Below are 72,089 nucleotides of genomic sequence, written 5' to 3'. Positions count from 1 at the left end.
TTGAGAATATTGAATCGAATAGAACAGGTCAGGCACCAAATGGTGCCAAATCCCTATACGTTATTAAGTACGATCCCTTATGACCACAAATGGTTTAGTGTGATAGATTTCAAGGATGCCTTTTGGGCTTGTACCTTGGCGGAGGAAAGTAGGAATTTTTTTGCCTTTGAAAGGGAAAATCCCAAGACAAGACGGAAACAGCAATATCGTTGGACCGTGCTCCCCCAAGGGTTTACAGAATCCCCGAATTTATTTGGACAAATGTTAGAACAAATATTGGAGAAATTTAGCAGCCCCAAGGGAACTATCTTGTTGCAGTATGTAGACGACCTCTTAGTAACAGGAAAGAGAAGAGAAAGAGTAGTAGAAGCCTCTAAAAAAAATTGAATTTCCTGGGTAAGCACGGACTGCGAGTATCTAAAAGCAAAAATACAATATGTGGAGCGAGAAGTGAAATACTTGGGACGTTTAGTTAGTGAGGGAAAGCGAAAGATCAGCCCGGAATGGTTAGAGGGAATAGTGGGGAATCCGCTGGCCAGGACTAAACGGGAATTACGTATTTTTTGGGGTTTAACGGGATATTGCAGATTGTGGATTGATTCGTATGCTGAAAAGACGAATAAATTATGTTTCAAACTATTAGAGGAGGAACCAAAGTGTCTGAGTTGGGAAGAAGAGGAAAAATAACTATTTAAGTATTGAAGAGATCTGGTCCATGCCCCCATGTTAGCTTTACCTTCTCTAGATAAACCTTACCAGCTCTTTGCTACCATAGATAAGGGAGCGGCTTTGGGAGTATTAACCAAACGTGGGGAGGAATGAAACAGCCAGTAGCATATCTTTCGAAGCTATTGGATCCAGTATCCTGGGGGCGGCCTGAGTTTGTGCAGGCTGTGGCTGCCACTGCACTGTTGGTGGAGGAAAGCAGGAAGCTTACATTTGGGGGAGCCCTAATAGTAAGCACCCCACACCAAGTGAGAACGATCCTAAACCAAAACACTGGGCGATGGTTGACAGACTCGCGTGTTCTGAAATATGAGGCAATATTAATAGAAAATGATGATCTAGTGTTGGTCATGGACAATTGTTTAAATCCAGCTGCCTTTCTTTGGAAAGGGGAAGGAGAATCTCCTCAGAATCCAGAGCACAACTGCCTTGACGTTATAGAATACCAAACTAAGGTCTGCGTGGACCTGAGAGATGTTCCGCTTCATGCAGGAGCCTGACTTTTTCTAGGCGGATCATCCCGGGTGACTGAAGGGAAAAGACATAATGAGTATGCAGTTGTAGATGGGTCGAAAGGTAGTGTGGTGGAGGCAGGAAGGTTGCTAAATGTGTGGTCAGCTCAGACCTGCGAACTTGAGGCATTGGAAAGAGCCCTTAGGGCGTTAGAAAATGAAGAGGGAGCAGCATACAGTGACTCTAAATATGCATTTGGTGTAGTGCACACTGTTGGAAAGATATGGCAGGAAAGAGGACTGATCAATAGCCGGGGGAAGGAATTAGCACATGAGGAGTTGATTAAGCGGGTCTTGGAGTCCCTATTACTCCCCCGAGAAATAGCCATAGTGCATGTAAATGGTCATCAGAATGGAAATGAACCAGATGTTCGCCGATGGTTAAGGAAGCAGGCCTGGACCCACGAGGAGTGCTGATTCATTCCCTAATACCTACTGTCCCTGATCCTTGGAAGCTCCTATATTTACTGAAAGAGAAGAAAAAGAATTGAAAGATTTTGGGGCTGCAAGAAACAGCAGACGGGCAATGGATGTTACCTGATGGAAGGGAAATGTTAAACAAAATGATGATGTGAGAAATTATGGCCGTCCTACATCAAGGCAGCCATTGGGGAGTACAAGCAATGTGTGATTTAGTTGTTAGGGAATATGGATGTAAAGGAATATATACAATTGCTAAACTCATATGTGAGGGATGTATAATATGCGCAAAGGTAAATAAGAAATTCTTGGGAAAACAGTCCCTCGGAGGAAGAGACCCGTGATTGAGACCCTTCCAGAGTACACAAATAGATTATACTGAACTACCCAGAGTAGGAAGACTAAAATATATACTGGGCATAGTAAATCATCTATCTGGTTGGGATGAGGCATACCCCCCAGTCACTACCACTGTGAGTGCGCTGTCTAAAACAATATTCGAGCACATAATTCCCCAATATGGGTTAGTGAACCGTATAGATTCTGACCAAGGAACTCATTTTACCTCTAAATTGTTACAGGAGATAATGAAAGGGTTGGGAATTTCCGGGGAGTTCCATGCTTCATGGCACCCACCATCATCGGGAAGGTTTGAGAGAATGAACCAAACACTCAAACGAGAGCTCTCTAAATTGATAATAGTAACCAGACTCCCTTGGACCAAATGTTTACCTATAGCTCTCCTGTGAGTACGAACAGCCCCAAGGAAAGATTTGGGACTATCCCCTATGAAATCATACTTGGATTGCCTTATCTGTGAACGAACGGAGAATTGACAATTACCGAAACTAAAGACTTGTTCTAAAGAAATATATACTGGGCTTGTCCGTCTCTTTGTCTCTCCTCAGGAAACAGAGTTTATTGGCACAGACCCCGCCCCTTGAATTCACCATTCATCCCATCCGGCCGGGAGATTGGGTCTTAGTAAAATCATGGACAGAGACTAAATTGCAGCCGGACTGGGAAGGGCCGTTTCAGGATCCTTTGATTACAGAAACAACAATAAGGACAGTGGAGAAAGGCTGGACTCACTACACTCGGATGAAAGGGCCAGTGAAATCTCCAGTTGAGGAAGAAGTCTGGACAGCCGAATCAACGCAAGACCCACTGAAACTCAGGCTGAAGAGACTTTGAGCAACTGATTATACAGTGGCGACGCGAGCGCGGGATTATTTCTGTGGGATTATGTATTAAGTTTTTTTGTGCTTCAGCAGAATTTTTAGAATGCTGGGGATGCTTAGAGGTATGATGCTAGCTCTCTTAGTATTGGGATTTGGTCAAATATAATTTCATATGTATTATTTAACTGTCCCTGAGTCTGCTAATCCGCAAGAAGTAGACGCTGATGCATGCAGTTTAGTAAATTGTGGGGATGTAGATAATCAGGGACAGTACCACAGCTCAGAGATACATCTTAAATTCTTTGGGGATGGTACTTAGTATAATGGCCTTGTCACAATACACAGGGCCGCCTTCTGATCACCTCTCGATTGTCCCGATTAAGAGTGTAATCCAATATACCTAATGATAAAGAAAACCACATGGCACAAAGCAATTCTCGGGTGGGGGAGGGTGTGCATTTATGAGATACAATTAGATGAAACATTTGGGATAGAAATGTCAGCAAATGGGAAAGATTTCTCGGGCTGTTGTTTTCAAATTAGTGTAGGACAGGGAAAACGGGCAGAACTCTTGGCTAATAAGGTACAACCTTTCACCCCTCATAATGATCCTACAGCAGTAAAAATTATAGAGATAAAGGACTTGAAATAGACCATCGAAATAGAAACTGGATATGGGGATGCAAATGCCTGCGTTGAATGGGTAAAGTGTATTGTAAAAAGTCTGAACAAGAGCAATTGCTGTGCATGTGCCTCCGGTAGACCAGTGGCCAAGGTGGTTCCCTTTCCACTTGGGTGTAAGCGAGACAGGAAGGACATGAAATGTATAATACCCCTTAACAGGATAACACTGCATGGAATGATAGGAATTGTACCTCCCTATCTCTGATATTCGCTCCTTTGGAGAAGAAAGATTCAAAAGCCCCCCACCCCCACCTTTTGAGCTGCAGTCGGAAATCACACGACGTGTGTGCGTAGACAAGGTACAAATCGGTCTAGAGATTTGGGGGAGCTGAAAGTATGTACAGAGATTAAGAATGTCACCGAAATGGACAAGGGGGGACCTACTCAGCACCAAAGGCTCCCCGAACGATTCTGTGGTGGTACTTTGGAGACAAAATATTGAGACCCATCCTATCACTGGATTGGAGAGGGATATGTGAAATTGTACAATTGGTAATTCCATTTACCCTGGCATTTGAGAAAGAAAAGATAGTGGGGATAAAGTGATGAGTAAGAGATCACTGTTAGACACTTCTTTCGATGACAGGATTTATCTCGATTCTGTAGGCGTCCCTAGGAGGGTACCTGATGAGTTCAAGCCTCATAATCAGATTGCAGAAGGCTTTGAGTCAGCTCTCTTTTGGTGGGTAACAATTAATAAAAAGGTAGATTGGATAAATTACATTTTCTATAATCAACAGCGATTTATAAATTATATAAGAGATGCGGTTAAAGGAATGTCAGAACAGCTTGATGCGACAAGTAGGATGGCATGGGAAAACAGAATGGCCCTTGATATGATTTTAGCAGAAAAAGTGTGTGTGTGTGTGCGATGTTAGGAGGAAGCTGTTGCACCTTTATTCCTAATAACACTGCACCTGATGGTTCAATTACTCGGGCGTTAAGAGGATTGACTACCTTAGCAGAGGAACTGGCTGAGAATTCAGGAGTAGACACATCTCTCACGGGATGGCGTGATTCATGCTTTGCAAAATGGAAGGGGGTGGTGGTTTCTATCCTTACATCCCTGATAGTAGTAGCCGGGGTATTGGTAGCCATTGGCTGTTGTATCATGCCCTGTATACCAGGACTCACCCAAAGACTGATTCAGACAGCCTTAATAAAACAGATACCCCTAAAATGGAATCAGGTAGAGGAACTTTGTCGATTAAATAATGAGGGGATGAGTGAGACCAAGATGGATGAAATATCCAGAATGATGCTTGCGAATTTTGGGGGCAATGCTTAAAAGAAAAATGCAGAAGATAACAAATGGTAATTAATGAAAAAGGGGGAAATTTTGGAATATAGGTAAAGTAGTGTCACTTCTGTAATCATAATTATTTATGAAAGGTTTATGCACTCACACCAGTGTATAATTGTTTCAACAAAGAGCTGAGTCAAAAAGAATGAAAACTATGTGAAGGAAATATATAATTGTTTTTGTATTAGCTAAAATGTGCATACAAGAATGAAACGTGATTGCAAACGATGGTAGATGTTACAGACAACGAGATAAGGTGCTGTGAGGATGTAGGTTAAGCCAGATTTGCTTGTACAAGCAGTAGTTATAAGCATCTGTTTCCCACTTTTGCAAAAACACAAAAACAAACCCCAATTAAAAGGTCATAAGGATCAATATGGTTGGGGAAAGGGAGGACGTGGGGGATTTAGATAGTAGTGATCGAGGATATACCTAACAATGGACCACAGCAGGATGTGGTGAAATGGCCAATTAAAGCTTGTAATTTGTTAAGCACAAGGCCTGATAAGGCAAGCGAGAAACAATAGTAATGGCCTCCGGGTTTGGAGGAGTGAGTCCTATATAAGATATGTATTTGTTAAACTCGGTGTGCCTTATTCCAGGCAGCGCTTGCAAGCGTCTAATAAACAAACTGATTGCTTCAGATCTTGTCTTGGGCTGAAATTATTGAAGTGAGCTTTGTTTCTCACAGCCTGTAATTTAAATTTACTGTACTTTCTATTTTCTCAAGTTCTCATATTAATTGCTCCTTGTTTTCTTCTTAACTCTGAGACAAATCTCAAAATTCCGGGCACAATAAAAGTGATATGAATTAAAATTAGAATCTGGACAAGAGAACCAATGAACAGCTACATAGACCTCTCGAATATGGGGGCTGGGCATTGAGAACAGAGGATCAGTGGTTAGCACTCGTGTCTTACAGTGTTATGCACTTGTGTTTTATTCCATCCTCGGTCACATGTTTGTGTGGAGTTTGCATGTTCTGGTTTTCTCCCACAATCCAAAGATATGCAGGTTAGGTAAATTGGCCATGCTAAGCTACATGTTCTGTTCAGGGATGTGTAGGTTATGTACATTAGTCAGGGGTAAATTTCCAGTAATCTGAGAGCAGAATGGTGCTGAGTGGATTATTCTTTGGAATGTCAGTGTAGACTTGTTGTGCCAAATGGCCTGTTTCCACACAGTACGGATTCCATAAACTTAGAATTGTGTTACGCGAAACAAAACTGACAATTTTTTTAAATGTTGCATTTAAAACTTATCTTTAACTGCCAATTGTCAATCTTGTAAAATATCTCAATGTTACTGAAATCAATGTTCAAACAAAACACTGCACATTAAGCCGCACAAAGATCTTCATGACCATCTAATTACTGTTCAGTGGAATAATCACAGTAAAATTTTATTGTTTCTGAGATCAATCCCTACTATCAGAGTAAGGATCTGGTTATCATTCCCTTCAATAAATGCAATCGTTTTCCTCTGGTATTTCAGTTCAGTCATTATACACCACACTGGTTGTTCAAAGGATGGTTATTCTTTATTATGAAGGGCCAAGGGTTCTAACGGCAAGAGATGTTGTTCGATCTGATTTGTTGCATGTTCTCAAATAAGTTTTCACTATAAATATTGCAAAAAAAGTGTTTATTTGGTCTTGTTCAACTGCTGATGCTAACATTTTCAGTTCATGTTCATTAAGCATATTTGGAGAAATTGAGGAAAGCTGTGGTGTTGAAAAGTGCAGGCACATTCAAAGAGCAAGAGTATCGAAAAGATTCCTGATGAAGGGCTCATGCTCAAAACGTCGATTCTGCTTCTCCTTGAATGCTGCCTGACCTGCTGTGCTTTACCGGCACAACGCTCTTGCCATTAGAAATATTTGACTAATTATTCAGAGACAATACTAAAAGTTACCTCTGTCAATTTAATTTACTGTGCTTTCTATTCACTGAACTTTTCATGTTAATTGTTCCTCTTTTTCTTCTGCAATCTGATACAAATTTCAAAATACTGAACACATTAAAATTCACATGAATTATAAATTTGCATTCTTGACAAGAAAACAAATGGAAGGCGATACAGAATTCTTAAACAGCCTACATATTTGAATAAAAAAGCAATTCCTTCAAAAAAATGTTTCCACTTCTGTACCTTTTTCTCAATTCAATAATCCTGCAAGTAGTCTATAATTGTCAGTTGATCTCTCTGAATGAGTGTCTAATCAATGTCAATGTAACAGCTGAAACATTAACAACAGATTGATAAATGGGTGTTAAAGACCTTATGTGAAGCCAACAAATGTTTGGTATTTACTAGAATTCCACCAGAAAACATTCTTGAATCATAATACAAGAAGTGAGATATGTGAGAGATGTGCAAACCTTATTTTTAAATGAACAAACTCCAATATTTCCAAAACATTTCAATCTTACGTTCAAAATGAACAGGTGACTGGATAAATAAAAACAAGTTTCTGACAATGCATAAACTGAACAACAAGTATAAACTCACTTTGATCAAAGGACAGAGTAATATTTAGATAAATCACAACATTTAGTTACAAAGTAGGTAATCAGCTGACTGACAAGTAATAGGTGGTAGCATTTGTTGGTTTACTGAAGAAGATATCAACTTTATTTCCAATTTATAGCACAGGAGAATAATGTTTAATGTGTTTCAATTGTTTGGACTTGCCCCTTTGCAACAACAAAAAAAAGATCAATCCCATTACTTAGATATCGTAATCTTTAATTCTGCAACATTTTCAAATATTCTCCAGGAACTTATAAGCAACAGAATTAGATACAGGTATCCCCACTATTCAAATGTCGAGCGTTATTATGAAACCTTACATAAACTGAAAAGGGGTAAATCGCAGAAGCATTAATTTATATGGAAACACCTCCCCTTTTTTCGTAAAAGTGAAAATCCTCTTCAGATTTCTTTCAGTTAGAGAAAACAGGGACAGATGTAAGTCTTTTGTAAAAGCAAAGTGGCTAAAGTGAATTTTCCAACACATATTTCTTGGTAACCTGACACAAATAGGTATCAGATTTTGTGATTATTAATATAATAGATAAAAGCAGATTTAATGTTGGATTGAAAAGCAGTTCAATCTGTGCTTAGGTACTCTCTAATCAACATTCAGAGCAGCTCTTGATATATTTCTGGTGAAGGTGTGATTTGAAACCTTCCCTCGGGTCCAGTAATAGAGACACTACCACAGCTCCACAGGCTCCTTTCATAATGTTCCCACTCAGGACGGCAGACTGCAATATTATGTTTAAAGTGGTTACACAAATGAAAACTAATCAGCTGTTTATTGTAGTAATTCGAATGGGAATTAATTAGGTAGTTTCTGTGTGTAATGGACTGGAAATTAAACAATATTTTACAATAACAATAGAATAAATGAATGATAGTCTTAAATAAAGAGGAATCTCATGACAATTCTTTGAAAGACAAATTGACAAAACTGCGTGATCATTGTACTTTAATTTTAAAAATGCATCAGTCACTCAATGTGAATATTCAGCCGAAGACAAGTTCCATTCCTTTCAACAATGTACAAATTCCACAATTTAAAAATAAAGGAAGGAACAAGCAGATGTTAATTCTATTTTCTTCACATAAACGTGTGATTCATTTAAGTAAGTTTCATATATGTAAAATGGAAACTCTTATTGTGGTTCTAAATACAATAAATGTTAGCATGACGTGAAATATAATCAAATCAATTCAACTGTGTTTTCTCAGTTAAAATACCGTTCAGTATTCAAAGTAGTCGAGTGATTGTACACTGCAATATCTTTACAGTAATTCAGTGCTGAGACATAATTCCACATTTATACCCCTTATAGTGAAGCAAACTTGTTACAGGAGTCTGAGCAGGCAAGGGATGTCTATAATGAGTACTTTGCTTCAGAATTCAAGAGTGAGTGGGACCTTGTTCCTTGTGAGGACAACGTGAAACAGTCTGATATGGTCGAGCCGGTCGATGTTAAGACAGAGAATGTGCTGAAAATATTTAAAAATCATGGGGATAGATACGTCCCCTGGGCCATGGGCTGTTATGACAAGGGAGGCAAGTGATTACTGTGTTTTGGCAATGATCTTTGCATCCTCACTGTCCACTGGAGTCATACCAGATGATTAGAGGGTGGCAAATGTTATTCCCTTATTCAAGAAAGGCAATTGAGATAATCCTGGGAATCATCGATGAGTCAGTCTTACATCAGTTGTGGGCAAATTTTTGGAGAGAATTCTGAGAGACAGGATTTATGATTATTTGGGAAAGCATAGATTGATTAGAGACGGTCAGCATGACTCTGTGAGCGGCAGCTTATGCCTCACAAGCCTCATTGAATTATTTGAGGTTGTGGCAAACACATTGGTGAGGACAGAGTAGTGGATGTGGTGTATAAGGATTTTAGCAAGGTATTTGATAAGGTTCCCCATGGTAGACTCATTTAGAAAGTAATGAGGCATGGGATATAGGGAAACCTGCCTGGTTAAATAATAAATTGGCTGACCCATAGAAGACAGGGTGAGATTAAATGGATAATTTTCAGCTTGGAGCACGGTGACCAATGGTGTTCTGAAGGGATTAGTTCTGGGACCTTTGTTCTTTGTGATTTTTACAAATGAATTGGATGAGGAAGTGGAAGGTGTGTTAGGAAGTTTGCCAATGACATGAGGGTTGGTGGGGTTGTGGATAGTGTGGAAGTCTTTTGAAGGTTGCTAGACGACATTGACAGGATGCAGAGCTGGGCTGAGAAGTGGCAAATGGAGTTCAACCTGGGAAAATGTGAATTATTCATTTTGGAGTTTCAAATTTGAATGCATATTTTCAGATTAAATGCAGGATTTTTGTCAATGTGGAGGAACAGCGGGATCGTGGGGTGCACGTCCATATATCCCTCATAGCTGACATCCAATGTAATAGGGTGATTAAGACGGTGCATAGTGTGTTGGCTTTCATGAGCGGGGAGAATGAGTTTAATAGCCATGAGTTTATGCGGCAGCTCTATGGATCCCTGATGAGACTACTCTTGGAATATTGTGTTCTGTTCTGATCACCTCATTAGACATCGGATGCGGAAGCTTTAGAGAAGGTGCAGATGAGATTTATGAAGATGTTGCCTGGACTGGAAGGCATGTCTTATGAATAAAAGTTGAGGAAGCTGGGGCTTTGGTCATTGCAGTGAAAGAGGATGATAGTTTACTTGATAGCTTTGTGTAAGATGATGAGAGGCATAGATAGAGTGGATAATGAAAGACTTTTCCCCACAAAGTGGCATAATTTTAGGATGAATAGGGGAAGTTGTGGGGAGATGTCAGAGATAGTTTCTTTATAGATAGTGGTGAGTGTGTGGAATGCACTGCCAGTGGTGGTAGTAGATTGAGATCCATCAGGGACATCTAAGCGACTCTTGGATCGGCACATGGATGATAGTAAATGAAGGGCATGTTGGTTAGTTTGATTTTAGAGTAGGATAAAAGGTCGGAAAACATCGTGGCCAAAGGGCCTGTACTGTGCTGTACTGTTCTATATTCTATGGATTGAAATGAACAATTATTATATATTAGCAACATATAGATTTTCAAAATTCTATTAGCATACTTAAGAATAATGATAAATTTTATCTTGCTATTTGACTGTGGTATCTGCAAAAATGAACAGGAATTGTTGCAGGGAAAGGTAATTAGGATTTTTTAAATTTATAAGGCTGGGATTACACAGATCATTCAAATGAGCAAAAGTCATATTTTTAACAGTGCGCGTTGCATCAGAAATAATGGATTCTTTTGTATGTGTGTTGATTGGAAATAAAATGGATTTTTATATTACTGTATAGGTACTAGGGAAGATTGGATTAAATTCAAATATAAACTTCACTGTAGTTGTTAGCAAGACTAAACTAAAGCATACTATAATTATTGTCGTACAGATGCCTTAACAATTACTGTTAGAATCCTGAAAAAAAAGATATATTGTACCATTTTACAAACAGTCAATAAATTAAATTGTGAACCTCAGTATACTTGTTACCCAGATCAATTATTATGCAATTATTGTAATGGAAATGACTTAATAACTAATGCTAAAACCTAAACAGATTAATTGGTTCAATACATTGTCAGCATGTTACTCTGAAATTGATTGGATATTTATTAAGATCAGTAAACTGAGGTACAAAATATAATAGCTCGCTTGATAGAATTAAAGGAAAAAATGAGACAGTGTTTATTGGACACAATTGTTTTTGTTTAAAAATGCAGTTGATGCAAGAATAATATATTTTCCTCCATTGGTTTTCTTGTAGAGACGTTTTTTTTAATTGTCATGATTCAAGGTTGAGACACTTGTGTCAGAGTCTGCAAAGGGGAGAGTGAGAGAGAATGAAATTCTAAAAAAAAGCAGAAAGGAAAGGAATTGACGAGCAGATCTCCAACTATAGTGTCTCACCCTGTCATCATCTTATTGGGTGAGCTGGAACGCAGACGAGTCAAGCAACAAGCTGACACAGTCACACACACAGAATCATAGCTTACAATGTCCTAGACACCATCGTCACCAGCCCTGTATGCCCTGTCCCACCGGCAGGGGACGTGGATGTAACTGAAATTCTGGAACATGCAGGGTAATGGACTAAGATCTGCAGAATGTGATCAATGTGATTTATTTGACATTTCTCCAGAAATTTAAACTCCAGTCCAATTTGAAAAGTTAATAGCGTATTCAGACTTGAACCTCAAATGTCAGAAAAAAAAATCAGAAAGTTACAGCACACTTGGGCAATCCTAGGTATGTGTTGGCTGAAATAGAACTCCCCAGGCTTTACAGCTTGTTGTACTCACCATTGAGAGCAAAGATTTCAGACTGAACTCTGCCCTCTATGCTTTTACAATCTGTTTTTAAACATATTTCTTTGGCAGCTGCACACCTTATTTCCTTGTTTCTTTCGCAGGTCTAACTCCATTCCCCGTGGCCGTGAGGGACGAACATTTCTGCTGTTTAATCTCTCCTGCCTTCCCCCGTGTGGCAGACTGTCTTTATGTCCTTGTCTCACCCCCACCTTGCTCAAAACCTGTTACATTTCTGATGGTTCCCAGACCTCTGTAACTTTCACTGCGTCCCCTGCGTCAATGGCGTGAGTTTTGAATTCTCTTCCTCCTGAGATAATCAGAAATTTATCCGATTTCAGTGTCCCCCAGATTTTATTTTGAAAAGCAGAGCATTTGTGTCAGAGTCAAGTATTTGTGAGCCTTCATCCACAATTCCCAGCATTTGTATGTAATTTGTGACCCTCCCACAGATGTGTAACATTACTGGATTGGCCATGCTAACATGGCTGCAGTGTGCAATTTAGGTGGGTTGGGCTAGCTATGGTTAATGTGGGGTTATGTGGGTAGGGTGGGTGAGTAGGTCATTGCACTCGATGGGCCGAATAGACTCTTTCTGCACCCATGGGATTCTGTGATTCTATCTAGTTGTGATTTTTGTCATGTTTTCCTCATGCCAGGTTCATTCAACTCAGATACATATGCTTCCTTTATGATTCTGTGGGGGCTCACTCATTCATTTCCTTCAGTTTTACATCAATTTCACACTGTATGTGAGGGTGGGAATGGATTGGTAAATATAAGTACTCCAACCAAAACCCCTCACAGGTCAGGAACTGTTTCTGCTACTTTCATCACTCACAAGGAAGAGGAAAATAAAGGTTGAGTCACAAATCTTACAGGAACATAGTGGTTATAATCACCAGGAAAGGCTGAACAGCTCAAAACACTTTTCTCAAGAAAGGAGGAGGCTCAGAGACACCCTGTTAAAAGTAGAAAGCTTTGTGTCTGTGTTTTCAGAGATTTGAGGTTGAAATCATTGGATTGGAAGCATGTTTCATTGCCCCAGATCATCAAAGGTGCTGTCTAAATGTGCATCTTTCTTTCTATCTATCTGAGTTAACAATCAGATGGATAGGTCAATGTCTGAGTGTCTTTTGAAATCCCTGATTGAATCTGTCTCTGCCCACAAACTCAGGTGTCTCACCACTCACTGGGTCATGGAGAAACTCTGCCGTTACAATGAGAACTGTCTTTGCTCTCACCCCTCCTCATGCTTCCGTCTAATCCCCACTTCCCTTCATTAAATCCCAGCTGCCTCTAGTCCACCCACATGGACATGTTGAAGAGCATGACAGGAGATTGGATTGAAACCGAGAGTTCAATAGCCAGAATGAAATAGGAAGAAGGAAATAAACGGTGATTGTGGATCCTAGGGGACACAGACTCCAGGATTAGTCTTTGTGGGCATTCCTGCAGTAATACGAGACAGCATTCCATGATGAGAGTTAAACCCGGGTGGCAGGAGAGGGAGCCACTGAACATGAGCAAGTTTAGTTCAAACACAGGAGGTTTGTTCAGTCAGTAACAATGTGTTCGACATGGAGGTGAAGTGATCAGTGAGGGGAAATGTTACCACAAGCTGACGATGGATAACTTTCATTGGAACAGGAGGAGGCCATTCAGCCCCTCGACTTTGCTCTGCCATTCATGATGATCATAGCTGATGTGTGACCTAACGTAAAATTTTCAAAACCCTCTAATTTCATCAATAATCTCCTCTGCAACAGACAAGATGAGTATTGGAAAACTAAACATCTGCAAATGCTGGGAAAAAACTGAAAAAAAAACAGGAATTGCTGGAAAAATTCAGCAGATCTGGCAGCATCTGTGGAGAGTGAACCTCTCAGGACCAGTGACAAGTCAGGCGACCAGCTGCAGCTGACCATTCTGCCTGTTCTGGAACACTCTCTGAAACAAGTTCAGGTGTGAGATTGTCAATAATAACTGAGAGAAACAAGAGAGCTCAATGAGAATCAGGAATTCACTTAACCCTCCCAGTGGGACACTCACCGACACAGTCACACTGTGGAGAGGCTGTTCACCTGCCCCACGTATGGGAAGGGATTTACTCGATCTTACAATCTGCTGAGGCACAGGGATGGCACAGTGGATTCAGACCCTACAACTGCTCCATGTGTGAGAATGTATTCATTCAAATCTCCCATCTGCGGAGACATCAGTGCATTCCCATCGGGGAGAGGCCATTCACCTGCTCAGTGTGTGGGAAAGCATTCACTCAGTCCTCTGACCTGCTTAAACACCAGCGAGCTCACTCTGGGGAAAGATCATTCACTTGTTCCCAGTGTGGGGGGATATACACTCAAATGCAGCAACTGCAGAATCCCCAGTGTGCCCAAACAGGGGGATAGGCTATTCAGCTGGTCAGTGTGTGACAGAGGATTCAGTGATTCATCCCTCCTGCTAAGATCTCAGTGAGCCCACACAGGGGGAGAGGCCATTCAGATGGTCAGTCTGTGAGAGGGGATTCAGTGATTCATCCTTTCCCACTGAGACCCCAGCAGGTTCACTCTGGGTCGGAGCTGTTCACCCCTCTGTGTGATAAGGGATTTGCTGCATCTTCAACACGATTGAGAGACCAGTGAGTGCTCACAGCGAAGTGGTCATCCCCCGCTCCATGTGGACTGCAGGACTCTGATTCTGATGTTACTGTCCATCAGAGTCAGAAGTGGACCTTTTACATGATGACACTGTTGGAGAATTTATATTGTTGTTATTAATCACATTAACTGTGCTGGAGTTGACTGAACTTATATTGCCACTTTCTGAACCTCAGGATGTCTCTTTGGGCAGTAAGTCTCCACAAGCAGCAATGTGACAAGGAGCAGGGATCATCTGTTTTGATTTAAATTGTGATTGTAGCACGGCTGCTTCACAGCATCAGGCACAAGGTTGGAGTCCAGCCTTGGTCAACGGCCTGTGTGGAGTTCCCACATTCTCCCATGATAGTGTGGGCACCCTCCAGGTGCTCTGGTTGCCTCCCACAGTCCAACAATGTGCAGGTTAGGTGGATCAGTCGTGCTAAATTGTCCACAGGATCCAGTTTTGTGCAGACTAGGTGGATCAGCCATGGGAAATGCAGTGTTACAGGGATGGAGTGCTCTGGGCGTGATGTTCTTCGGATGGTCGGTGGGGTTTGATGGGCCAATGCTCTCCTCCCACACTGTAGGGATTTTATTCTATGATTGAGGATAAAGGCTACACAGCAGGGTGTCCTTGGAGAAGGAGCATGTGTTATGCATCAATGCTCTCGATGCCTTAAGATAGAGGTGGGCACCATAGGGGATATAGTGCTTTATCTCCACCGCTGCCCCCTCCGCACAAATCTACTTTGATTTAGTCCCTTCTCACTCTGACACTTGTAATGGTTTGCTTGGCCCGTGATGGGCTTTGTTTGGAAATATTCTATTGGTTACACAAATGGTTTACTGCTGATGATTATATGTCTAGATTAGAGTGGTGCTGGAAAAGCACAGATGGTCAGGCAGGATCTAAGGAGCTGGAAAATCAACGTTTTGGCAAAAGCCCTTTAACAGCACCCCTCTAATCTAGGCTCTGGTTTCCAGCATCTGCAGTCCTCACTTTTGCACTGGTGGTGATTATATGTTAACCAAAAGCAAAATGGCGTAATGATGATTTTGATAGTGGGAAGGTTGCTGTGCTCACATTTCTGGGTCGGAGAAATGGGGAAAAAGAACGCTTCACAGCTCACAGAATGAGAACTGAAAAGCAGTTAAATCAAACCAAAGATTCAGACAGGGAGGGAATATTTCCCTGGAGTTTGAGTAGCTGGAAAGTGATGGTGTCCGGGAATAGACAGGATTTTGTTTTACAAAGGTTAAAAGTTTTAAAACTGTTGTATTCAGGCAGTTTACATTATTTTCTTTAGTTTTATTTGCTGTGCAAAACTTCTTTTACAACATTTTAAAACCAAAATTTACAGACCTTGTGTTAAAGATAAATGTTAAATAAAATCCATCAAACCATCCCTCACTGAAAACTGTTGTGGAGGTGCAATCTCCTGGAGAATCCCTGCAAACTCCTTGCTGCCCGGGCTCCATGACTATATACAGACCTGGGAGATAGCAGCAGGAGGCCATTCAGCCTTTCAATCCTGCTCCACCATTCAATGGGAAACAGCTGACCATCCAGCTCAGTCTCCTGTTCCTGCTGTGTTCCAATCCCTTTTCATGACTTTACCTCGAAGAACTATATCTAAGCCCTCCTTTGGCTTCACTGCCTTTTGTTCCAGTGGCGTTGTGGTGTTAGTGTGTGGGTGTAGGCAGGGGAAATGTGATGGTGCTGCCTCCTGGAGGATGCACTCAGCATCCCTCATCGTCCTGAAGTAACATCAACCGGGTTTCAGCAACTAGAGATAGAACCCATTTCCAGGATATAGACATCACTTGCTCAGCCAGCATTTGTTCCCCATCCCTCGTTACCCTTGAGAAGATAGTAGTGAGCTGCTGTCTTGAACCATTCACAGTCCATTTGGCGCAGAGAGATCGAAAATGCTGCGAGGAGAGTGTTGCAGGATTTTGGCCGAGTGATTCTCCATCTTTGCTTCTTCAAATGCTGGTTAACTTAAATCATGATCTGCACATGATTTTGAGATTTCAGTCTGCAAATCTTCACCATCTAGCACCCTGTATAAAGGAATATGTACAGGTTAGAAATTCAGAGCAGACAATTCTAGTTTCTCTGGAGTATCTTTTTCCCCTTTCTTCCCCCAAAGCTGTAACCCTCCAGCCCACTTACTCTCTCCCACCGCTCTCTCTCTGACTCTGCTACCCCCTAATGTACACCCTCCCCATTCTCATGGTGTTACTGATAAACAGATCCATGCCACCACTTCCCGTCCCTGGTTAGACTCTGCACCCTTTCTGGGTTCACTTCTTTTCCCTTCAGTTGCTGCAAGTCAATAATGTAACAGCAGAATAAAACAAAAGGAAACAGAAAGGGAGGTGGCAGATCCTGGACAGAAGAGGAACCTTCAGTCTGGGAGAATGCGTCAGATCCTTCTTCGTTCCCATTAGTTGATTCCCACCATTACAATGAATTGGGATGGAGAGTGGTCCTACATGGGTGTAGTGACACTTTGACGCCCTCCCCCAACAGATCAATACTATGAGCAGATACATTCCTCCTCCAGCCAATCACAGTGTGAAAAACTTTCTGCAAAGTATATTTACCCAAAGCACATTCGCCAAAACCCGCCCACATTCTGTACATGTACAGTGCCGGGTTTCCACACACACACGTGTGGTCCCTTCCTCAGGGATTGTGGGAGTTGTAGTCCCCATGAAGCCACTGGAGCCCTGTCTCTGGAAAGTCAATAAAAAGTGTAGACTGGAAGGTGTTGTGTATCGGATCCCCATTCAGACACACAGAACGTATGGACAGTAACTGGGTTTTACTGAGATGTCTGCTTCCACAATCTGGTTTTCTGATGTAAGGAATATAGATTCAGCCAACTGGGGTGTGGCGAGATTAATAGAAGGAGCAGATTTTAAGCAGAGGTGGCTCAATGGTTAGCATTGCTGACTCACAGCATCAGGGACCTGGATTTGTTTCCATCCTTGGGCGACTGTGTGGAGTTTACACGTTCTCCCCGTGTCTGTGCGGGTTTCCTCTGGGTGCTCCAGTTTCATCCCACAGTCCAAAGATGCGCAGGTTAAGTGGATTGGTTATGCGAAATTCCCAGTGTCCATGCCTGTGCAGGTTAAGCCATTAACCATGGGAAATACAGGGAATGGGTGAGTCTGAATGGGATGCTCATCATAGGGTTGGTGTGGACTCCATGGACGATTACCCGGTTTCTGCACTGTAGGGATTCTATTCCATTGTCATGAAGAAGAATTTACCGATCTCAATGTGCTGTGAATCTGTGGAATTCCCTATTCAAAATGCGGTGGAAGCCAGGACAATGAGCAAATTTACTGAAGAGATACAGATGTTGAATTTGCAATGAATTGAAGGGTAAGAGAGAGCAGGCGGGAAAATCCAGTTTAGACCGAGATGAGCTCAATCAGCATGGGATTAAATGGTGGAGCTGGTTCGAAGGGCTGCATTGCCTTTCCTGTGCCCAGTGCTTCTTGCGGTAATAACTGGAAAGCTGAATCCAAGACTCACCACTTTCACCAAAGGAGACTATTGGGAAAAGCAGGACAGTCAGTTGGGTTAGCATTTCAAACTTAGATAGCAAGGAAGCATGTGGGAGATAATGATTTTTAAATTTTAAACTGAGTTGAGTTAAACAGGTTATAGTCCAACAGATTTAATTGGATTATGATGAAGGAGCAACGCTCCAAAATCTAGTGTGCTTCCAATTAAAGCTGAGGGACTATAACCTGGTGTTGTGAGACTTTTAACTTTGTACACCCCAGTCCAACACCAGCATCTCCAAATCATGTAAACTGAGGGGAGACAGAGATGTATGATTTTAGACTGTGTAGTACATTCAAACCATCCAGAACACTTTGTTTTGAATATCTATCCTGTACTTTATTACAAAGCCAAGGTCTCTGACGATGAAAACCAAAACACCCAGGTAACATCGCCTCACCTCGTAATCTGATAAAAGACTTGTGATAAGTCTGCTGGAATTTAGAATACAGTTGGAATCCAATCCCAAGATCCTGTGCTTAAACAAAGGAGATTAAAATAGGATGAGGCAGGAGTTGGCTAATGTAGACTGGATGCAAAGACTTTAGGGTGGGACAGTTGACAGACAGTGGAGGAATATCAAATAATTTTTCAAACTGCTCAGCAAAAGTATATATCAGTGAAAAGGAAGGACTGTAGGAAATGGAATCATCTGCCATGGGTGGCTCAGGAAATAAAGGAGTCTATCAAACTGAAATAAAAAGCATACAAATTGGCAAAGACCAAGGAGAAACTAGGAGATTAGAATAACTTTAAAGATCAACAGCAAGCTAGATGGGATTGGGGGAGAAAAGTGATGAGTAGCTATCCCCAGGGCCGGAATAGCAGTTTACACTGCTAGAGGGGAACCTATTGTTTGGGGAACATATGGCCTCTGTAATTGTTGAAGCACTTAACTGTTACCATAGAGATAATCCTGATCAAGTTTAAAATCACAGCACACTCCAAATGCTTGTACTTCCAAATAAACCTGTTGGACTATAACTTGGTGATGTGTGGCTTTTAACTTTGCCCACCCCGCTCCAACACCGGCTCTTCCACATCAGAATCCTGGCAGACAGCCCCACTGAAACTGAACCGCCTGTCAGATACCTGACTGAGCCACAGGGGTATGGGGGAGGGGTATGTGGTTTAACCACATAATGTTGAGCTGAACTCGACTTTTTAAACTGCCATTGTCATGGAGATAATATTGAGAGACAGCGTCCATTCAAAACCACAAACCACAAAGGTATAAGAATGGGAGTCTCACATCGGACAGGCGGGGAGTTACCTGATGCTGCCTGGAGGTGTTCTGCATGTACACTATCCAGGTAACTGCCATGTCTCATCAATAAAGACTCAAAGAGGATCTCTCAGAGTTCTGTGCCCAGTTATTCCTCTCCAGCAGAGTTCAGGAATTTGAGTACACAGCAGTCAGTCTTCACAGTGGAGGATACGAAGAACATGCCAGTAATTGATAAGGAGACTGAGGAAGGCGAGGACCAAGGAAAAACCATTATCACGAAAGTGTTAGAGCAGAGCAAGCTAATGGAGCTAAAAGGTAGACAAGTCTCTTTGCCCTGATGGAATACCTCCCAGGGTGCTATCAGAGATAGCGGGAGAAATAGTTAATATACTTGGAATCAGAGTCCTACAGCAGAGGCAGGATCTTTGGCCCAAACTGGTCCGTGCCGGCCAATATGTCCATCCACGTGAACCCCATTTCCTGCACACTTGGCCTATCTACTTCTGACCGTTTGCTATCCATGTATTTGTCCAAATGTCTTTTACATGTTGTTAACGTATCCACCTCAACCACTTCCACTGGCACTCAGTCCATGTGTGTACCACCCTCTGTGTAAAATAGTTTCCCCTCAGGTTCCCTTTCATAATTTCTCCTCTAACCTTAAACTGATGGCCTCCACTCCTTGATTTCCTGGGAAAAAGACTGAGTGCATTCACCTTACCCAAGCCTATCACGATCTTATACACTTCCAGAAATAGATCTCCCCTCTGTTTCCTCTGCTCTAAACAAAAAGAAATCCTCGCTTGTCCAACCTCTCCCTCTAACTCAGACCCCTGAGCCCATTTCTTATGCACCTTATCCAGTTGAATAACTGAAATCCTCACTGAATTCATCACATTTCCAGTGTCTCCCCACGGCGCTGGAACCGACGTGACAACGCCAACAGATTACAAGCCATGATCGATAATTAACCCCTTTACAACAATCCCGTTTTCATAGTATTTTCCATGGTGCAGGTATCCTTGTCTCTTTCTGGTTGCATGATTAGTTAAAAACTTGTCCTCATACAAAACAAATCTGTAACTTAATTACTCCTGGGAAATGTGACATGTATTTTCAAACTTTTAAAAACAAATGAAATCTCTCTCCACAGTCACCACGCTGACATGTACTTGGCTGTGTCTCAGTAATGTTTCCAGTCACATTGACACTTGAAATATTTGCCCATGGACAGAATACACACCTTTCCTTCCACATGAAAAGGCCAATGATATTCAGATCGGCACGGATCAAGTAACTATCAAAACTGAACAGGAAGTTCAATTTGAATTTCTCATCCACAAATCCGCCCTTTCAGTACTCTACAACAGAGAAAACAAGTCACCACCGTTGACATAGGATGGAAATTCATAAGACAATTATAGGATTAAATTGTAGTTTCTTTGTCCCCCCCAAAGCTTTAATTCTCAGTTTCACAATTTTTCCCTTCTGTGAACTGAAATCCAAACCAACCTCCTCACTCCTTTCCTCCACACCCAGTTCTGATACTCTCTCCTCTCATTGAATTCAGCTTCCAAGCTCCTGCCTGCAGACTAAGAACCAAAACAAAGGTGTGGCACGATGGCACTGCTGCCCCACAGCACTAGGGTCCCAGGTTCGATTCCAGCCTTGGGTGACTGTCTGTGTGGAATTTGCATGTTCTCTCTGTGTCTGCGTTGGTTTCCTCCGGGTGCTCCGGTTTCCTCCCACAATCCAAAGATGCGTAGGTCAGGTGAATTGGCCATGCTAAATTGCCCATAGTGTTCGGTGCATTAGTCAGAGGGAAATGGGTCTGGGTGTGCTACACTGCCGAGGGTCGATGTAGACTGGCTGAAGGGCCTGTTTCCACACTGCAGGAAATCTAATCAAGTCTATTACTCTGACTCAGAGCCTCCTGGGTGTTGGTGAATCCTCTGCCCACCTTCCAGGGTTTCGTTCCTGGTCAGACCCAAACTGATTTTTTTCCCCAATCCGGAACCTCTTATTTATTTCCCCCACTCCGACCCTCTGATGGGAACCATCCTGCACAGACTGGACAAATCATATCTGGTTGAACTAAAATGAACCAAATTAGAACTTTAATTGCAGGCCCACCTTTGTTCCTTTCCATAACATTCCTGAATCTTCACACGAGTTCTGATAACTTTCTGCAAAATGCTCCCCCCAAAGATAAGCCGACCACTTGTCCCGATACCAGGGCAGGGACCATTCCCCTGGATCCTGTTCTCAGAGGGAGGAAGGGAGGGAGCAGCCAATGACAGATTAATCCTACACACCCACAGTCTCCCTCACTGGCACTGACCCATACTGCACATACACCAACAATTGGCCAGCACTGCGTCCGTGCACTGGTCTCCCCTCCTACAGAGCATGTCTCCAGAGCACACAGGTAGCTGGGTGATTGACAGCAGCTGTGCCCAATAGGGTGGAGGGGTCGGGGCTGAAGGACTGGGACAATGGGACTGTAAACAACGAATGAATATGGAGGACACTGGGGGATGGACAGGATCAGTGAGGGACAGGAGCAGTGCAGCAGCAGGAGGGGATCCTGGACAAACTGAGCAATGGGAGAATCTGACAGGAGAGAAACTACAGGAAGGTTCTGTTTAGAGGCTCAGAAAGGGACAGCTGGGAGACTGTATGGCCTGGTGGCTTGGGCATGTTTTCTAATCAGCCTCTTCAAAGCCGCTGTTACCAAACTCTGAACCCGATTCTCTTGGTCCAGAGGTAAGCACGCTACCACCATTTCTTGGTGGGCTTGTGGAAAGAAGGGAAGATTTTCTCAATCTCACTCACATGGAAACTCCATGAGCTCCTCCCACTTACTGTCTACGGTGGGGATGGGGGAGACAGAGCAGATGGGAGGGGGTTTAGGGATATGGGGACTGCCTTTCAAATGGAACTCATCTGTGTTGGCGTTATTAACAAGACTCAATACAGTCACCAACACAAAGCTGGTGTACGTGAACTTTATCCAGAATATTAACAGCCATAACTGGGTGAAGCAGACCCCAATGTACAGAGTTTAGTCCTGGATATTAATAACGGCTTTGTGTGAGAGAAATCACGTCTCATGAACTTGAGTCAATTTTTTTGAAGTAACAATAAAGAGGATTGATGAAGGCAAAGCGGTGGAAATTATCATGGACTTCAGTAAGGCATTCAACAAGGTTCCCCATGAGAGACTGGTTAGCAAGGTTAGATCTCATGGAATACAGAGAGAACTAGCCATTTGGATACAAAACTTCATCAAAGGTAGAAGACAGAGGGTGGTGGTGGAAGTTTGCTTTTCAGATTGGAGACCTGTGACCAGTGGGGTGTCACAAAGGATCGCAGCTGGATCCACTAATTTTCATAATTTATATAAATTATTTGAATGTGAATATAGGAAGTAATGTTAGTAAGATGACACCAAAATTGGAGGTGTAGTGGACAGTGAAGAGGATTACATCAGATTATAATGGGATCTTGATCAGATTGTTGAATGTGCTGAGGACTGGCAGATGGAGTTTAATTTTGATAAATGTGAGGTGCTGCATTTTGGGAAAGCAAATATTAGCAGGGTGTATACACTTAATGGTAATGTCCTCGGGAGTGCTGCTGAACAAAGAGACCTTGGAGTGCAGGTTCATAGCTCCTTGAAAGTGGAGTCGCAAGTAGATAGGATAGCGAAGAAGGTGTTTAGTATGCTTTCCTGTGTTGGTCAGAGCACTGAGTACAGGAGTTCGGAGGTCATATTGCAGCTGTACAGGACATTGGTTAGGTCACGCTCGGAATATTGCGTGCAATTCTGGTCTCCTTCCAACAAAACAATATTGTGGAACTTGAAAGGGGTCAGAAAAGTATTACAAGCATGTTGCCAGGGTTGGAGGATTTGAGCTACAGGGAGCTGAATACACTGTTTTCCCTGGAGTGTCAGATGATGATGGGTGACCTTAGAGGTTTATAAAATCAGTAGGGGCACGGATAGGGTGAATACACAAGGTCTTTTCCCTGTGGTGGGGAGGAGGCATGATGGGGGGTGGGAGACAGAGGGGAAAGACCAAGAGGGAAGGGTGACCGTTATTTTGTAGATCTACAACATAACCCTGTTCCTGTTTTCTCCCTATCCCCTTCAATCCCTCTGAAGGTCTCTGAACAAGTGCACAAAACCTGGAAAGTAGAGCTTCCGGGTGATTAAGTGCTGAAGGTTGCATTTCAGACGCTGACCTTTATTGGTCTGTGCACTTATGAATAAATGGACATGGGTTCAATTCCACTGTCCTGGATTCATGTCTGTGGCCACAGACGCACTCGTCTCTGACGCTGACTAGTGGATCCCTTGTCACTATATCTCTGCCATTCTCCCTCCTCCCGTTCTGTGCAGCGGAGCTAACTGTGGTGTCATGAACCTGGCTGTTGCTGATTTTCCCCGAGAGTCCACCCCACCTGTTTCCCCCTCAGAATCCCAAGCGGTGCACAATATCTGTTTGAGAAGGGAAACGATCAGTGGGGAGTTCTGCGCTTCCTTCCTGACCATTTACTTGATCTGATGGTCACCTATTCCCTTTCTGCCTGTGTAACCCTCACCTGCAGTCACTAAATGTGCTGTCCATAACACTCTCAGTATTGCTCCACAGTGAGTTCACTCTCAGCTCCAGGTCTGAACATAAATTTCCCGAGTAGCTGCAGATAGACACACTTCCTGCACACATAGCCGTCACGGACACTGGTAGTGCCCCTTATATCCCACGTTGTGCAAGAGGAGCACACCACTGGCCTAAGGTCTCCTGCCACAATGTCTCTCTAGTTTCAGTTAGTTACTCCCATTAGGAGAATCTAAATGAGCTAGCAACCTTCCTTCTCTTCAGACATTTCCATTATAATCAAAAGCCCCAATCTTTACTTAAGCTGACATTTTATACTTTAAAATCTGTTTTTTAAAAAAAACTCAGCAGGTATTGCTTACAACTTGCCTGTCCCCATTGAGATCATGTGAATTTCTGAATGGCCTGAACTAAAACTGAAGCGGAGGTTCACCTTCTCCCTGTCTCCCCTCGCTCTGTTTACAACTAACTCCAAAACACACTCATTGAGGCAAGCAGCACCCACAGTGCAGCCCTGTCATTTTCATTGTCTGGTCATACCTACACTGCCCTCAGCCTCCTGTACTGTTCCAATGCATCTCAATGGGAGCTCAGGAACAGCATCTCATCTTAATTCAGCCCTTTGTAATCCCAGAGTCAACAAGGACTTCAGCAGTTTCTGGATGAACAGACAGTGGTCAGAACCTGGAACATTCCACCTGAAATGGTGCTGGAATTTGAATCCTTAAGGAAGTTTAATGGGAAGTTTGCAGGGAATTGAAAATGAGGAGTTCACTGGCTAACATCATGAAGTGGGTGATTGGGTCTAAATCTGACAATTCCAATAAAGAGACTAGGTCTAATTTGGTGAAAACTGTGTTCCCTCTCAGGCCAATAACACCTTCCACAGCTGTAGGGCCCAGAATTGAACACAAACCCCAAGGGTAATCCAACCACAAATTTGAATATTAGATTACTTACAGTGTGGAAACAGGCCCTTCGGCCCAACAAGTCCACACCGCCCCGCCAAAGCACAACCCACCCATACATTACCCCTTACCTAACACTACAGGCCACTACTGGCCTGCACATCTTTAGACTGTGGGAGGAAACCCACGCCGACAAAGGGAGAATGTGCAAACTCTTCACAGTCAGTGGCCTGAGGCAGAAATTGAACCCGGGTCTCTGGCGCTGTGAGGCAGCATTGCTAACCACTGTGCCGCCCGTGCAGCTTGGTGCTTGAAAGAAACAGATACTTTCCCACAGACAGAACAGACACACCTTTCTCCTTCCACAGTTAAATGTCAATGGTATTCAGATCCTGATGACCCTGCTGACGATAGAAAATTGTTTTTGAGATCTCTGTCTCAATTATTCTCAATTAATGTCCTATAAAATGAATTCACAAAACAAAACTCACAGTCAGTGCAGGCTGAACAGTAAAGACAAAAGTTTCTCTTGGTATGTATTTGATGTGTAAATGCTCCGCTGTCAATCACCCCTCCCCCTCCCCCCCAGGAAGAGGACATGTTCATGTGCCTCGCTGGACCTTGCCCCAAATAAAGATGGCGGCCATAACCCAGGACCGGAGGGCCACAGCGATTTTCCCATTTGCTGTAAACGTGGGACCAAGAGCTTCTAATTCAGGCCTAACGACCTGTTCAGAGTGTAATTAAACCCTCTCAGTCTAAACTGGATCCAACTCCCCTTTCCCATTTCCTCCTCCTGCATACACCAAGGGTCATTCTAGGTCCAGTGACTCTTCCTCAGATCCGATGGCAGCTGGGAAAATTAGAATCCCTACAGTGTGGAAACAGGCCATTCGGCCCAACAAGTCCACACCCACCCTCTGAAGAGTTTCTCCACCAAACACATTCTCCGACCCTATTATTCTACATTTCTCCTAACTAATGCAACTAACCTATACATCCCTGAACACTACGAGAAATTTAGCTGGGCCAATTCACCTAACCTGCATACTTTTGGACTGCAGGAAATAGGGGTATAAAGAGTACATAATAGGTGGGGCCAGAGACCAAAGAAAGACAGGAGCATTTGGAAAGACAAAGGAGTGGATAACAATCTGGCTGGGAGGGTGCAGAGCTGCTAATGGACGGGACAGGAACCTGTGTCTGGCAGCATCTCAGTGGAGGTACTAGAAATGGCAGCTGATGATCTACGTTCGGCTGCAAAACAGACCCCAAGCTTCCAGTTGCCTATCACTTTAACACACGAGTCTGTTCCCTGGCCAACATCTGTCTCATGCTTACTGCAGTGTTCCAGTGAAGCTTGATGCAAGCTGGCAGAACAGTCTAGAACATACCCAAACGCCCCATATTTCAAGGACTGCAATTTCCCCTCCCATATGGTCAACAATACTCTCCAGTGTATCTCCACCACTTCCCACACCTCTGCCATTGAACCGCACCTCTCCATCTGCAACAAGGATAGAACCCCCTTGTCCTCACCTTCCACCCAGATACAACGCATCAGCTTCCGCCATTTACACCACCTACAATCAGATCCCAGCAGATATATTTCCCTCTCCATTCCTTTCAGCATTCCACAGGGATGATTCCCTGTGAATTCCTAGTCATATCCATCCACCCTCCACTCCCAGCACCTTCACTTGCCAATGCAAGAGGTGTAAAACCTGTGCCCACACCTCCCCCTCACCACTAAAGGACACTTCCACATCCAGCAGAGAATTTCCAGCACGTCCAAACACCTCAACTATTATGGCCTTTGCTTTCGATGTGGTCTCCTCTCCACTGGGGAGTCAGAACACCAACTTGCAGAATGTTTCAGGGAACATTTCTGGGACGCATGCACCAACCAACCCCACCATCCTGTGGCCGACCACGTCAACTTCCCCACCCACTCCGCCAAGGACATGCAAGTCCTGGGCCGCCTCCACCACCAAATCCCAGCCACCCGACGCCTGGAGGAAGAAAACCTCATCTTCCACATTGGGACCCTTTAACCACAGAATCAAGGTTTCCTCATCTCCCCTCCCCTCCCTTATCCCAGATCCAACCCTCCAACTCGACATCACCCTCTTGAGCTGTCCTACCTGTTCATCTTCCTTTCCAATTATCCACTCTCTCCATTACCCTCCACCTACATCTACCTATTGCCTTCCTAGCTCCCTTCCCACCAACCCCACACATTCCTCTTATTTATCTCTCAGCCGATATACTACCCCCCTCTCCCTCCAAGCCCGGCATTCCTGATGAAAGACTTATGCCCAAAACATCGATTCTCTTGCTCCAGGGATGCTACCTGACCTGCTGTGCTTTTCCAGCGCCACACTTTAACACAAGCTGGAAGAACAACACCTCATCTTCGACTTCTGGACCCTGCACACCTCTCTCCCCAGTATCAAATTCAATTATTTTAGGTACTCAACTCTCCAATGTCCTAGTGCCCTAGCCTCTTAACCCACATACCAGTCCTTGTTATCATATAGCCTGCCGTTATACACTACCTATGGTTAGCCACTAACAGTGGCCATAAACAGTTATTCACCCTCCCCCAGCCAAATCGTTATCCACTCCTTTGTCCAACTGCTCCCATCTTTCTTTGGACTCTATCACCACCTATCATTTACTCCTTAATCCCAACCTTCTGCATATAAACCGACATTTCTTTTCAGATACATCAGTTCGGAGGAAGGGTCAGCAGATCCAAAATGTTAATTCTGATTTCTCTTCACAGATGCTGCCAGACCTGCAGAGCTTTACCAGTAACTTTTGGCTGTTGTGAGAGATTTACAGCATCTGCAGTTCTTTTGGTTCTAATTTACCAGGAATTTCTAATTCAGGTCCAGCCGCCTAAAACCGTGTGTTTATAAACACTCCCAGTTCACACAAACTCAATTTCTCTCCCAGTCTCTGCTGTCTCTCTCACTCCCTTCACACTCACTGAATACACCCGCATCACAGTGACACTGCATCTGCACAGTTCATGGTCACGTGTTGGCCCACTGGACCCACCCCTCATTCACTCCCATTGGCTGGAGGATCACACCAGCTCTCCTATTGGTCTGAAGCTGCCATCAACCACCCGGGCCCCATTGTGACACGAGTTGTGCACTTCTCCCAGGAGTATTGGAGGCTGAAGTGTGACCTTATAGAGGTTTATAAAATCATGAGGGGCATGGATAGGATAAATAGACAAGGTCTTTTCCCTGGGGTGGAGGAGTCCAGAACTAGAGGGCATAGGTTTAATGTGAGAGGGGAAAGATTTAAAAGGGATTAGAGGGTCATGTTTTTTCACAGCAGGTGGTGCGTGTATGGAATCTTCTGTCGGGGAAGTGGTGGAGGTTGGTACAATTAGACCATTTGGCATCTGGGTGGGTATATGTATTGGAAGGGTGTAGTGGGATGTGTGCCAAGTGTTGGCAAATGGGACGAGGTTAGGTTAGGATATCTGGTCAGCATGGACTAGTTTGACCAAAGGGGTTGTTTTCATGCTGTACATCTCTATGGCTCTGCACTGGCATGACCTTCAACATTCAGTGAACGGGGGCAGTATCACAGAGTAGAGGGACTGGGGGCTATTCAGCCCATTGGGGCTGTACTCTCTCCCTCTGGAGATGGTGCCAGTCTGTCCCAACTCACCTCCCATTTGCCTGTAGTCCTCCAAATCCTTCATTAAAAGAAGCTAAATTGCAAATTTGTTTTGACAATAATTACTGAATCTGCATCCAGCTGTCGTTCAAACTAATCCAGATGCTTCGAATTTACGGAATAAAATAATGTTCACATTTTTAACCTGCATTATTTGCCAATTACCAGAAAGCAGTTACTAAAAATTGTGACATTAATAATTTCTCCCTCTGTCTCTCTAAATTAAATATCCTGGAAAGAAATGTGCTCCTGGTTTAAATCACTGCTTAACCTTCTGAGCTTCAAGGAGAATTATCTGACCTTCTGCTAACTCTCCACATAGAGAAACTTATCTTAATTTTAATGTTTCAGTGTTATCGAGATGTACAGCACAGAAAAGAACCATTCGGTCCAACTTGTCCATGCCAACCAGATATTCTAAATTAATCTCGTCCCATTTGACAACACTTGGACCATAACCTACTAAACCTTTCCTAATCACTTACCCAAGTCAGATGCCTTTTAAATGTTGCCACCACACTTTCTCTGGCAGCTCATTCCATACACATTCCACGTTCAGCTTGAAAAAAATGCCCCTCAGATCCCTTATAAATTGTTTTCCCCACTCCTTAAGCCTGTGCCCCAGAAATTTGGACTCACCTAACCTGAGAATAAGACCCTGGTTGTTCACCCTATCCATGTCGCTCACAATTGTATCAACCACGGAGGTCACCTCTCTGCATCCAATGCTCCAGGGAAAACAGCCCCAGCCTATTCAGCCTATCCCTATGTAGCTGAAACCCTCAACCCTAGCAACATCTTTTCACATCTTTTCTGAACCCTTTCAAGTTTCACAATATCATTCCGATAGTGGGAAACCAGGACTGAAAGCAGAATTCCAGAAGTGGCTGAATCAATGTGCTGAACAGCCACAAAATGTCGTCACAACTCCTGTACTCAATCCACTAACCAGTAAAAGCAAGGATACTAAACACCTTCTTCACTACCCTGCCCTATGATTCCACTTTCAAGGAACTATGAACCTGCACTCCAAGATCTCTTTGTTCAGCAACGCTCCCCAGGACCTTCCCATTAAGTGTATAAGACCTGCCCTGATTTGATTTTCCACAATGGAGCACCTCACATTTTTCTGAATTAACCAAATCTGCCACTCCTCAGCCCATTTGTTTGAAGTCCCATGAAAATCTGAGGTAACCTTCTTCCCTGTCCACTGCACCTCCAATTTTGGTATCTGTAAAGTCACTGACCATACCTCCTACATTCACATAGAAAACATTTACATAAATGAAGAAAAGCAGTGGACCCAGCAACGATCCTTACAGCATATTGCTCATAGAACATAGAACATTAAAGCACAGTACAGGCCCTTCGGCTCTCGATGTTGCGCTAACCTGTCACAACAATCTGAAGCCCATTTAACCTACACTATTCCATGTACGTCCATATGCTTGTCCAATAGCGACTTAAATGTACTTAAAGTTGGTGAATCTACTACCGTTGCAGGCACAGCATTCCATACCCTTACTACTCTGAGTAAAGAAATTATCTCTGACATCTGTCCTATATCTAACACCCCTCAATTTAAAGCTATGCCTCCTCCTGCTCGCGGTCAGCATTTTTGAAAAAAGGCTCTCCCTGTCTACCCTATCTAACCCTCTGATTATCTTGTATGTCTCTATTAAGTAACGTATCAACCTTCTTCTCTCTAAAGAAAACAGCCTCAAGTCCCTCAGCCTTTCCTCGTAAGACCTTCCCTCCATACCAGGCAACATCCTTGTAAATCTCCTCTGCACCCTTTCAAAGCTTATACATCCTCCTTATAACATGGGAACAGAACTGTACACAATACTCCAAGTGTAGCCTCACTAGAGTTTTGTACAAATGTAGCATAACCTCATGGTTCCGGAACTCGATCCCTCTATTAATAAAAGCTAAAACACTGTATGCCTTCTAAACAACCAGTCAACCTGGGTGGCAACTTTCAAGGATCTGTGTACCTGGACACTGAGATCTCTCTGCTCATCTACACTACCAAGAATCATACCATTAGCCCAGTACTTTGCATTCCAGTTACTCCAACCAAAGTGAATCACCTCACACTTGTCCGCATTAAACTCCATTTGCCACCTGTCATCCCAGTTCTGCAGCTTATCTATATCTCTCTGAAATGTACAACATCCTTCATCACTATCCACAACTCCACCGATCTTAGTGTTGTCTGCAAATTTACTAACCCACCCTTATACACCCTCATCCAGGTCATTTATGAAAATGACAAACAGCAGTGGACTCAACACCGACCCTTGCGGTACACTACTGGTAACTGAACTCCAGGATGAACATTTCCCATCAATCACCACTGTCTACTTCCAGCAAGCCAATTACTGATCCAAACTGCTTTATCTCCCACAATCCCATCCTTCCGCATTTTGTACAATAATCTACTGTGGGGAACCATATCGAACACCTTGCTGAAATCCATACACACCACATCAATCGGTTTCCTCTCATCTACCTGTTTGGTCCCTTCTCAAAGAACTCAGTAAGGTTTGTGAGGCACGACCTACCCTTCACAAAACCGTGTTGACTATCCCTAATCAAATTATCCTTTTCTGGATCCTATCTGTTATAATCTTTTCCACCACTTTACCAACAACTGAAGTAAGGCTCACTGGTCTATAATTATCAGGGTTGTCTCTACTCCCCTTCTTGAACAGGGGAACCACAAGTGCTATCCTCCAGTCTTCTGGCACTATTCCTGTAGACAATGATGATTTAAAGATCAATGCCAAAGGCTCGGCAATCTCCTACTTGGCTTCCCAGAGGATCCTGGGATAAGTTCACTTGGCCGGATGGGTTTTATCTATTTTCACACTCTGCAGGATTTCTAATACCTCTTCCTTACGAGCCTCAATCCCACCTAGTCTAGTAGCCTGTATCTCAGTAATCTCAACAACATTGTTGTTTTCTAAAGTGAATAGTGTTGAAAAATATTCATTTAGTGCTTCCCCTATCTCCTCTGATTCCACACACAACTTCCCACGACTATCCTTGATTGGCCCTAATCTTATTCGTCATTCTTTTATTCCTTAAATACATATAGAAAGCCTTAGGGTTTACCCTGTTCCTATCCACCAACAATTTCTCATGTCTCCTCCTGGCACTTCTGAGATCTTTCTTTAGGACTTTGCTGGCTATCTTGTAACGCGCCAGCACCCTAACTGAGCCTTCACATCTCATCCTAACATAAGCCGCCTTCTTCCTTTTGAAGAGAGATTCCATTTCCCTTGTAAACCACAGCTACCACACTCTACAGCTTCCTCCCTGCCTGACAGGTATATACTTATCTAGGACAAGCAGGAGCTTTTCCTTGATCTTTGAGGGTCCCTATTCTCTGCCTGGTTACTCATTTATCCTTAGTGTATTTCTGGAATCTCTGGATTCTCCAGGAACCTTTTTCCCAAAGCTCTCTCATGTTCCGTTTTTGGTCTCCTGGTTTCCCTCGAGTATACTCCTACTGCCCCTATACTCCTCCAGAAATTCACACAAACACAGATGTCTGCATCTGCCGTATCCCTCCTTCATTTTCTTGACCAGACCCTCAATTTCTCTCGACAGGCAGCATTCCCTACACTACATGTTAAGGCTTTAACAGGATCATACTGTCAGTGTACTCTCGTTGTCGCAGGCCTAAGGACGCAATGGCAGATGAGGACAAAGAAGCAATCATTCTCAGTAAAAAGGTAGTGTTGGGAAAGATTACAGCCTAAAGATAGATGGGTTGCCTGGCATTGATGGAATGCATCCCAGGGGACGTTACAGATGGCAGAGGGTAAATAGCAAATGCGCTCGTGATAATTCATTAAAATTTGCAGGACTCTGGGACATTTCTGACAGATTGGCAAGCTACAAATGTGATGCGAATATTTCAAAATGGACCTGTGAGCATAACTTCTTTGGTGGGGAAAAAAGACGATCTCTTAAGGAGGAAATAGTGTGCTATGTGGATAGAAATAATCTCACTGCGCAGACACAGCATCGATTCATGAAAGGTAGACTTCACTAAGATGAGTGGTAGAGCAATATCTGTAGAGGCCACTGTAAGTCTGCACAGCGATACAGATAGGTTAAGTGAGTGGGTACGGATCTGGCAGATGAAGGACAAGGTTGGGAAACGTGAAGTCATCCATTTTGGTCAGACTAACAGCAAACTGATGATGAAATGGTGAAAACTTGCAGCACGCTGCTGTACAGAGGGAGCTGGGTTTCCTTGTGCATGAATCGCAGGAAGTTGGTTTGCAGGTACAGCAGGTAAATAAGGCAGTGAAGGGAATATTGTCCTTCATTGCTAGAGGAATGGTTATGCTGCAGCTGTACAGGGTGCTGGTGAGGTCACACCGGGAGTACTGTGTACAGGTTTGTTCCCCTTACATTAGCAAGGATGTACTGGCGCTGGAGGGAGTACAGAGGAGGGTCACTAGTTTCAGTCAGGATTTCAGAGGGTTGATGTATGCGGAGAGATTGAGGATGGTGGTAGTATGCCCATTGGAATTTCGAAGTATGGGAGGTTGGATAGGAAAAAAATAAAATTATGAACGGAGTAGATAAGATAGAAGTAGGGAGGTGATTTCCACTGGGGGTGGATCAAACTAGGGAGCAGAGCATCAAAATGAGGTGGTATCATATTTAGGACTGAGTTCAGGAAGGACTTCTTCAGCTAACTCTGTGAATCTGTGGAATTTGCTGCTGAGTGCAACAGTTTAGGTTATCGACTTGACTATCTTTAGGTCAAAAGGTAGATTTGTAAACAGGAAAGGACTTAAGGATTATGGTGAGAGAGCGAGGAATGTGGAGCTGAGGCCATGAAAAGATCAGCCCTGATTTTATTGAATGGCAGAGCAGGCTTGAGGGGCCAGATGGCCTACTCCTGCTCCTATTCCTTATGTTCTTATGTTCCCACTTTCCAGCCGTCCCTTTCCCTGGGAATAGCAAAGGAATATTGACATTTCTCGCCTTGTACTGTCAAAATTCGCCTTTGTCCAATTTAGAACACAGTTTAGATCTGGTCTATTATTTCCTGTATCTATTTTAAAACGAGTAGAATTATCAGAGAATCCTGACAGCGTGGAAGTAGGCCATTCAGCCCATCACATCCACACTGACCCTCAAAGCCTCCTACCTTAAACTTGTAATGCTGCATTTCCCACGGCCAATCCACCTAACCTGCACATCCCTGAACAATATGGGCAATTCAGCCTGGAATATCCACACAACCTGCATATCTTTAGATAGTGGGAGGAAACCAGAGCAAACAGACAAAATCCACGCAGATAATAGCAATAAAGTGATCATCCCTTTCTTATTTCCCAGTTCCACCAAAACAACTTCACTGGACGTACTCCCAGGAATATCCTCCCTAAGCACAACTGTAATGCTATCCCTAAACAAAAAGGCCACTCCGCCTCCTCTCATGTCCCCCCTTCTATCCTTCCTCTTGCATCGATTCCCTGGCACATTAAGCTGCCAGTCCTACTCATCCCGGAGCAACGTTTCTGTAATATTCTTGATATCATAGTCCCATGTTCAAAACCATACCCTGAGCCCATTTGCCTTCCCTTTCAGGCCTCTTGCATTGAAGTAAATGCAGTGTAACTTGTCAGTTCTACCTGGTTCAATGCCTTGCCCTTGCCTGCCTTAACTGTTTGACTTCTGAACTGTACCAGCTTCAGACATACCTTTTTTCTCACTATCTCTTTGGGTTTACCCTCACTGGATTAATGCCACCTGAGTAACACTAGCAAATCTCCCTGCCTGGATATTAGACACTTTCCAATTCAGGTACAATCCATCCTTCTTATGCAGGTCAACTCTACACCAGAGGAGATTACAATGATCAAAAGATGTGAATCCTTCTGCCTACACCAGCTCCTTAGCTAATTATTCATCTCCTCCATCCTGCAATTCCTACTCTCATTAGGATGTTGCACCGGGAGTAATGCAGATATTATAACCGAGGACTTATTTTTTATATTCCAGGCTAATTTGCTATATTCTCTCATCAGGACTTCATCTTTTCCCCTTCCTATGTCATTGGTACCAATGTACAATGACGTCCCACTGGTCATTCTTCCTTTTGAGAATAGTCTGCTATCTGTCTAAAACATCCTTGGCCCTGGCACCAGGGAGATGCCATCCCATTCTGATGTCTCACTGTCAGCTGCAGAAACAGCAGTCTGTTCCCGACTACAGAGTCCCTTATCATCATTGAGCGTTTGGAATCTGATATACCTCTCATTATAGTAGAGCAAGTTTCAGTAGCAGTAACTTGGCTGTCAGTGCCTCATTCCCCTGAGAGTCTATGACCACCTACATTAAAAAAAAAAGTGTACTTGTTTCAGATGGGGATAGCCACAGGAGACTCCTGCTCTACCTATCTCCCTCTCCTACCTTTCCATGAGGTAACCCATCTACCTGACTGCATCTGCAGTTTTCCGGCCTGAAACTGCCACCTATCACACACCCTGACGCTTGTAAATTCTTAATTACAATTAAGCACTGCTCCATCTGATCCATGTGATCCAAGAGGATTTGTATCACTTCCTGCAGGCTATCATCAGGATCATTCAAACTCTCCCTACTCTCCTCCAGGAAGTGCACATCACTGTACGAATGGCCATCTCTGCACCTTAATCTGTACACCCAGAAAAAGGCACAGTCTTACAGCTTTACAAAAGACTACTCTCGAATACATTAGTACCTGCATTTTATATTTAAAATATTCAACCAAAAGATCATAACAGAAGCATTTAAACTATTAAACACTCACCCTACTGAATGTTGCGGATTTTAAAAAGTAAAACAGAGTAAGATTTTCCTTTTAAGAGACTGACACCCACTGAGCTGATCCCCGGCTGTGAGTCACAGACATACAGAACGGAAACAGACCCTTCAGTCAAACTCGTCCATGCCGACCAGATAGCAGAACCTAATCTCGTCCCATTTGCCTGCACTTGGTTGATATCCCTCTAAACCCTTGCTATTCATATACCCATCCAGATGCCTAACAAATGTTGCAATTGTACCAGCCTTCACAACTCCCTCTGGCAGCTCATTCCATAAACGCACCACCGTCGCATGAAAAAGTTGCCCCTTAGGTCCCTTTTATATCTTTCCCCTCACGTGCTAAATCGATGCCCTCTAGTTCTAGACTCCCCCCTCCAATGAAAATACCTTCTCGATCTATCTGATCCATGCTCATGATTTTATAAATCTCTGAGATAACGCCTCAGCCTCTGACACTCCAGGGAAAACAGCCCCAGCCTATACGGCCTCTCCCTATATCTCAAACCCTCCAACCCTGGCGATACCTTTATAAATCTTTTGTGAACCTTTCAAGTTACACAGCATCCTTCTGATAGGTGGAGAACAGAATTGCACACAATATTGCAAGTGTGGCCAAACTAATGTCCTGAACAGCTCAACATGACCTCCCAACTCTCTTACTCAATACTCTGACCAATAAAGGAAATCATACCAAACATCTTCACTATCCTATCTACTTGCGCCTTTACTTTCAAGGAGCTATGAACCTGCACAGCAAGATCTCTTTGTTCAGTAACACTCCCCAGGACCTGACCATGATGTGTATCAGTCCTGCTAAGCTTTGCTTTTCCAAAATGCAGCACCTCGCACTTATCTGAATTGAACTTCATCTGCCACTCCTCAACCCATTTGCCCATCTGCTCAAAATCCCATTGAATTCTGAGGTAACCTTCTTCATTGTCCACTAAACCTCCAATTTTGGTGCCATCTACAAACTTACTAACTATACCTCCTGTGTTCACATGCAATTCATTTACATAAATGATGAAAAGTAGTGGACCCAGCACCGATCCTTGTGGCACTCCACTAGTCACAGGCCTCCAGTCTGAAAAAATAATCATCCATCACTACCACCCTCTGTCTTCTGCCTTTGAGCCAGTTCTATATCCAAATGGTTACTTCCATGAGATCTAACCATGCAAACCAGTCTCCCATGGGGAACCTTGTCGAACGCCTTACTGAAGCCCATATAGATCACATCTACTGCTCTGCTCTCATCAATCTTCTTTGTTCTTCTTAAAAACCAGATCAAGTACGTGACATATGATTTCCCATGCAGAAAGTTATGCTGACTATCCCTAATCAGTCCGTGCTTTTCCAAATACACGCAAATCCTGTTGCTCAGGGCTCCCTCCAACACCTAGTCTAGCACAGCGTCTGTAGCTTCTGGGCTTGTCCAAACCGCCTTCGTTAAATAGTAGCGCCGTATTAACCAACTCACAGTCTTTTGGCACCTCAGCTGTGACTATCAATAATACAAAAAATCTCAGCAAGAGGCCCTGAAATCACTTCCCTCGCTTCCTACAGAACTTTTGGGTACACCTGATCAAAGCCTGGGGATTGATCCACCTTTATGAGTTTCAAGACATTCAGTACTCTGTAGTATGGACATTTTGCAAGATGTTACCATTTATTTCCCCACATTCTACATTTCCCGTGTCCTTCTCCACAGTAAATACTGACGCAAAATATTGCATCTTGATAAAACAAACAAGGGCTTGCCTAATTGAAAGTAAGGCTTTGAGTAGTGATATGGAACAAAGAGACCGATGGGGTTCAGGTCTTCTTAGTCTGTGTCACATGTAGACAGGATGGTAAAGCACACTTACCTTCATTGCTCAGACCTCTGAGTACCGGAGTTGGGAATTTAGGTGGAGGCTGTACAGGATGTTGGGGAGGCCTCTTCTGGAATACTGTGTCCAGTTCTGGTTATGCTGTTATAGGAAGGATATTATTAAATTGGAGCGGATTCGGATGAGACTAACTGGGATGTTGCATGAATGGAGGGATTGTGTCACAAGGAGAAGCTAGATAGGCTGGGATGCTTTTTCACTACAGCGTAGGAGGTTGAGGGATGACCTTAGAGGTTTATAAAACCATGAAGCGTGTAGATAAGGTGAATGGCCGGGGGTAGGGTGGGATTCAAGACCTGGGTGCATACAATTTGAAAATAGATGAGAACGGTTAAAAAGTAAATTGGGGATATATTTTTACCTTTACATGTGTGAAGTGAACTCCCAGAAAAAGAGGCAGCTATGAATACAATTACACTGTTTAAAAGACATTTAGACAAGTACATAAATAGGAAATATTTGGATGAATGTGGACCAAGCGGAGGCAGGTGCGATTAGATTAGTTTGGAATTATGGTCGACACGTCTTGGTTTAACCACAGGGTCTGTTACTGTGCTGTATAACATTATGACTAACTCTCACTATCACTGCATTCCTCCATGCTCACAACTCCCCAGATCACTGTCACCTCATCCAGACTAAACTCTTCCTTATCTCTAGAAATCCTCTCTCGCCTCAGAACCATCACTATCTCTGGTATCACAAACATCTCTGTAACATACTACAATCTCCTCCCATCTCATCACCCTCACGATCTCGAATCTTGACAACCCCCACAAATCTGTCCTTCTCCACAGTAAACACTGATGCCACTTGTTTAGTATCCCCCAACAACCCCATCTCCTACGTCTTCACACATAGGCTGCCTTGCTAATCTTTGAGGTGGCCTATTCTCTCTCTAGTGACCCATTTTTTCTTAATGTATTTCTAAAAACCCTTTCGCTATTCGCCAAAGCGGAATCCTGTCCCCTTTTTGCCTTACTGATTTTATTCTTAAGTATATACTTGCCTTGGATGTTTGTGATTTTTGGAATGGAATAAATGCAAAATATTACATCTTGGAAAAACAAACGAGGGCAGGACTTACACTGATTAAAAGTTGGGCCTCGGATAGTGATACGGAACAAAGAGACCGAGGGGTTCAGGTCTTTGAGTTATGTGTCACTTGCAGACAGGGTGGTTCAGGAAGGGTTTAGCACATTTGCCTTCATTGCTCAGATCTTTGAATATAGGAGTTGGGACGTTATGTTGAGGGTGTACAGGATGTTGATGAGGCCTCTTCTGAAATACTGTGCCCAGTTCTGGTTGTGCTGTTCCAGGAAAGACATTATTAAATCGGAGCAGGTTCAGAAGAGATTTACCAGGATGGTGATGGGACCTGAGGGATTGAATTATAAGCAGAGTCTGGATAGGCTGGGTCCTTTTTCACTGGAGCACAGGAGGCTGAGGGGTGAGCTTATTAGAGCTTTATAAAATCCTGAAGAGTTTCAGTAATGTGAGCAGCAGGTGCCCTTTCCAGGAGGGGGTGCAATTCAAGATTGGGGACATCTTTTTAAAGCCTTCCTTTTCTCACGTTAAACAGTAAGTTCCGGAGTTTATGTTTTGTTTTTGCACAGTGTGTGGTTCACATGTGGAATGAATTTGCAGAGGACGTGGTAGCTGTGAATACAATTACAACTTCAGGGTGGCACAGTGGCTCAACGGTTAGCACTGCTACCTCAGCACCAGAGACACAGGCTCAATTCCTGTATTGGCTGACTGACCATGTGGAGTTTGCATATTCCTCCCCATGTCAGCGTGGGTTCCTCCAGGTGCTCCTGTTTCCTCCCACATCCACAGATGTACAGGGTAGGTGAACTGGCTGCCCTCAATTGCCCATAGTGTTCAGGAATGATTGGGTTGAGTGACTTAGTCAGGGGTAAATGTAGAGCAAGAGGGTAGGGGAATGGGAGTCTAATAGGAAAAAAACATTTGGACCCGTATATCGATAGGGAATGCTCGGATGGACTTGGACCAAGTGGAGGCAGGTGCGATTAGTTCAGTTCGAATTTATGGTCGACACGGACTGGTTGGACCACAGGGTCTGTGTCGATGCTGTATCACTTTATGACTCGTTACCTCTGTAAAATCTTCTATGCTTGGACCTCTCCCTTTCAGCGTCACCTCATCCAGCCTTACAAATCTTCCTCATCTCTATAATTCCTCTCCAGCCTCAAAATCCAAAAACCTCTACCACAAATATCTCTATCTCTGTAACATCCTCCATCCTCACAATCCTTTCCAACTTGCATCTCCTCCAGCTTCATTATCCTCCCCATGTCTAATCCCTTCCAGTCTCTCAAAGCTCTGCTATATGTGCCTTTCTATATTTCCAGCTTTCAGGATGCCCAATGTTTATTTCTCACTTGATGATGGCCCTTTACAATTCCTGCGCTGAGCTTCTGAATTTCCTCTTAAGCCGCTGCATCTCACTTTCCTCCCGAAACCATTGACCAATCACGTGTCATCTATTCTCCTATCACATTTTCTGATCTGATGTCCAATGGAGCCTGTCATATTCCTATAATAAACATCTCAGCGGTCTACAGAAAAGAAAAAGGCTCTGGTGGTCTCTCGGGTCTGTGAGAAAGAAAACTACCACCGAACTATCCACATTTATTTTCCAGTACTTGTGGAAAAGTGTCATCTATCATGGCATAGCAAGTGCACACGAAATACATCTCAAATGTTTTCGGGATTTATGTCTCCCATCCTCACAGACAGTGAGGCTTAGTGCAACATTTGCTCGATGATGACATCACCCACAGGAACATAGAGCAGCTGGGTCTGTGCAAACCAGAGGTCGCCCACACATTGGGAAGGATGGCGGGGTCCCTGAGAGGGTGCAAAGGAGAGTTACCAGGATGGTTTAAGGAATGGGGGATTGTAGTTGCAGGGACATGGGTGTTGTTTATACATATCAAGAATATCCATCTACAATAGATGGACTCTCGTTCTCAACCTCTCCCCTTGCCTGGGCTGTGGTAACCTTCAGGTTAAACCACCACCAGACATCTCTCCCCAATAAGAGAGCAACCCTATGGTCTGGGAAGACAATGCTGACTTTCCCTTTTACAAAGTGATGCCACTGTGCATTGGGGGTGGAGAGAGGGAATGCTGAAGGTGGTGGATGGGACACAACTGAGGCACAGTGCTTTGCCCTGGAGGATGTTAACTTTCTTTAATATTGTTGAGGGCTGCACTGATGCAGGCCAGTGGAGAATGTTACAATACAATCCTGATGTGTGCCTTATAGACAACAAACAGACATTGGGGAATCAGACGTTTGGGAAAACAAATTGTTCTCCTTGTAGCAAAGTAAATTGAGGGGAGCTGAGAGACAACTGTTTACAAAACATATACATTAGGATGTTAAACCTTACACTCATCAACTCATCATAAAAGGATTACTGGACACATATTGAAGATTTCAGGGAGATCTTTTGACAGGTTGGTTTGATTCAAAGGAGAATCTTTATGCAGAAAATGGAATTGAGCTGGAACAAAATACTCACACACAGTGCAAATATCCAGGTCTTGATGAATGGAGTAATTCAATCAGAGTTTGGCATTTCCATTACTGAGATTCCCATCTGAATATCCACCTGTAGTATCCTGTAATACAAGTTTATAAAATCTGTCACTGTCAGGTCAGGTTAGAAACTCACACCATCCCCTCCTCCTGGTCCAGGTTGACTGTACACATTACCTCTTGTGGAGACCAGCAGTCAGTTCAGGTGGAAATCTATGTGGGTTTCTATGAGTTTCCAACTTGGGACTTCATGTGACTGAACAGGGCAGATCTTTGACACATGGGACAGAGTCCCTCCAGCTTCATTATCCTCATGTTCCAAGAGTCAGTGAGATGTGGAGAGCAGGATTTGCTTCCTTTTCTTTCTTTCCGTGCTGCCGCTGTGCCTCATCAATAAGACATGGGGTGTGAAAGGCTCATGCAGCTTGATGGGCAAGTTGTCTCAATTCTGCCAAATGGGCAGCAAGATCCTCCGAGTCACTCCAATGAGTCTCCCTGAAAAGAGAGCAACTCAGCATGCTTCCCACTGTCCGGTGCTCCCTGGAAAGGTTTAGAAGAATGAGGGAGGAACCTCCTAGAAAATGCAGAACAGTAAACTTCCAAAAGGATAAAAACTGTTTACAGAGAGGGAATCGTTGGAGAAGTGGACAAAAAGTTGGCAAATGGAGCATAACTTGGGATAATGTGAAGTTGTTCATTTTGGAGGGAAAAATGTGAAGTTGTTCATTTTGGAGGGGATAATGAAAGAACGGAGGACTATTTAAATGGTGGAAACTGTAGAAAGATGCAGAACAAAAGACCAGGGGTAATTGTGCAGGAAACACAGAAAGCTAGCACACAGTTACAACAGGTCATCAGGAAGGGAGATGAAACGTTGTTCCTTGTTTGAAGGGATTAGCAGTATAAGAGTTTGGAGTATATACCTGAGAGCCACTTTATAAAGTGCGAGTGAGACCACATATAGAGTAATGAGAGAAGTTTTGGTCCCTTTATTTAAGGAAATACATCACTTCATCGAAGGCATTCAAAGAAGATTGACTGGGATGATCCCTGGTTTGCAGGGACTCTCTTAAGAAAAGGCTGAAGAAGTTGGGACTCGACTCACTGGATTTGGGGGAGAATGAGACGGGATCTTATTGAAACATATCGGCTTATTAAGGGGTATGACAGGGTAAATACTGAGAGGATGAGGGAACGTAGAACCAGATTCTGGGTCAGTTGCAGAATCAAGGGTTGTGTTTTAGATTTGTCAACTTTAATGCAACACAGACATGGGTAAGGGGTTTCAGTAGCAATGGAGCTGGGGTGAGGTGGAGAAAAGCAACATTTTAGAGATTGTAATTCCTGGTGTTTGTGATTGTGTAGATGTCTGATCAGAAGATCACCTTGGGGTCAGAATATAAGAGCAATATTGTGAAGAATTCTGCCTCAGGCGTTTCCCAGTGAGGAGGAGGGGCTCAGCAGTAAGGGAAAGGAATTTGTAATAGCAACTGAAGGCAATGGGTTCAACCATTGCAGTGCTTCATTGGAGGAAATTGCAGCCAATCAAGTTGTGGGAGTGTGGTAAGCAGTTTGATGAATGAGTAACAGTGGAGCAATGGAGAGGGATGATCGGGAGAGAGAGCTGGGCATTGTCAGTGTACATGGGAAACCAATACGATGTCACCTCCTGGCAGTGTGTAGGTGAGATACAGGAGGGGACAAAGATAGATCCTGGATGGACACCACATATGAGGAGTTCAGAAAGGAAAGGGAGAGTGGAGATGGAGCAGGATTTTCCAATAACCCCGAGCTCAAATATTAGTTCTTAGCAGAATTGGAGAGAAGGACATTACCAGAAAAGACAGACAGAACAAGGAACAATATTTGTGAATTGGGGAGGGGGAGTGATGAGGAGGGGCCCGACTCCAAAACTGCTATTTCTACATCAGTGACATCACCCAACTCCACCCTCGTCTCAGCTCATTTACTGAAATACTCGTCCAGCCCTGTGTTATCTCCAGACTTCGTTATCTAAACACACTCCTGGCCAGCCTCCCACATTCAACTTACATATAATCTCAAGAATATCTAAAAATCTACTGCCCAAGTGCTCACTTGTATTAAAACTTGTTGATTCATCAAAAGGTTCCTATTTACTAGCAACAATTTAAAATTTTCTCCCTTGATGTAATTCCTGGCTGTGAACATCCCTGTCTCCCTGCATCACACAACCTGTGAGACCTCGACAACTCATTTTCTTTCAGACTCCCAAAGATGCATTTATGCATTGCTTCACTGGTCTGGCTGTTTCGACAGTTGCCAAGGCAACACGGTCTGGAATTCGCACCCTGACCCTCTCAGACCTGCTTTCCTCCTTTAAGATATTCCTGAAAACCTGCCTATTTGGCAATACTTTTGATCACCTGACCTAATATCCTCATCTGTGGCCTTATGTCAGAAATTCTCAATTTCTGTGAAATTATAAAAATGATAAAAATACAAACTGTTGTTGATTTGCACACACATTGTCAACTCTTCACTGTCGCTGAGTGAATAATCTGTAACATCTCTTACCCAAGAACACTGTGGGAGCACCTTCACCACACGAACTGCAGCTGTACAAGGAAGTCAAACATCACCCTCTCCACAGGCAATGGGGCTTTGGCATCGATCACTGGTGTCTGTGGAGGGAAAAACACATAGTTGATATTTCAGGGAGTGCTAAATGCATTACAGGAAATGAAAATGTTGCAGAATTTGATCGTCAGAAATGGAAGGAAAATGCACTCTTTTGTTGAAAAAAAAGAATTATTCACTGGCAAAGATGCTGTGGAAAATTTAGTCCGTTTAGAGAGTAGCACATTGTCAGGGGTTGGGCAGCAGAGGAGAATTATCTTACAAAAGGTTTGTGAAAGTAACAGTAAAACACTGAACAAGCCAAACACTCTGTGTCCAAAGACTTTAACTCCCCTTCCCGCTCCACCAAGGACATGCAGGTCCTGGGCCGCCTCCACCACCAAATCCCAGGCATCTGATGCCTGGTGGAAGAACGCCTCATCTTCTGTGTTCGGATCCTCCAACCGCATGGGATCAATCTGGATTTCAGCAGTTTCCTCATTTCCACTCCCCCCACCTTATCCCAGATCCAGCGTTCCAACTTGGCATTGCCCTTTTGACTTGTCCTACGTTTCCATCTTCCTTCCCACCGATCGGCTGCTGCCTGACCTGCTGTGCTTTTCCAGCATTACACTCTTTGACACTGAAAACATACTGACTCTGACACTTTGTGTAACTCCTGCCCTATCATTCCCTGCCAGGGAACGCTGCGCATGCGTCCCCCTGCAGCTTGCCCCTCTCAAAGTTGGCGGCCACACACGTGTCCCGTGGATCATTGCCCCCAATGAACATGGCGGCTCTCACTCACGCCATTCACCATTTGAAGTATTTTCCAGTTGTCCTGGGATTTTTAAATTTATGTTTTCCGATGTGCATTAAGTTCTGTAAAACGTCTCAGCCCATTCCATTAAATTTTCCTTCTCTTCCTGGAAAATACGCCTTTCCTTCAACGTGCCCTGCACCTTCACACATTTCCAATGCCTTGGTCACAACAGCACTGCGCCACCAGTGAAGCTTATCACGTGGTTGAATATAGCCACGCAGAGAACACGCGAACTTCGCACAGAGAGTTGCCTGAGGCGGGAATAGAACCCGGGATTTTGGAGCTGTAATGGAAGCAGGGCTAACCACTATGGCACCGTGCTGTCCATCTGGAGCTGTGTCCTCTGCAGCTCTAATCATGGAGGGATGTATGTGGGGAACAGCTTACAACGGTTAGAGGCTAACCTTAGTTTAACAAACCCATGTCCTAGCACACACCAGGCCTCGTTCTCACAGCCTGTCATTATACACTATCTATGGTTAGCCACTAACAGTCTCCATTAACAGCTAATCACCCTCCCAGCCAGATTGTTATCCACTCCTTTATCCAACCGTTCTTCTCGCTCTATCCCCACCTATCCTTTATTCCTTACATCCTCCTTTAAACCCTACCTTCTGCACATAAACCAACATTTTTTCTCTCAGTATCAGTTCTGAGGAAGGGACACCCGATCTGAAACTTTAACTCTGATTTCTCTTCACAGATGCTGCCAGACCTGTTGAGCGTTTCCTGGTTGTTGTTTCGGATTTACAGCATCTGTAGTTCTTTTAGTTCTAATTTACCGGGACTTTGTAATTCAGGTCCAACAGCCTCTGTCCCAGTCTCTCCCACTCCGACCCAGTGACACTGCGCCTGCACAGCTCATGGACATGTGTCTTCTTGCTGGCCACACCCCTCATTCACTCCCATTGGCTGCAGGACCACACGGATTCTCCCCATTAGTCTGGAGCTGCCGTCAATCAAGCCGGCCCCCATTGTGAGAGGAGTTGTGGGCTCCTCCCTCTCTCTGCCCTGGGATAAGCTTCATCATTCACAGTGAATGGGGCAGTATCACAGAACACAGGGGCTGGGGGCTATTCGGCCCATTGAGGCTGTACTCTTCTTCTGGAGATACTGAAAATATGTCCCAATTCCCCTCCTATTTGCACACAGCTCCCCAAATCTTTCCTTAAAAAGTAAAATTCCATGTCTGTTTGAGAATACCTGCTGACTCTGTGTCGTTCCGACTATTCCAAATGTTCAGAACTTACTGAGTAAAATAATGTTCACGTTTTCATTTTGTATTATTTGCCAATTACTTGTAAGTAGTTACTAATAATTGTGACAGTGTTAATAATTCCTCTTTCTTTGCAAATTCAATATCTTGGAATCAAATCTGCACCAGGTCGAAATAACAGCTTCACCTTCTCAGCTCCAAGGACAATTATCTGTGCTTCAGCTTGCTCTCCACAAAAGAGGAACGCATCTTAGTTTATTAACATCATAGAGATATACAGCACAGAAACAGATCTTCGGTTCTATTCGTCCATGCCAATTAGAAATCCTAAACTACTGGAGTCCCATTTGTCAGCTATTGGCCTGTATCCATCAAAACCCTTCGTGTTCACGTACCCAATCGAATGCCTTTTAAATGTTGTGATTTTATCAGCCCCCACTACTTCATCTGGTAGCTCATCCCATCCACACACTACACTCAGCTTGAAAACATTGCCCCTTTGATCCCATTTAAATCTTTGCGCACTCAACCAAGTGCTCTAATTTTGGACCCACCTAACCTCAGGAAAGAGAATCCCGGCTGCTCATCTTATCCACACGCTGGCAATGTTATAAATCTCCATGAAATCACCTCTCAGTCATTGAGGGGTGGCACGGTGGCACAGTGGTTAGCACTGCTGCTTCACAACACCAGAGACCCGGGTTCAATTCCTGCCTTGGGCGACTGTCTGTGTGGAGTTTGCACATTCTCCCCGTGTCTGCGTGGGTTTCCTCCGGGTGCTCTGGTTTCCTCCCACAGTCCAAAGATGTGCAGGCCAGGTGGATTGGCCACGCTAAATTGCCCGTAGTGTTAGGTAAGGGGTAAATGTAGGGGTATGGGTGGGTTGCGATTCAGTGGGGCGGAGTGGACTTGTTGGGCCGAAGGGCCTGTTTCCACACTGTAAGTAATCTAATGATTCTCCAGAGAAAATAGCCTCAGCCTCTCCCTGTAGCCCAAATCCTCCAATCCTGGCAACGTTTTTGTCAATCTTGTCTGAACCTTTTCAAATTTCACAGCATCTTTCCCAGAATAGGGGAATTCAAACTGAAAACAGAATTCGAGAAGTGGCTTAATAAATGTCTTTTAAATGTTGTAATTGTACTAGCCCCCACAACTTCGTTTGGCAGCTCACTCCAAATATGCACTGCCCTCAAACTGTCCAGCTCTGGCCAAGTCCTTGACAACGTTTTCACACAGAGGGGGGTACGTGTATGGAATGAGCTACCAGAGGAAGTGGTGGAGGCCATTACGATTGCAACATTTAAAAGGCATCTTCATGTGTATATGAATAGGAAGAATATGGGCCGGGTGCTGACAGGTGGGACGAGATTGCATTGGGATATCTGATCAGCATGTACTGGTTGGACCGACGGGTCTCTGTTTCTGCGCTGTCCATCTATGACTCTTTGACCTTCCAGCCAATTCCGTATCCAAACAGCTAGTTCCGGCAGAATTCTATGGTACTGAACCTGCTAACCAGTGTGTTATGTGAAACTTTGTGTCTTTCTCAATTCCATGTGACTGATTTCAATGCACAAAGCCATGCTGACTCTCTCTCATCATTTCTTGCCTTTCCAATGACTTGTAAATCCTGTCCCTGAGAATCCCTTCCAACAACCTCTCTGCCACTGACTTCAGGCTCACCGGTCTATAGTTCCCTGGCTTTTCCTTCCCACCTTTCGCAAATAATGGCACCCATCTTCCAGCACCACACCTGTGGCGATCGATGATACAAATATCGCAGCGTGGGGCCTAGCAAAAGCTTCCCTAGTTACCCACAAAGTTCTGGGATATACCTGATTAAATTCCAGGGATTTATCCACCTTTATGCATTTTAAGACATCCAGTACCTCCTCTTCTGTAATATATACACTTGCCAAGTTATCACTATTTTTTTCTCCAACATCTCTAACTTTCAGTATCCCCTTTCAGTAAAAACTGACATGAAATAATTACAGAATCTCTCCCACCTCCTGCTGTTCAATAGACAGTCTTGTTGATCTTTGAGGCTCGCTATTCTCTGCCTAGTTATTCTTTTGTCTTTAGTGTATTTGTAGAATCTCTTTGAATTCTCCTTAAACCTATTTCCCTAAGCTATCTCATGTCCCCTTTTCTGCCTCCTGGTTTCCCGAGAGTATACTCCTACTGCCCTTATAGTCCTCTAGGGACTCACTCAAATCCAGTGGTCTGTACCTGCTATATCCTTCCTTCATTTTCTTGATCAGAGCCTCAATTTCTCAGGTCATGCAGCATTCTCGACGCTTCCCAGCCTTGGCCTTAACGGGAACATATTATCTGCGTACTCTCATTGCTGCAGGCCTATGGAGGCAATGGCAGATGAGGACAGAGAAACAATCATTATCAGTAAAGAGGTAGTGTTGGGAAAGCTAACAATTCATCCTTCTCTCTATAATTCCTCTCTAGCCTCAGAACTACCACTATCTCTGGTATCAAAAACATCTCAATCAATGCAACATCCTCCAATCTCTAATCTCCTCCAGTCTCAACACCCTCCCTATCTCTAATCTTGTCCACCCTCACAAATCTCTGTAAAGTACCTTTCTTTAATTCCAACCTTCAGGATAACCCACTTTTATTTCAGATTCCTGAACCCTGACCTCCACAATGTCCCACTTAACATCTGTCACATTTTCCTGCAACAAAAAAACATTAATCAATTCCGTATCATCTATTCTAATATCACCTTCTCTGACCTGGTTTCTATTTTGGCTTGTCATATTTCTAGATTATGCATCTGTGGTCTACATGACAGAAAAAGGTGTTGTGGTCCATCAGGTTTTTGCTGTAAAGAAATCTCCCAGCTAACTATTTTAATTCCATTTTCCAGCACTGAGCCCAGAGACCAGTCAGCCTTGGCAATGCAAGTGTGTTCCTAAATACATCTGAAATGCCATCGGGATTTCTGTCTCTCACTCACTTCCAGACAGTGAGGTTTAATGCAACTGTTGCTCTATGATATCACCCACAGGAACACAGTGCAGCTGGGTCTGTGCATACCAGATATCGCCCACACATTGGGAAGGATGGCAGGGTCCCTGAGAGGGGGCACAGGAGATTTACTAGGATGGTTCAAGGAATGAGGGATTTTAGTTGCACAATTTGTGGGGATTTTTTAAACATTCACTACTCATGTGACATGTGTGTTGCTAATACACATCAAGAATAACCATCCACAATTAATAGACTGTCCTTTTCAACCTATCCCCTTGCCTGCGCTGTGGTAACCTTCAGGTTAACCACCACCAGACATCTCTCTCTAATGAGAGTGTAGTCCTATGGTCTGGGAGGACAATGCTGACTTGATCTTTCACACAGTGATGCCACTGTCCCTTGGGGGTGGGGAAAGGGAATGCTGAAGGTGGTGGATGGGAAACCACTCAGGTACAGTGCTTTACCCTGGAGGATGTTCACTTTCTTTAATATTGTTGGGTGGGGGGGGGGGGGTGCACTGATGCAGGCAAGTGGAGAATGTTCCAACACAACCCTGATGTGTACCTTATAGAGAGCAAACATTGTGGAATCAGGGGTTTGGAAAAACTGAGAGTATTCTCCTTGTAGCAAAGGAAATTGTGGGGAGCTGTGACAGAGCGGTTTACAAAAGTTACACATTATAATAATAAACCTTACACCCGTCAGCTCATTATACAAGGATTACAGGACACATGTTGAAGATTTGGGAAGATCTATTGTAGGATGGTTTGTTTCAAAGAAGAACTTTTATGCAGCAAATGGCATTGATCTGGAACACAATACTCTCACACAAAATGAATATCCAGGTCCTGATGTATTGAGTAATTCTGTCAGTTTGGCATTACAATGACTGAGATTACCATCTGAATATCTGCCTGGAATACAAGTTGATAAAATCCGTCACTGTCAGTTCAAGTTTAAAACTCATACAATCCCCTCCTCCCGGCCCAGGAGGACTGTACACATTACCCCTGGTGGAGGTCAGCAGGCAATTCAGGGGCAAATCTGTGTGGGTTTTTATGAGTTTCCACCTTGGGACTTCATGTGACTGAACATGGGACAGAATGATCCAAGATTTAGTGAGATATGGAGAGCAGGATTTCCTTCCTTTTCTTTCTTCCATGCTGCCGCTGTGCCTCATCAATAAGACATGGGGTGTGAAAGGCTCATGCAGCTCGATGGGCAAGTTGTCTCCATTCAGACCAATGGGCAGCAAGCTCCTCCCAGTCATTAAACAGAGTATCCCTGAAAAGATAGTAACTGAGCATGCTTCCCACTGCCCAGTGCTCCCAGTAAATATTTCGAATAACGAGGGGGAAAAGTCAAGACAAGGCATAACAGGAATGTTCCAAGAGAACTATAAACAGTTTACAGAGAGATATTCACAGGAAAAGTGGGCAACAAGTTGGCAAATGGAGTATAACTTGGGATAAACTGTAGAAAGCTGCACCAGAAAGGGACCGGGGGAAAAATGAGCAGGAAACACAAAGCTAGCACACAGTTACACCATGGAATCAGGAAGCGGAATGGAATGTTGTTCCTTATTTCAAGGAGTTTGCAACATATGAGTTTGGAATGTATACCTTAGGGCAACTAAACAAATGGCGAATGAGACCACAACTGGAGGAACGTGAAAAGATTTGGTCACTTTAGTTAGCGAAATAGAGCAGTTGATTGGAGGCATTTCAGAGAAGATCCTTTGGGATGATCCCTGTTTTGAAGGGATTATCCTGTAAGCAAAGGCTGAACAAGTTGGGAATCTACTCACTGGACTTTGGAAGAATGAGAGGAGATCTCTTTGAAACATACAGGATTCTGTCGAGGTTTGACAGGGTAAATATGGAGAGGATGTGTCCTATTACGGGTGAGTCTTGAACCAGATTCTGTGTCTGTTGCGGAATCAAGGGTTCTGTTTCAGATTTGTCAATTTAAAGGCAACACCGACATAGGTTAGGGTTTCAGTAGCAATGAAGCTGGGGTGAGAAGGAGATAAGCAACGTTTTAGAGATTGGAATTCCTGGTGTTTGTGATTGTGTAGATGTCTGATCAGAAGGTCACCTTGGGGTCAGATATGAGAGCAATATTGTGAAAAATGTAGTTCTGCCTCAGACACTTCCCAGTGAGAGGGAGGGACACAGCAGTAAGGAAAATGTATTTGGAATAACAACTGGGGGGCAATGGGTTTAACAATTGAAGTGTTACATTGGAGTGAATTGCAGCTAATCGAAGCATGGTAAGCAGTTTGATAACTGAGTAACAGTGGAGTAATGGAGATGGATGAAGGGGAGGGAGAGCTGGACATTGTCAGTGTACATGTGAAACCTAACACAGTGCTTTTGGGCGATGTTACCTCCTGGCAGTATGTAGGTGTGAAACAGGACGGATCAAGGAAAAATCGTGGAGAGACACCAAATACAAGGAATTCAGAAAGGAAAGGGAGAGTGGAGATGGAGCAGGATTTTCCAATGACGGTGAGGTCAAATATCAGTTTTTAGCATAATGGGAGAGAAGGACGTAACCAGAAAAGACAGACAGATCATGGAACAATATCTGTGAATTGGCAAGGGGAGAGGGGGTTGCCGTGACAAACAGGAGGATGAGAGAGAGATTTGGAACGTCCATGATTTAGCTACACTAGGGTAAATGTTCAAGATGACCTTTAATAATGCTTGATAAGGGACTCTAGGAAATGCAAGTTTAGGACTAAAATGAGGAGCATCCTTGTGATGCAGAATGGCTCGGTGGGCTAGTGGAGAGGGAGTGAAGAAACCGAGGCAGCTGATCGGATTATCTCAATGTTATTGACAGAGAAGCTCCATGTGCTCCTCACTCTTGTTGTAGGAGGGGAGGATGGAGGAGACAGGATAATGGACATTGTTTTCAAAATAATTTTTAAAAACCTGTGATAAAATAAGTGAACAAACCTGTCGTATTTATCATTTATCAAGAATATTAAAATATACAACTGAAGTTCAGGTTTGTATCCCAAATTGGTAGAGGGTTGCTCTGAAGTCAAGAAAAATAAAGAAACTGGAATGAAGAATCTACTGTTTGCCATGGAACCATTAGGGATGTTCTTTCTGCCATTGACAATGTCCTTGAGGGAAAGAAACCAGACAGTAGGCCAACAAATCACTCATTGTATTAATCACTGCACAGTCTCAACAAAGGACGGCACGCTGGCACAGTGGTTAGCATTGCTGCCTCACAGTGCCAGAGACCCAGGTTCAATTCTCGCCTCAGGCGACTGACTGTGTGGAGTTTGCACATTCTCCCCGTGTCTGCGTTGGTTTCTTCCGGGTGCTCCAGTTTCCTCCCAAAGTCCAAAAATGTGCAGGTTAGGTGAACTGGCCATGCTAAATTGTCCGCAGTGTTAGGTGAAGGGGTAAATGTAGGGGAATGGGTCTGGATGGGTTGTGCTTCGGCGGGTTGGTGTGGACTTGTTGGGCCGAAGGGCCTATTTCCACACTAAGTAATCTAATCTAATCTAAAAGGAATGAAACTGGATGGACCACATTACATCTACCAATGCACCAGCAAATACAACCACAAAATCAGCCCTCTTGTCCCTGCTACTTCTGCCTCACTCTGGGCCAACAACAGCAGTAGAACTGTAATCCAGCCCAATCTGAAATCTCATGGCCTGATATCCCCCACTCAACCATTAACATCAAGCCAGGGGAATCAACCCTGGTTCAATAGTGAATGCAGGAGGGCATGCCAGCAGTACCAAAAATGAGGTGCCAACCTGGTGCAGCTACAAGCAGCACAAACAACACCAAATAGAACTAAGTGATTCCATAAACAATGGATTAGATCGGAGTTCTGCCACACCTAGTCAGGAATGATGATGGACAATTACAGCATCACAGATATCCCCACCCTTACTGATGGAGGGGTCTCCCACATCCATTCCACAGATAAGAGGACAGCATTTGCAGCAATTTTCAGCCAGCAGTGCCAAGTGGATGAGCCTTCTCCATTGGTCCCTGACATCACAGATATGAATCGAAATGGTTTAAAACTCATGTCAAATCAGATCAAGAAATGGATAAGTAGTGTAAAGGCTATGGGGCCTGCCAATATTCTGGCAATAGTACTGATGGCTGTGCTTCAGAACTTGCTGCCCACCAAGGCAAGTACTGCTCCAGCACCTACCGACTGTGTGGAACATTGCTCAGGGATGTTCCAACACAAAAACACAGGGCAGATCCAACTCAGCCAATTCCCCTCCATCAGTCCACACTCGCTCAGCAGTGAAGTGATGGAAGGCTGATGCACCTACTCAGCAATAACCTGCTCAGCGATGCCCAGTTTGGGTTCTGCCAGGGCCACTCAGTTCTTGAGCTTGTTACAGACTTGATTCACAAATTAACAAACAGCTGAATGAGGTGAGGATGACAGGCCAGACCCCCTCCAAGTCCACTATTTCGACCTCAGTGATATCACCTGACCTCATCACAGTCTCAGCTCATTTGCTGAAACTCTCATTCATTCCTTTTGTTAACTCCAGATTTCATTATCTAAACCCACTCCTGGGCAACATCCCACATTCACCCTCCCAATAATCTCAAGAATATTGAAAACTCTACTGCCGAAGTGCTCACTTGTACCAAAACTTGCTGATCAATCAAAAGACTCCCATTTATAAGCAACAACAACTTACTTTCGCACCTTTGAATTAATTCCTGGCTGTAATCATTCCTATCTCCCTGCACCACACACCCTTTCATATCTCAATAACTCATTTTAGTTCAGACTCTCAATGATGTGTTTATTTTTGAGTTCACCTGTGTGACTGTTTCTATAGACTCCAAGGGAACATGGTCTGGAATCCCCACTCTAACCCTCTAAGATCTACTTTATTCCTTTAAGGCATTCTTGAAAAACTGCTTATTTGGCAATGGTTGTGACCACTGGACACAATATTCTCCATCTGTAGCCTTCTGTCAAAAGTTCTCAATAATATTTTTGTGAAATTAAAACCATGATGATTTGTACAGATATCTTCTACTCTTCAATATCACTGAGTGAATAATCTGCAATGTCTCTTACCCAACCACCTTCACCATACAAACTGCAGCAGTACAAGGAAGTCAAACATCACTCTGTCCACAGGCAACAAGGCTTTAGCATTGTTCACTGGTTTCTGTGGAGGAGAAATACACAGTTGATGTTTCAGGGAGTGCAATATGAATTACAGGGAATGAAAATGGTGCTGAATTTGACTGTCAGAAATTGAAGGAAAATGCATTCGCTTATTGGAAAAAAGAATTTTTGACTGTCGAAGATATTGTGGAAAAAATAACCTGATAATGGAACAGCATATGGTCAGGACCCAGGCAGCAGTGGACAATTCATTTACATTCCTGAAGAAGGGCTTATGCCCGAAACGTCGATTCTCTTGCTCCTCGGATGCTGCCTGGCCTGCTGGGTTTTTCCAGCTCTACATTTTTCAATTCATTTACAAAACAGCTGTGAAAGTAATAGTAAAATACTATACAGAGCAAAAATACACCCATGAGAGACTGAGGAAGCTAGATAATGAACAAGTGGACATCAGAGAACCCAGAGGTGAACCAGAGCAGAGTTCACTTTTATGATCCCACAGTCAAAGACGTCTAGCACAGAAACAGACTTTTTCGGTCCAACCTATGCCAAGCAGATATCCTAACCTAATCTAATCTATCTAACTTAAATCCTATCTGCCACTCCTCAGCCCATTGGCCCATCTGATCAATATCCCACTGTACTCTGAGATAACCTTCTTCATTGTCCACAATACCTCCAATTTTGGTGTCACCTGCAAACTTACTAACTAAACGGCCTCTATTCATATCCAAATCATTTAAATGAATGACGAAACAAATCCAGAAAAAAAATACATTTCTCTGGGTTTGAATGTGCTCTGTGTAAATCCTGCCCTATGACTCTTTTTACCAGGGAAGGCTGTACTCACATCCCTCTGAACTTTGCCCCCGACAAAGCTGGCGGCCGCTCACGTGTCCAGTGAATCATTGCCCCGAATAAAGATGGCGGCGCTCACTCGGGCCGATTACTCAACGAGGCATATTCCCGTTTGCTGCAAAACGGAACTGTAAGTTTCAAATTTGTATTTTCCGATGTGTACCAAATGATTGTAAAACCTCTCAGACCATACCAACACCATTTCCCTCCCGCTTCCTGCTGTTTATTTCTTTCCTTGCCAACAGCACTGCGCACATATATCCCCAACATCCGCGCCCACCGCGAGGATGATCACGTGGTATAGTCTAGTCCCGCCCTCACTCACTGATTGGTCCAACTACCCCGCCAGGTCCTCCAGCTCCGCCCCTGCCTTTCCATTGGTCCGCCGCTGACATCAATCACTTCTTCGGTCCAACCTGCCGATGACAACCAGATATCCTAACCTAATCTATCTGAATTAAATCCTATCTGCCTGTCCTCAGCCCATTGTCCACCGCAAAGATCAATATCCCATTGTATTCTGAGATAACCTTCTTCATTGTCCACAATACCAACTGTTGGCTGGAACTTCCGCACTGCTTCGTGGCTTTTGTTGCTGTTTCTCAGTTACAAGAGTGAGGGACAAAGTTAAAAATCACACAACCACCTGATGAAGGACCAGCAAAGTAATGCTTCCAAATAAACCTGTTGGACTATAACCTGGTGTTCTGTGAATTTTAATTTTGTCCATCCTAATCCAACACCAGCACCTCCAAGTCACGAGTGAGGGAGGAATGCAAAATATTAGAACAAAAGATCTTGGAATAGGAGCAGGCCGTCCTGCCCTACTGTGGGATATAGGTAAATTAATGTTACTTCTGCAATTCTGCAATTCCATCTTACAAAGTAAAATGAACTCACACCAGTGTGTAATTGTTTTAGCCAAGAGCTGAGTCAACAAGAATGGAAACGATGTGGAGGAAATATATAATTGTTTTTGTATTAGCTAAAACTGTATGTCAGAAGGTAGACATTATGGGCAAGTAGATAAGATGTTGTGAGGGGATGAAGTTAAGCTAGATACGCCTGTACAAACAGTAGATATAAACATGTGCTTCCCACTTTTACAAAAACACAGGAACAAACCCCAATTAAAAGGGTCATAGGGATCAGAACGGCCTCGGGAAAGGCACAGATGAAGGGGGTAGATAATGATGAAGAAAGAATATGCCTAACAATGACCTATAGCAGGGTAAGGTCAAACAGCCTTGTGAGACCAGAAATAAGCATTTTCTCACAGACGAGGCCAGATAAGGCAAGAGGTAAACAGGGGTAATGGGGGCCGGTCTTAGGGAAGTGGACGATGTAAGCAGGGGAGGGAGCAGTGTAAAACAATAGACATCAAATCATATAAATGTTATGTATGAATTGAACTTAGTGTGTGTATGTCTGCTGCCTTTTTAGACACTGGACAGCACACCCACTTGCAAGTGTAAAATAAATGGCACTACTGATCCAGATCTTGTCTCGGACTGAAATTATTGAAGTGAGTGGGCTTTGTTTCTCACAATTGGGGGCTGTCCGGGATTTTCTTCCATCACCGGGGGGAGTGGCTGGCCTTGGACACTGGGAAGACGCGTCCCGTTCCCCATTGAGGAGCGGTCTCGTGTCCTGTTTTGGTCTGCTCCCTTGGGGACTGGTACGAATCCCACAAGAGAGACATCTGAATCAGACAGTGATAGGAGCTCAATAGACAATACGGCACAAAGGGGCCAGGCAACTCTGTGCACAGACCAAGGTAAGAAACCTGACTTTTAAGTATTGCCTTGGTGGCCGGGATTGAGTTTTAGTAGTTAATAAGGGACTAACGAAGGAACTCAATATGGGTTGTGCCGTGGGTAAGGAAAAAGCCTCCGGGAAAACAAAAGAAGGAAAAAGCAATGGAATTGGAGGCGGGGTCCCTTACAACATACCTCCAGAAAGTCCTTTGGGGAGGATGTTGTGGAATTGGCAAAATAATACTTGTACAGGGGAAAAAGATGATTAAATATTGTTGCTTCATATGGACTAAGGAATCCATTCTTTGTCCCGCCTCTTTTGGCCAAAATTCAGGTCGGACAAAGACTGGGTTTGTAAATATCTGAATTTATTTGTCAATGAGTGAGAGAGAGAGAGAGAGAGAGAGAGAGAGAGAGAGAATGAAGAGAGCTGTACAGCTGGTCGAAAGTTTAACCCTTTGTGATTTGGTTTGAATGCACATTTGTTTGTTGGTGATTGAATGTTTGCATTTTATTCCCTGGAGCTTGAGTTCCGGGACTGTTTTGAATCTGATTCTTATTATGGAAACTTAACATGATTTATTTTAAGGTTAAGGATTCTATAGAGATTATGAAAAAAAAAAGAATGATAACTCCTGTTCTTCTTACAGGTCATGACTGCCTTACTATCAGTTTCTAACTAATCTCTTTTATCTTTACATGAAAGCGATTTATGGAGGACAGTTGAAGTTTCAGTTCAACATTAGATTGTAGTAAAAACAAGATCCTATGGTTAATATCTGTGACCTTGGATTCGGCCATTGTTCATGCATTAGAAGTTTTTTTTTAAACTTGAATAGACAAATAATTTTAAGGCAGCTCTGATTATTTCAAGACCAATAGTATTGTAATTGAGCAATGATTGGTCAGCACTACTTTAGAAAACTAATTTTGGATTTAAATTAAGGGACTAAAACTGGGTGATAACAGTGGATTTCAAAATTGAGAACTGTATGCATTTTACATTTTGAATATTAAATACTGAATAAATGAATGTAAATATATAAATATATTTACAAGTTTGGAACAGGCTTTAAAGTTAGTCAAGCATGAATTGATGAATTGGTGTTTGAAGTTATGGGGAGCTAGAAATATTGCAATATTTCATTCAAAAAAAAAGAAAAAGGGGAAGAACGTAATGACTTATCCCCTTCGGGAGGTACCAATAGGGGACAAAGAGATTGGGTTTGTAAGTGTCCCCCTCAGCAGTGGGGAGGTCAGAACATTTAAAAAAAAAAGAAATGAAGGTCCTGGTTGAGGATCCGGTAGGGTTGTCTGAACAAACTGATCAATTTTTGGGGCCCAGTCTGTATATCTGGGCTGAGTTAATGTCTATTTTGAATATACTATTTACTGGGGAAGAAAGGGGACTTATATGGGGAGCAGCCATTAAAATATGGGACAGGGAACACCCCATTGGAGATGGGGATGCTGGACGGGGAGAGGTGAAGTTTCCCCTCAGAGACCCCCAGTGGGAAAACCAAAATCCGGAGCATAGAGAAGAAATGAAGGAATTGAAAGACCTAATTCTAAAAGGTATAAGAGAGGCAGTTCCGAAGTCACAGAATTTGACTAAAGTCTTTGAAGTTAGACAGGAGAAAGATGAGACTCCTTCAGCTTTTTTTTTTGCAGAGATTAAGAGACTCAATGTGGAAATATTCTGGAATGAACCCTGAGAACCCAGTGGCACAGGGTCTTTTGAAAGTACATTTTTGTGACAAAGGAATGGCCAGACATACAGAGAAAGATACAGCAAATAGAAGGATGGAGTGAAAAGCGATTAGATGAATTGTTAAGAGAGGCACAGAAAGTGTTTGTAAAGAGAGAGGATGAGAGACAGAAACAGAAGGTGAAAATGATGGTAGCCGCGGTTGATGAGGTAGTTAAGAAAAGAGTAGAACCAATAGTGACCAACCGGAGGGGCGGGTGGCAGCATGTCGGGCAGAGAGGACAAGGGGGAGCATTTGATAGAGGGTTTGAGCGACAGGGGCAGAGCTGGAGGTCTCCACAGGCAGGATGCTATTATTGCGGAAAGATAGGGCACTTTAAGTGAGAATGTCTGGCTCTGAAAAGGGAAGAGAGGGCAATTCCGCTTATGAATTTTGATGAAGAATAGGGGTGTCAGGGGTTCCTGCCCCCGGGAACCCACCAGGAACCCTTGATAAACCTGAAGGTGGGACCCTATAGGGAAGAGGTAGTCTTCCTAGTAGATACGGGGGCAGCACGGTCATCGATGAATTTTAAACCAAAGAAAGTAGGAATGTCAACACGGTCAATTACTGTTTTGGGGTTAAAAAGGGGAAGGATTTACTGTTCCAGTATTTGAACCTATGATGATAGAAGGTCCTAAGGATAGGGTCACAGGGGAACTGTTGTATATCCCTGATATAGGAAGTAACTTATTAAGGAGAGATTTAATTATCCTCTTAGGACTGAGGATTGGAATTCAGGAAAAAGAATTAGTTGTACAAAAGGCAATGTTGGCAGAGGATGTGGAGAGAGAGATAGACCCTATTGTATGGGCTAGGGAAGGGAATTGTGGAAAACTACAGATCCCTCCCCTTGAAGTAAATTTTTTAAAAGAAGGAAAGGGGACTTTGTCTGTGAGTGACAATATCCCATTTCCATAGAAGGTAAACGAGGACTGCAGCTAGTAATTGAAGGATTGATTCGAGATGGACTGTTGGAGCCATGTATGTCTCCTTATAATACCCCAATACTACCAGTGCGGACATCCGATGGAACTTATCAATTGGTGCAGGATTTGAGAACATTAAATCGAATAGTACAGATCAGGCACCCAGGGTGCCAAACCCCTCTACGTTATTAAGTAAGACCCCTCATGACCACAAATGGTTTAGTGTGATAGATTTAAAGGATGCCTTTTGGGCTTGTCCCTTGGCAGGGGAAGGTAGGAATTTGTTTGCCTTTGAGTGGGAAGACCCTAAGACAGGACAGCAACAGCAATACCGGTGTACTGTGCTTCCCCAGGGGTTTATGGAATCCCCAGATTTATTTGGACAGATGTTAGAACAAGTATTGGAGAAATTTAGCAGCCCCAAGGGGACTACCCTGTTGCAGTATGTAGACGACCTCTTAGTAACAGGAAAAAGAAGAGAAAGAGTAGTAGAAGCCACTAACAAATTATTGAATTTCCTGGGTCAGCAGGGACTGAGGGTATCTAAAAACAAACCACAATATGTGGAGCAAGAAGTGAAATACTTGGGACATTTAGTTAGTGAGGGAAAGCGAAAGATAAGCCCAGAACGGATAGAGGGAATAGTGGGAATGCCGCTGCCCAGCACTAAACGGGAGTTACACAAATGTTTGGGTCTCACGGGTTATTGCAGATTGTGGATTGATTCCTATGTGCAGAAGACTAAGAAATTATATCTCAAACTATTAGAGGGGGAACCAAAATGTAACAAAATGATGATGCGAGAGATTATGGCTGTCCTACACCAAGGCAGCCATTGGGGAGTACAAGCAATGTGTGATTTGGTTCTTAGGGAATATGGATGTAAAGGAATATATACAATTGCTAAACAAATATGTGAGGGATGTATCATATGCAGAAAGGTAAATAAGAAAGTCTTGAGAAAACAGACCCCAGGAGGAAGAGATCCAGGATTGAGACCTTTCCAGAGTATACAAGTAGATTATACTGAACTCCCTGGGTAGGCAGACTAAAATATATGCTAGTCATAGTAGATCATTTATCTGGTTGGGTTGAGGCATACCCCCTAGCTACCGCCACTGCGAGTGGAGTGTCTAAAACAATATTGGAGCACATAATTCCCCGATATGGGCTCGTGAACCATATTGATTCCGACCAAGGAACTCAATTTACCTCTAAAGTGTTACAGGGGGTAATGAAAGGGTTGGGAATTTCCTGGGAGTTCCATACTCCATGGCACCCACCATCATCAGGAAAGGTTGAGAGAATGAACCAAACACTCAAATGACAGCTCTCTAAACTGATAATAGGAACCAGACTCCCTTGGATCAAATGTTTACCCATAGCTCTCTTGCGAGTACGAACAGCCCCAAGGAAAGATTTGGGACTATCCCCCTATGAAATCTTATTTGGATTACCTTACTTGGGAACGAATGGAGAATTGCCAAGTCCCGAAACTTAAAGATTTGTTTTTAAAGAAGTACATACTGGGCTTGTCCTCCTCTTTGTTTTTCCTCAGGAAACAGGGTTTATTGGCACAGACTCCAGCCCTTGAATGCACCATTCATCCCATCCGGCCGGGCGATTGAATCTTAGTAAAATCATGGACAGAGACTAAATTGCAGCCGGACTGGGAAGGGCCGTACCAGGCTCTTTTGACCCCTGAAACAGCGATAAGGACAGCAGAGAAAGGCTGGACTCACTACACTCGGATCAAAGGGCCAGTGGACCCTCCAGTTGAGGAAGACGTCTGGACAGCCGAATCAACGCAAGATTCGCTGAAACTCAGGCTAAAGAGACTTTGAGTAACTGATTATACAGTGGCAACGCGAGCGCGGGATTATTTCTGTAAGATTGTATATTCAGCATGATGTTTAGAATACTGGGAATGCTGCTCGAGATATGATGCTAGCCCTTTTAGTATTGGGATTTTGTCAAATATCATTTTCATATGTATTATTAACGGTCCCCAAGTCTGATAATCCACAAGTAATAGATGCTGATGTATGCAGCTTAGTAAATTGTGGGGACGTAGATAATCAGAGACAGTACCGCAGCTCTGAGATACATCTTAAGTCCTATGGGGATAGCCTTGGGGATGGTACTTAGTATAATGGTCTCGTCACAGTACGCCAGGCCCCCTTCCGACCAGCTCGTGATTGTCCTGATAAAAAGTGTAACCCAATATACCTAACGATAAGGAAAACCACATGGCACGAAACAATCCTGGTGGTGGGGGGTGGGGCACCTATGAGATACAATGAAATGAAATGTTTGGGATAGAAATGAAAGCAAATGGGAAGGATTTCTTGGGCTATTGTTTTTGAATTAGTGTAGGACAGGGAAAACGGGTAGAACTACTGGGTAATAAGATACAATCTTTCACCCCTCCCGCTGATCCTAAAGTAGTAAAATTTATAGAGGTAAAGGACTTGAAACAGAGCATTGAAATAGAAACTGGGTACGGGGATGCAAATGCCTGGGTTGAATGGGTAAAGTATACTGTAAAAAGTCTGAACAAGAGCAATTGCTATCCATGTGCCTCCGGTCGGCCAGTGGCCCAGGTGGTTCCCTTTCCGCTCAGGTGGAAGGGAGACAGGAAGGGCATGAAATGTATGATAGCCCTGTACCAGGATGAGACTGCATGGAATGATAGGAATTGTACCTCCCTATCTCTGATGTTCCCTCCCTTGGAGAAGAATGATGTAAAAGTTCCCCCCCTGTTTTCTGCCGCAGTTGGAAATCACACATCGTGTGTGTGTAGACGAGGTACAAGTCAGTCGAAAGATTTGGGGGAGCTGAAATTATGTACAGAAATTAAGAATGTAACCGAAATGGAGAAGGGAGGGAACTACTCAGCATTAAAGGTTCCCCGAGCGGATCTGTGGTGGGACTGTGGAGGCAAAATATAGAGACCCACCCTCCCTCCGGATTGGAGAGGGATATGTGCAATTGTACAATTGGCAATTCCATTTACCCTGGCATTTGAGAAGGAAAAGATAGGAGGGAAAAAGGGAAGGGGTAAGAGATTACTGTTAGACACTTCTTTCGATGACAGGATTTATCTCGATTCGGTAGGAGTCCCTAGGGGGGTACCTGATGAATTCAAGGCTTGTAACCAGATTGCAGCAGGCTTTGTGTCAGCTCTTTTTTGGTGGGTAACAATTAATAAAAATGATCATACCCTGTATACGAGGGCTCACCCAAAGACTGATTGAAACAGCCTTGATGAAACAGGTGCCCCTAAAAGAAAAATGCAGAAGATAACAAATGGTAATTAAAGAAAAGGGGGAAATTGTGGGATATAGGTAAATTAATGTTACTTCTGCAATTCTGCAATTCCATCTTACAAAGTAAAATGAACTCACACCAGTGTGTAATTGTTTTAGCCAAGAGCTGAGTCAACAAGAATGGAAATGATGTGGAGGAAATATATAATTGTTTTTGTATTAGCTAAAACTGTATGTCAGAAGGTAGACATTATGGGCAAGTAGATAAGATGTTGTGAGGGGATGAAGTTAAGCTAGATACGCCTGTACAAACAGTAGATATAAACATGTGCTTCCCACTTTTACAAAAACACAGGAACAAACCCCAATTAAAAGGGTCATAGGGATCAGAACGGCCTCGGGAAAGGCACAGATGAAGGGGGTAGATAATGATGAAGAAAGAATATGCCTAACAATGACCTACAGCAGGATGAGGTCAAACAGCCTTGTGAGGCCAGGAATAAGCATTTTGTCACAGACAAGGCCGGATAAGGCAAGAGATAAACAGGGGTAATGGGGGCCGGTCTTAGGGAAGTGGACGATGTAAACAGGGGAGGGAGCAGTGTAAAACAATAGACAGCAAATCATATAAATGTTGTGTATGAATTGAATTTGGTGTGTGTATGTCCTCTGCCTTATAGGCACTGGACATCACACCCACTTGCAAGTGTAAAATAAATGGCACTACTGATTCAGATCTTGTCTCGGACTGAAATTATTGAAGTGAGTGGGCTTTGTTTCTCACACCTACCATTCAATAAGATCATGGCTGATCATTTCGTGGATGCAGAACCATTTACCCACGTTCTAACCATATTCCTTAATTAATTATTTTTTTTAAAAAAAACGAACAGCTTTGAAAACGTTCATTGAACTAGCATCAACTACTTCCCTGGACAATGCACTCCATCGAGGTCAAGACGTTCCTTCTCAATTCACTCCTAAATTTGCTGCCTCTAACCTTATGGTGATGCCCTAGCTTCATCTGCTAGTGGATACATCCTCTCTACTTCTATTTTATCCATTCCATTCATTATTTTATATCTACCATTCTTCTGAATTCCAATGAATATAATCTCAATCTACTCAGTCTCTGTTAAGCCAACCCCCTCAACTCCGGGATCAACCTAGTTAACCTCTCTGCACCCCCCCTCTAGTGCCGGTATATCCTTGAGCTACATGCAGATCAAAGGAGATAAAAACTACATGCAGTACTCCAGGTGTGGCCTCACCAGCACCCAATACAGCTGGAACATAACCTCTGCTTTTAAACACAATCCCTTCAGCAATGAAGGACAAAATTTCATTTGCCTTCTGAATTGATTGTTATACCTGGTGACCAGCCCTCCTGCAGAAGGATGTTCAGGCGCCTCTGCATTGCAAATAATGTAACTTTTTTAAAATTCAAGTAATAATCTTTTTATTAATGTTACTCCAACCAAACAGTATGACTTTACATTTATGAACATAATATTACACTTGCCAAACCATTGCCCACTCACTCAATGTATCTATGCTCCTCTGCAAAGTTTCCCAGTCCTCCGCACACTTTGTCCTGCTACTCATCTTAGTCTCATGTGCAAACTTTGACACCCTACATGCGTTCCCGAACACCAAATCATCTGTATCAATTCTAAATATTTGCAGTCCCAACACTGATCCGAGAGGCACATTACTAGTTACTGATTGCTAGCCAGAATAAGGCTTATTTATCCCCAAGCTTTGCTTCCTGTTAGTCAACCAATCTTCTATCCATGCTAATACACTATTCCAAGCACCCTTATATAATGCAACAGCCACTTGCGTGGCACCTTGTTGAAGGCCTTTTGGAAATCCAGGTACACCGCATCCACTGGGTCCCCGTTGTCCACCTTGCTCGAAATGTCTTCATAGAATTCCAAACAATTTGTCAAGCATGACCTTTCCTTCATGAATTCATGCTCTGTCTGCCCAATGGGACAATTTCTATCGAGATTCCCTGCTATTTCTTCCTTGATAATAGACCCAAGCATCTATCCAACTGCAGAGAATAAACTAACTGGTGTAGAATTCCCTATCTTTTGTCCACCGCCTTTTCTTACAGTCCTTCCTTTTCACTGGAATATGCTTTTGCTGTGCACTTCCTAAAATGTCTTTGAAAATCTTTCACTGCTCATCAACTGTCCCACCATAAAATCTTTGTTTCCAGTCTACTTTATCCAGGTTCTCCCTCATTCTATTTTAGTTCCCCGTGATCAAGAACAGGACCAAAGTATTAGATTTTATCTTCACACTCTTCATATGTATTCTAACATCAACCATACAGTGATCACTTCTTCCAAGAGGATCCCTAACTCTGAGGTCAAAATTATTCCTGTCTCATTGCACAGGAGCCAGATCTTGGATAGCTTGCTCCTTGTCGGTTACATTTCATACTGTTAAAAAACTATCATGGATACACTTAATAAACTCCTCAAGGCTACCCTGACTGAGCTGGTTCGACCAATCTACATGTAGATTAAAATCACCAATGGTAATAGACATGCCATTTTTACAGGCATTAGTTATTTCTTTGTTTATTGCCCATCCCAATGTGATGTTATTATTTGGCCTACACACTGTGCCTATCAGTAACTTTCTTGTTAGAATTTTGAAAGCATCATTCCTGTTTCTCCTAATGTACAGCAATAACAACAACTACTTGCTTTGTATGGATTCTTTCACAATGGCAAATCTCCTAAGGTGCTTCATGGATGATCAAAACATTGATTAAGGAGAATGATTTTAAAATACATCTTAAAAGAGAATAGCGAAGGTTAGGGAGGGTTTTCTGCCCTTGACAGCTCCAACTGTGGAGTGATGCAGGTGGGGTGGGTTGGAAAGGGAATGTGCAAAGGGGAAATGGAGGAGCGTAGGCAGTGTATAAGGGAGAAGATTTGTAGCTCGGGTGCTCGTTGTTGTGGTTCTGTTCGCAAGCTGGGAATTTGTCTTGCAAACGTTTCGTCCCCTGTCTAGGTGACATCCTCAGTGCTTGGGAGCTTCCTGTGAAGCGCTTCTGTGCTGTTTCCTCCGGCATTTATAGTGGCCTGTCTCTCCTGCTTCCGGTTGTCAGTTTCAGCAGTCTGCTGTAGTGGCTAGTATATTGGGTTCAGGTCGATGTGTTTGTTGATAGAGTCTGTGGATGAGTGCCATGCCTCTAGGAATTCCCTGGCTGTTCTCTGTTTGGCTTGCCCTATAATGGTAGTGTTGTCCAAGTCGAATTCATGTTGCTTGTCGTCTGTGTGTGTGGCTACTAAGGATAGCTGGTCGTGTCGTTTCGTGGCTAGATGGTGTTCATGGATGCGGATCGTTAACTGTCTTCCTGTTTGTCCTATGTAGTGTTTTGTGCAGTCCTTCCATGGGATTTTATACACTACATTAGTTTTGCTCATGTTGGGTATTGGGTCCTTCGTTCTGGTGAGTTGTTGTCTGAGAGTGGCTGATGGTTTGTGTGCTGTTATGAGTCCTAGTGGTCGTAGTCTGGCTGTCAGTTCAGAAATGCTCCTGATGTATGGTAGTGTGGCTAGTCCTTTGGGTTGCAGCATGTCCTCGTTCCGTTGTCTCTCCCTTAGGCATCTGTTGATGAAATTGCGAGGGTATCCATTTTTGGCAAATACCTTGTATAGGTGTTCCTCTTCCTCTTTTTGCAGTTCTGGTGTGCTGCAGTGTGTTGTGGCCCTTTTGAATAGTGTCCTGATGCAACTTTGTTTGTGTGTGTTGGGGTTGTTGCTTTCATAGTTTAAGACTTGGTCTGTGTGTGTGGCTTTCCTGTAAACCTTTGTGGTGAATTCTCCATTCGGTGTTCTCTGTACCATCACGTCTAAGAATGGGAGTTGGTTGTCCTTTTCTTCCTCTCTAGTGAATCGGATTCCTGTGAGTGAGGCGTTGATGATCTGGTGTGTGTTCTCTATTTCTGTGTTTTTAATTATTACAAAGGTGTCATCCACATATCTGACCCAGAGTTTGGGTTGAAGTTGTGGTAAGACTGTTTGTTCTAACTTTTGCATTACTGCTTCTGCTATGAGTCCAGAGATCGGTGAGCCCATGGGTGTTCCATTGATTTGTTTGTATAGCTGGTTGTTGAATGTGAAGTGTGTTGTGAGGCACAAGTCCAATAGTTTAAGTATGCCGTCTTTGTTGATAGGTTCTGTTTTAGTTGTGGGTGAGCACTTTGGAGAGAGTGATCATAATTCAGTTCTGTCTAGTTTAGCGATGAAAAGGGATAGATACAGGTGAAGAATAATCGATGAGGCATTGGGAATTATAATGCGATTTAGCAAGAATTAGGATGCATAGGATGGGGTAGCGAAATGCAGTGGATGCAGACAATGGAAATGTGGAGCTGGTTTAAGGAACAGATATTGCGTGTCCTTGATAGATATGTCCCTGTCAGGCAGGGAGGAAGTGATAAGGTAAGGGAACCGTGGTTTACCACAGAAATTGCATCTCTTGTTAAGAAGAAGTAGGAGGCTTATGTGTTGATGAGACAAATGGTACAGATGAGGCGATGGAGACTTACAGATCAGCTAGGAAGGATTTAAAGAGAGTTTTGAAGAGCAAAGAGAGGACATGAGCAGACTTTAGCGAATAGAATAAAGGAGAACCCTAAAGATTTTTACAGGTATGTGAGGAATAAAGGATAGGGTAGGAATAGGGCGAATCAAAGACAGAAGTGGGAAGTTATGGACACTGTGGAAATCGGAGAGGTGTTAAACGAACATTTCTCATTGGTTTTCACTCAGGAAAATTAGAATATTGTAGATAATAATGAGGTAGAAGATGTTAGACTAGAAAGGATCGAGGTTAGTTAAAAACAGGTGTTATCTATTCTAGAAGGATTGAAAGTAGACAAGTCCCCTAGGCTAGATGGGGTTTATCCGTAGATTGTCTGGGAAGCTAGGGAGAAGATAGTAAAGACTTCAGCTTTGATATTGAGTTGTCATTACCTACAAGTTCAGTACCAGAGGACTGGATGATTGCAAATGTTATGCCCTTGATCAAGAAGGGCAGTAGAGATGACCCAGGTAATTATATACCAGTGACCCTTACTTCTGTTGTAGGAAAGGTTTTCGAAAGGATTATAAGAGACACTATTTGGAATCATCTGACAAACAACAATATGATTTCAGATAGTCAATATGGTTTTGTCAAGGGCAGGTCATGTCTCACAAACCTCATTGAGTTTTTTGAGATGGTGACCAAACATATAGATGAGGGTAGGGCAGTTGACGTGGTATACATGGACTTCAGTAAAGCCTTTGATAAGGCTCAACATGGTAGGCTGTTGGAGAAAATGCAGCAACATGGAATTGAGTGTGATTTAGCACTTCAGATTAGAAACTGGCTTTCTGAAAGAAGGCAGCGAGTGGTGGATGATGGAAAATAATCAGCCTCCAGTGCGGTTATTAGTGGCGTGCCACAAGAATCTGTTTTGGGATCACTGCTGTTTGTCATTTTTATAAAAGTCTTAGACGCAGGCATAGGTAAATGGATTAGTTAATTTGCAGACGACACGAAAGTCAGTGGAGTAGTGGACAGTGTGGAAGAATATTACAGGTTGCAGGGGGACTTGGGTAAACTGCAGAATTGCGCTGAATGGTGGCAAATGGAGTTCAATGCAGCTAAATGTAAGGTGATGCACTTTGTGAAGAATAACAGGAAGGCAGAGTACTGGGTCAATGGAAAGATTCTTGGGAATGTAGATGTGCAGAAGGATGTTGGAGGCCATGTACATAGATGCCTGAAAGTTGCCACCAAGGTGTACAGTACTGTTAAGGCGGCATACAGTGTGTTAGGTTTCATTCGTAGATGGATTGAGTTCTGGAGCCGCAATATCATGCTGCAACTATACAAAACACTGGTGCGGCCATATTTGGAATATTGTGTGCAGTTCTGGTGCCCATATTTCTGGAAGGATGTGGAAGCATGGGAAAAGGCGCAGAGGATATTTACCAGGATGTTGTGTGGTCTGGAGGGAAGGTCTAATGAGGAAAGGTTGAGAGACCTGAACGTGTTCTCATTGGCAAGAAGAAGGCTAAGAGAGGATTTGATAGAGACATACAAGATGATCAGAGGCTTAGATAGGTTAGACAGTGATAGTCTTTTTCCTAGGATGATGACATTAGTGTGTATGAGGGGGCATATCTACAAATTGAGGGGTGATAGATTTAAGACAGATGTCAGAGGCGGGTTCTTTACTCAGAGTGGTTAGGGCATGGAATCCACTACCTATTAATGTAGTTAACTCAGCCACTATAGTGAGATTTAAACAATCCTTTAGATAAGCACATGGGTGATTTCAGGATAGTGTAGGGGGATGAGCTGAGAATAGTTCACAGGTTGGTGCAACATCAAGGATTGAAGGGCCTGTTCTGCATTGTATTGTTCTCTGACTATTGTGCTACAAGAGATTTTTACTGTCTTAAACAGAGTGATGGATCTTGTATTATGGGCTTACGAAGTGTCACTGATCTCTACCAAACATGTACAAGGTAGAGAATGCTGCCTGACCTGCTGCGCTTTTCCAGCAACATATTTTTCAGCTCTGACCTCCAGCATCTGCAGTCCTCACTTTCTCCATGAACGAGGTCGAGTCAGGACAATAATAAGAGGCTGCAACAGGTGGGGGACAGGTAGCTCCATACAAAACCCGACTCCTTCTCAACAGTTTTCACCACAAAAACCGAGCGCCTTCCAGAAAAGCACCTCTATATCCCACCACAACATTTTGCCCCCACAATCGTGGTATCTGGCTGTGCACTAAGAGGAGTGCAACAGTCTGTACTGGGACCCTGAAACGCTTGGTAAAGAGTCAAATCATCTGAGCATTGAGAGCCCCACCACATTGCATACATTTTCTATTGTTTTCTCTCTGTTCTTGACTTCCCTTGTTTTTCTTAATGAATCTGCTAAAAGTTGTTATTACAGACATCTGCACAAGCTGTGAATTGAACCCAGGTCTCTCGGTCCAAGATTCGGGATATTTTCACTCCGTCACAAAACATTGACTCGAACTTCCCTTGTCCCTTGCCTGCTCAGTGACGCCTGAATCAACTCTGCAATTGGGAGGAAGGGGCGGAACAGGAGGAGCGTGTAGCGGCCGGTCCTCCAACCAGAGTGAGTGAGGAGAGGGGCCAAAGCATTCTCGGGGAGTGAACGCTTCAACATTGGTCTGAGAGCAAACTATTTTGCAGGATTGATCATCCTCACTACATAGTGGAGCATTAAACCTCTCTCATAAATCAATGTGAGACTTTAAGAAATACTGTAGTTGAAATGTAAATCTGATAACGTACATATTTCCGATCGATTTACACAACTCGAGTAAGAAACTTCAAGCTCCCAGAACGACTAGTAATTTACATACCTGGCCGTTAAGGTTGATTTGGACCGGACAATCTATTTGCATGTTAGACATCTCTATGACTATAACTCGACAAAACAATTGTTAATGACTAATATTTCACCCATGATTCTGTGCAGATATGAATATTCTCTATAAATTCACCGATAATCTCAGACGCACGCGCAGTTTGGTTTCATATGGAGCATGCGCAGTGTCACATTAATCATTACAGAGAGAGAAAGACATGGAGCTGCTTTCTCCGGCAGCGGCTGCGATTGGCTTCAGAGAGCGGCGCTCAGGGCCGGTGTGTGGGAGCCTCGCTGAGAGAAAGGAGCCGAGAGAATTCACAAGTCCCGGATAAAGGTTAAAAAAAATCGAAAAAGTGCCTCCAGGCCCGGGTAAGGAGGTGGCGGTCTCTGATCAGGGAAGTGGCTCAGAGTCACCGCCGCCATTTGTTTGAGGGAAGAGTGAGGACGGCCAGGGCCGCCATCTTGAGAAGGTCAAGTTGCAGGAGGGCGGGGCTATCGGGGTCTGTAGACCAATCAGAGGAAAGGGTAGACCCATTGTTATTGATTAATTCCACGAACACAGCGTCACTGGGCGATCCTGCAGGAATATCCTCTCTCAGTCCTGCTGGGATGTTTCACCCAATCAGAACCAGCAGCTCTCCTCCTCTCTCAGCTCCCCTTCTGTCCTTCCTGCAGCATCTGTCCCCTGGAACATTGAGCTGCCTGTCCTGTCCCTCCCTCCGCTGTTGTTCTGTAATACCTGTGATATCCCAGTCCCACCTTAGATTACTTCACTAAAGACAGGAATGCACCCTATGGATGTTTCTTAACTTCAGCAATTGTTTAATATTCACTTACCTGTTTTTAATTATATCTTTTTTGAAGCATTTAATTCACATTCAATCGTTTGCAATGGCAGGATTTAAACCTGTGACCAGAGAACATTTGCTGAGTTTCTGGATAAATTGCTTCACAATAATGCCACTAGGCCATCACTTCGTCTGCTCACAGGTTGCGCATCTCAGTACAACATGAATCAACACCCTGTCTTTGTGCACAATTGTTTGATGCTGAACTCTGGTGATATCACTCAGTCTCTCTCCATGTGGTATCCCTCACTGTGTGGGTCTAATTGCTGCCTCTGTCAGCGTCTCTCACTCTTGCAGCTACTCCAGATCCTGAGCCAACAGAATTCTCCGCTCCAGAGAGATGAGGCAGTACAGGCCAGGAATGGAGACTGGGATTTTCCAGATCTCTGTGGGGCTCAGTGCCATTTTATATGTGTAACCCTCACAAGCATCAGTCTAATTTCCCATTCTGCCTATTTCTATGTCTTCTACAGGTACTGAAGGAGTTACTGAATCAATAGACTTGCCAACTGCTGGTTGGGAAGATGTTTGGTCAGCCAGAGAGAAAAAGGTCAGGGAGGTCGGGAGCCTTATATAAATCCTGCCGCCAGGTAAGATTACTCACAGTGCACAGAGCAAAGAGCAATGAGAGGGCTCCAAACATCAGCTAACAAGACATGACATAGATATAGTACTGGAGGGGGAGCAGACTCGCCTCCAGCTCAATCACCACTTCTACTTTTAGTTGTATTGTACTGAGACAGCATCGGGAGTTCCCAGTTTTCAATCCAGGCGTGTGCTGTCTTGTTGAGCACCAGGACAACAGAAGGGAAAACAGGCCTGCAATGAGAGAATGGTAATGCTGCCTGGGATCTTTCTGTTAACTATTCCCTCTCCAATACTGTATCTATGGCTCATCTTGTGGACCAGTGTCTTCAATCATTCTAACTCCTATAACAGTTCCTATCTCTGTCTTCTCCTCCCCTCTCACCAATTTCTTGACATATTTGAAACCTCCAGTCCAGACGACCACCCGTATCACTGTAACTTGCTTCAGTCTCTACAACATGCCTTGTCTCGATAGTCTCCTCCAACAACAACTGAAGACATTGGGTCTGTTTCTGTGCTGCATTACTCTTTGTTTGATGTTTCCTAAATGGAATGAGTCACGTTTGCCTGTGTTTGGCCCATATCCCTTCCAATCTTCTCCTCTCCATGTACCTGACCAAGTGTCATTTCCATGTTGTAATTGTACTTGATTTCACCATTTCCTCTGGCAGTCCGTTCCATCTATGCACCATCCTCTGTGGAAAATGTTGCCCCTCAGCTCCCTCTTTAAATCCTTGCTCTCTCACCTCACGTTTATAGCTCTAGATTTGGACTCACCTGCCCATCGCAATTCACCTTACTTAAGCCCTACATTGTTTCATACACCTTTATAAGGTCAAACTGTGGCCTCCTCTGCCCAGGAGAAATATTGACGACAATGTTACAAATATCTCCAACTCATCTACTAAATGTTCTGGCCACTGATGACAAGTGTGCCAAATGCTGCTTTCCCCTCCCTGTCCCCCTGTGATGCCACTTCCAAGGAACAATGTAACTGCACCCCTTGATCTCCCTCTGTTCGACAACACTGCGCAGGTCCCTACCATTAACTGTTTTAGTCCCCCCTGGTTTGTCTGAACTAAATCAAACACCTTAATTAAATTTCATCTTTCATTCCTTAGCCCACTGGCCCAGTTGATTAACGTCCCCTTCGATAACTATATTCCCTCCCCACTCTTCCACTAATCTTGGTATCCGC

At 43.5% G+C, this 72,089-nt stretch overlaps 1 long non-coding RNA gene across 3 annotated transcripts; it reads right to left on the bottom strand.

The window, feature by feature from the left end:
• Window positions 1-15,623: 15,623 nt before the first annotated feature.
• Window positions 15,624-54,579, bottom strand: LOC140475965 (uncharacterized). Of its 3 annotated transcripts, XR_011960383.1 has the most exons (6): window positions 54,314-54,579; window positions 43,244-43,350; window positions 40,671-40,770; window positions 37,093-37,197; window positions 20,390-20,507; window positions 15,624-16,399 (listed from the first exon to the last, which is right to left on the bottom strand). It is a non-coding gene; the product is annotated as an uncharacterized lncRNA (long non-coding RNA). The 3 variants fall into 3 exon arrangements; XR_011960382.1 differs by lacking the exon at window positions 20,390-20,507 and having other exon boundaries at window positions 54,314-54,577; XR_011960384.1 differs by lacking the exons at window positions 20,390-20,507; window positions 54,314-54,579 and adding an exon at window positions 44,824-44,939.
• Window positions 54,580-72,089: the final 17,510 nt, after the last annotated feature.

Source organism: Chiloscyllium punctatum, chromosome 4 (assembly GCF_047496795.1).
Source record: "Chiloscyllium punctatum isolate Juve2018m chromosome 4, sChiPun1.3, whole genome shotgun sequence".
NCBI classification, from domain to species: Eukaryota; Metazoa; Chordata; class Chondrichthyes; order Orectolobiformes; family Hemiscylliidae; genus Chiloscyllium; species Chiloscyllium punctatum.
This window is presented reverse-complemented; position numbering and strand designations above follow the sequence as displayed.